This window comes from Atractosteus spatula, chromosome 15 (genome assembly GCF_055471065.1).
Source record: "Atractosteus spatula isolate fAtrSpa1 chromosome 15, fAtrSpa1.hap1, whole genome shotgun sequence".
Classification (NCBI taxonomy): domain Eukaryota; kingdom Metazoa; phylum Chordata; class Actinopteri; order Semionotiformes; family Lepisosteidae; genus Atractosteus; species Atractosteus spatula.
Window position 1 is genome coordinate 22,946,189 of NC_142720.1, and position 72,089 is coordinate 23,018,277.

General features: G+C 39.1%; 3 protein-coding genes across 3 annotated transcripts in view; all 3 read left to right on the forward strand.

Annotated features, from left to right (window-relative positions):
• The first annotated feature begins 3,651 nt into the window (after positions 1 to 3,651).
• On the forward strand, positions 3,652 to 30,324 carry sack1b (scaffolding CK1 anchoring protein B). The gene is made up of 5 exons (XM_088934396.1): positions 3,652 to 3,898; positions 13,692 to 14,196; positions 18,617 to 18,781; positions 22,877 to 23,001; positions 23,702 to 30,324. The coding sequence occupies exons 2-5, from the start codon at positions 13,750 to 13,752 to the stop codon at positions 25,935 to 25,937; spliced, it is 2,973 nt and encodes a 990-aa protein (XP_088790522.1). The 5' UTR covers positions 3,652 to 3,898; positions 13,692 to 13,749; the 3' UTR covers positions 25,938 to 30,324.
• Positions 30,325 to 41,785: 11,461 nt separating this feature from the next.
• Positions 41,786 to 60,381, forward strand: hcrtr2 (hypocretin (orexin) receptor 2). The gene is made up of 7 exons (XM_088934174.1): positions 41,786 to 42,005; positions 52,257 to 52,435; positions 53,435 to 53,678; positions 56,233 to 56,348; positions 57,131 to 57,351; positions 58,335 to 58,456; positions 60,158 to 60,381. Exons 1-7 carry the CDS (start codon positions 41,786 to 41,788, stop codon positions 60,379 to 60,381), a joined length of 1,326 nt encoding a protein of 441 aa, XP_088790300.1.
• Positions 60,382 to 63,092: 2,711 nt separating this feature from the next.
• The window catches only part of gfral (GDNF family receptor alpha like), a 10,539-nt gene continuing 1,542 nt past the window's right edge, over positions 63,093 to 72,089 (forward strand). The window contains exons 1-10 of the mRNA XM_088934324.1: positions 63,093 to 63,156; positions 64,660 to 64,797; positions 65,863 to 66,015; positions 66,744 to 67,145; positions 67,711 to 67,767; positions 68,470 to 68,800; positions 69,049 to 69,302; positions 69,672 to 69,761; positions 70,990 to 71,071; positions 71,473 to 72,089. The exon at positions 71,473 to 72,089 is cut by the window's right edge and continues 1,542 nt beyond it. Coding sequence (XP_088790450.1) covers positions 63,135 to 63,156; positions 64,660 to 64,797; positions 65,863 to 66,015; positions 66,744 to 67,145; positions 67,711 to 67,767; positions 68,470 to 68,800; positions 69,049 to 69,302; positions 69,672 to 69,761; positions 70,990 to 71,071; positions 71,473 to 71,545 — 1,602 coding nt within the window. The 5' untranslated portion in view covers positions 63,093 to 63,134 and the 3' untranslated portion in view covers positions 71,546 to 72,089. The remainder of the gene's footprint in view (positions 63,157 to 64,659; positions 64,798 to 65,862; positions 66,016 to 66,743; positions 67,146 to 67,710; positions 67,768 to 68,469; positions 68,801 to 69,048; positions 69,303 to 69,671; positions 69,762 to 70,989; positions 71,072 to 71,472) is intronic.

Here is a 72,089-nt window from a genome sequence, read left to right on the forward strand (position 1 = left end):
ACACATTAGGCCACTTTGTTACTAGATCTAGGATACAGGTTCGAGTTGTTGCCGATTCCAGGAAATGCTGTATTATGTGGAATTCATTATCATGGATAGTTCTCTTAGAAATTCGAGATGAAGAATCAAACTTGCTATATTAAAAATATAACTGCAGTTTCTTGATGCATGTCTTGGCACGAGAAGGATTTAAGCTACGTTCAAAATGTTCAAGGAAGATTAACAATGCATATTGACACTGGGACTGGCATTCCGTGCCATGAAAAGTAAAAAAAATTGAGCAGTAAGGATTTGATATATTCCTTATGGTGAAAACTAAATATGCATACTCTGTAAGTATGTATGCCACATAGATTTCTTGGTTTCATTTTAATTATAGGAGAGTTAAAAACAGTTTATATCAAAGCAATGCATCTTCATTCTTGTCAATCTAGTCTCCATGGCTACAACTTTGCAAGGAAGCTCCTAATTAACTCTGTAAGATAAGTGGCACAGGATTGAGAAAACCAAAATACACTAAATAGACAAATATTTCAATTGCACAGTAAAAACCTTTGAAAGGAGCCAGGAGATGAAATTGCATTGCTGTGAGTTTTTATATTATTTTATTATAATTTATTGCAATCTATAATAATATGATGTTATTTAAATTTCCAGAATAAAGAATGCATTTTAAAAGGGCTGTGAGGTTGGGGCTTCCCAGTGATAAACATGTAACCTCAGATATAAATCGAGGTCTTCGTGTCTGTAGACCAACAATTGACTATACCACCTACAGGAGTGAAATGAATTCAAAATAACTGCGGTGTGGATTAATCATTCCTAAAATATAAGATATACCTCAGTGATCCAAGCTCTGTCTTGTTGGAGTTTTAAGGGAAGGTCTGGGAGGAGGTCATACCCTAATCTCATCCCCTTCCTCCTGCTTAAGTACAATTATGACAATGCTTGCTAACTCCGTCCTGTTTCATTGTCACTTCCCTCCCTCCACCCTGTCCTGCCCGTGCTGCAGCCTGGCCCAGCCTTCAGAAAGGTGAAGGTTCAACAGGCTCGTGGTTATCTCAGACAGGTGAGTTAAATCACTGAAGCAAATTCAAATTATCACCTTATTTAGGGTTTATCTGAGGTATATATAATAAATACATAATAATCCATTTCTTTGATGCCTTTCTTTCTCTGTCCTTGTGGCTCTTTCAAATTGGACAAAGCATCTTCAAAATGTCTATCTTATGCCAATGGTTGCTGATCCTCATCCTGTGAGGTGAAGACCTGAATGCACAGAAGCTGTGACAGCAAAACACTCGAGTCTATAATATACTGTACGTCTATATGCACATTAAATGACAAAATTAAGAGTGTTAAACACGGTTGAACAGGATTTTATACAACTTCAAGCCCTCCAGTCAACACATCTGAAAATGTTCCTCCAATCAACTAATATAAGTCTAAAACAGTCAAAACCATGGACAAAAGCTCTTGGAAATGTACAGTATCTTCTTCAATAATGTATCCTCTTTAGAAACATTTTCAATCTGCTGAACCATGTTGAATGAATGATGTTTACATGAGCTTGCATGTCAGGCCAGAGTAGGGTTTGGGTAACAAGAACCATTAGATATTGACTCCAGCTATACATGTATTTGATGAAATGAGAAAATTAAGAGAGTTTACCCACTAGAACAAGTTTTGTAACAATTTCTTATCTGACTCAGTTTTGGAATACATATACTGAATGATGCAAAATACAATAAAAGCAGCCAAAAGTCTCCGGAAAAAAAAACATTCAGCTAGGAGCAAATTACCACTCATTCTAAAGTTCACTTGGCTCCCAAAATCTAGTACTGAGTGTAAAAAAATGTCTAAGTAGTGTGGAAATACTAACCCTAACCCTAGCTGGGGTTTCAACAGGGCAATCCTGCAATGAGTCTCTGAAGCCCTCCAGTCAACACATCTGAAAATGTTCCTCCAATCAACTAATATGAGTCTAAAACAGTCAAACCATGGACAAAAGCTCTTGGAAAAGTATCTTCTTCAATAATGTATCCTCTTTAGAAAACAATCCTGCTGCACAGTCTCAGCCTCAGCCTCACTGTGGTCACTTCTGGGTCTCCAACCACAGAAGATGTTTTAGCCTTAGAAAGAGATCAATGAAGAGAAACAGGAATGTTTCCTGTTCTCAGGGGGCTGTCATTTCTAGGAAACGAAAATGATTGCTTAGAGAAAGCTTATTAGATGGTTGGGAGTATAGACAACATTAACCCTGGGGACAGCCAGCTGATTTTGATTTGCTCTTTCCCTCTATCCATCCATTTTCTGACCACCTTCTTCTGTTCAGGATCATGGGGAGCCAGAGCCTGTCCTGGGAAGCAACAGGTTCAAGTCACTCAGAGGAAACCCATGTGAACACAGGGAGAACATGCAAACCCTACACAGACAGCAGCTCTGGTCCAGAGTTGAACCCACGGCCCCAGCACTGCAAGGCAGTAATGCTGACCACTGTGCCACCCTGCTGCCCTGCACATTCACTCTTCAACTTCAATTTGTCATGTAAACAACAACACTATTAGGTGTAAGAAACATGTACTTGTATTCCAGCTTATTTCACCTACACTATCAAGGGAAGGCCAAGCCAAGAAGAGAACAGAGGTCAGTCCTTTCCTTTTACACAGAGTTTAATCAACAAGGCTTTGAACATCTTACAAAATGTACAGGTCTATAGTAGGTTTGCTGTCTAGGTACAAAAGGACAAAAAACTCTTTCACCTGCTTTTCAATTGTCTTGACATAACACATTTAATCGAAACCTCCACCCACCTGTGACTCCCAACTGTGAATTCCAGAATCCAGAATGAATATTTTATAGTAATCTTCTAATGGTTAAGCACCAGAAAATTTGCCCTTAACTGAAGCATTTGGAATGTGCTATGGGCAAGATGGTTTGAAGGTCTGATTTTAATCTGAGCCTTCCTTAACCTTGATAAAGTGTTAAGTGATCTTCTTCAAAGGTTTCGTGAGATACAAGCTACATTTTATGCAAACAGACCAGTCGCATGTCAGAACACGTCCCGTGACTAGTGCCTAAAGCAGACTGTAATCAGTTCAGTCATGCTGTATTAAGTGAACTTGTTCTATTACAAAAACCTTCATAACCTCTTACATACATTTTTCTCAAATCATTTTGCTGCATTTTTAAAATAAAAACTTCTACCTACAGACATGGGCCAACACACTGACAACCTACTGTAAGTGCCTTTATAAAGACAGCTTCTGGGGGTTTCTTAAATGTTTGGAATTTCAAACAACTACTGTTTGAAGTCAAATTCACATTTGTTTTTTGTTTTTTTTATAAGGAAAGGATGTCCATTTGATGGTTCTGCATAAACCTTTAGAAAAACCCTGTGGACAGTGGACAAGGATGTGTACAACAGTGTGCGTGGTGCGGTATTGTCTGCATTAAGCTCTAATGTACATTGGAAGGAGCTCCTGTTTCACTAAACTCAGTGTGTGTGCTCTGTACAGAGCACTGCTTTGAGTGTGGGAGGCTATGACACTGGTATCTGGGTGTACTCTGAACTTTTCCACTGGCAAAAAGGCGGAGCTTATTCTTCAAATGGGTCTTCTGCAGTCCTCTGTGAACAGGTTTCCTATAGCCTTTATTTGCATGCGAAAACTGGTTTCCACACCCTTCCAGCAGTGCTGTGCTTTTCTTTAGCGACAACACCTAGATTAGTCTTTGTTGCTTCTTTGGTGGGAAAGTTCTTAAATGCTGGTGTTTTAGATACTTTCCTTGCGCATGTATATATGTTTTTATGCTTTTTAATGCTTCTGAAGACATTTTAGATTTAATGGGAATTTAAGAAGGGATCGATGAAGATTTGCCTGTTACTGACAATGAGAAAGTAAGTTTCATCCAAGCCCATTTAAAGAAACATAATACTGCTTTGAGATACTTATTTAGAAAAAAACCCAATTGTCTTTATGTTTCAAAATTGAGTATAAACTGTGGAATTCTTCTGTCTACTTTTCATCATCTAGTAAAATGCATTTTCCTGCAGGGTTGTTTATCTTGAAAACTTTGTTAAAGTTGTGCTCTTACCTTGAATTAACATGTTCTAAATTTACTTTAGCAATACATTTCCAGATTGCTAACAAATATGTACTTAAAATATCAGTACTACTCATCAGTAGGCATTTATGAAAGTGTTAGGTGTCTTGTTTGAATGACAAGACAAGCACACATTTTGAATGGAAATATATGCGTTTCTTTCCTGCTAACGGAAATGTTTTTCCAAGTTTAATGGTGTCAGATTGATTGAAGAATTTGTGTTTCTCTACGATGAATTTAGGGAGAGATTTATTCTTTTAGATCCCCCGTATTCCATTTTTCTTTCTAGCTGTGAACTAGAATTTGAAAGGAAGCATTGGACATTGTGAAAATATTGTGAATCAAAGGTACTTTAGGCTTAGTATAAAACTTGAAATAGAATATTAAGAAAACCTATTATTTTGCAGATAAGTTTAAAAAACAGTTTGGCGTATTTTCCCCAAGCAGGTCTGCTCTCTAATAAACATGTGTGGAAAAGAGTGAACACAACTCCATCATGACCTCAGCATGTGGAAACATGTGACACACATGTTGCACACCAACATTCTACTGTAGGTGTTAGCATGTGAGGTCAACATAGTCGTCACTCAGAAAAAAACGTTGCTTATCAGATAACATTTAACTTATCAGTCCCTTACAGATTGTTTTTTTTTTAATTAGAATTCAGTGTTGTCATATATGCGTTTGTTTTCAATAAAGTTTTGTTGCTATGCAATCCATTGCTGAAATATACATTATCGATTATCGATATTGTTATTATAGCTGTCAATACAGTTTTACCCTTCTGTATCAATTCTACAGAATACAGAAACCTAGAATACAGAAAAATTAAAAGTAGTTCAGATTTAATATTTTATCTGGCAGAGTTTTCTTTCATCATTTAAAACCTGCAATGAAGGACTGAAGCAATAACTTGTGACCTGTGGAGGGGTCAGAGCTGTGATTAAGTCTGGGCCTAAGCCCATGGCATGGTATGATAAGGCAGTCAGGAATCTTTTTCAGATTTAATACATTCAGCTCTTAAAGAACTGAATGTCAGCACAGGTGGATATCACATGATGACCAGATCTTGGATATTTTGAGAATTAGAGCACAGTTTGATTAAAATGCGACAGATATCTTGCTTTTTTAAGATGGATTTATTTTTTTTTTAAGTATTCTGCTTCTTAGATAGACAAAACCTTCTGGCTTGCTTGTTGAACTAGTTTTAATTATGAATGCTTTCTGATCAAAGTACTCTTTTAATTTTTTTTGTCGTAATATTTTTGAATATGCTCTATGATCATTTTTAATTCATCAAATATTATGCCTATGCAGAGCTCTCTCTAGGATTCTTATCCTACTTAGATAACATTAAGAGAGTTAAAAGTGTAAATAAAATTCCTATTCATTTTTAACAAAGAATAGAATGCTCCATGTTTGAGAGGAATAGGAGGGAATCATTATCTAGTTTTAGCCTCTGAGTCAGCATCAATCTGCAGTATGTGGGAAGTTACCTCTTCTAACTGAGCTGAGAGCAAGACTATTAGATTGTTCAACTAATCTGATCTGGAACAAGGATGAACTGTCATGCCAGTTCATTTATTGGCTACACTGCTATGTAAACAACTCCAGGCTGAAACCAGATGGACAGTGGGCTTTTTACATTGCGTAGTCTGTTAGGACTACCTTTTATAGCACTTTAAACTGGTTCTCAGTTCTAGTCCTGATCGGTTACTATGTCTGTTGGTTTTCAATTTAGTACTGTACCTAGTCTGCTAGGTAATGCCTTTAATTGATCTATTTAGCTGTTTCTGTGCACATTCTTTTATTTCACAAATACCCTAAAATATACAATACTAACCAAGGATATTATTCTTAACAATCTTCAAGATTATTGGATGAGACTCTTAGATCTATTTTCTGCTGTTTGCATCTTCAGAGGTGCAGATGGTGACATTGTAGGTAATGTACCAGAAGGATTGAAGTTCTGAACCTCAGAAATTGGTAAAGGGTTGATATCAATAACAAAAATCATTTGACTTTTTATGATCTGAAAGAAAATTGAAAAATAAGTATAAAAAACGGTACAATTCTTATTAGAACTGAGTTACAAAAATCAGAAGACCATAGATTTAGAAGTCCCTGCTCTAAAGTATTTAGTAGGGTGAAATTAAGACAGAGAAAAAACGCAACCTTTGTTTAATTTTTTGCCATAGAGATCTAAGTTTTTGAAGATTTTTCTGCACACCCTTAGAAATGAACCACATTTATTTGAAATTCAGGAGGCAAAGTTTACTAAAATTTCATGCCAAAAGTTGTATAACATTAAAGCTTGCTGTAAGGAAGATATGCTGAAGATACGCTGATATCAGGCATGATTTTGCAAGCCTGTTCAAGTTGATCAGACCAACATTTTTGTGCATAATACTTAGAGACCGTATGAGACAGAACATCAGTTAATCTATGTGTAGTTTGTCTTTATGCCTAATGTGTGTGTATATCCTGAAGTGCAAACATACTGTATACAACATACTGAAATTGCTGTCAAACCTTGCTTCTCATGCCCCTTTGTCTTTGTTTGGGCTACATTTTCAATCATAGAATCCTTTAATTCAGCTAACTGATTTTTAAATAAAACATCATAAAACTGTTGCTGATTTCAAGGTAGTTTTAGACTTTCTCTATCCAACATTTTCAGAGGCAAAAGCATTCGGAATGCGCAGTCAACCAGCTGGCAGTACAAGTAGGATTCCTGTCACCCTGAATGGGAGACAGATGGCACTGTGGACATAAGACAAGGCCAGAGCCTGTGAGTGGGCAGCCCACTGTTCATTGTCATTCTGAATCTGACTGGACATCTTAAAAGTGAAAGTCATTAATATTATTGGCTAATACAAAATCATAAAGGATTTTTTACCTGAAAACGCTGACCACATTGTCCTACTGTCAAACAAGTATAGCATGCTCTCTTCATTTTTACTTTGGAATGGTTTATCACATTTTTCTGCCCTAAAGGTACGGTATTAAAATATCTTTAAGGTAATGAAAACTGAAAGCTTGTTGTTTGTTTTCTGTTTAAAATGCTAGAAGCAGTCTCTACAGAACATTAACTCTATACAAATTTAGTGATTAATGTGAGTCATAAAATGTTTTAGCTGACAGAAAAAAAATACCTGAATACCAGGTGAGCCCTGAACTTTTGATAGTTCATCTATACGATATGAAAAGCTGTGGGCACTGAATAATTCTCAGTATAGTCTCATTGCTCTCTTTGCCTGAACTTGTACAGTACATGAAGAAAAGCAAGATGTCACGAGATGTACATTCAGAGTCACTTTAACCGAATTGAAATTTTAAAAATTGCTCCAATATCAGTTTGTTAAAACTTAAATCAGTTTGTTACAGTTATCAAACCATATCGCTTTCATCATCTTTTATAAGCATCTACTGGTGAACTCGTTTAATTGACATTTTATTTATTTAATTTCCACTTTTCAGCCCGAAGTGAAAAAATAACAAACCAGGCTGCTATAAACTTAAGTCTTCTAAATTCAAATGTTGCCTTACAGTTCCTGGTGGACCTCAGGAGAAACACAATGTGACTGGCACGCTTCTTCTGTGTTTTTCTGTTAGACATTTCATACAAACCTTTAGAAGTTGTTGCTATTTGAAATAGGGATTGAATGTAACAGGATAAATTGCCTGGAACATTTCGGAAAATATAAATTAGGACGCCATAAAACCTAATCATCAAATGAGTCACTTATATTTGCTTCAGTCATACCTCACTCCTCACAAAGTCACCATCATGTGAAGCTCGTGCCTACAGTAGTTTCTAGTGCAGACTCAGTCGAGGAAGCTTGAGGCTGAAATGCCACAAGGGAGGGGATGTGTGACGAAGACTTGGCGTCCTGCAGCTGGTGTGCAGCGAGGTTTCTGTCCCAGCTTGCTGATTGGTTTTGGGTGGGAATGTGGAGGACAGGTCCAGCGTTGTCGGGGACTGGGGAGATGTTGCGTCAGACTGCTTTGTTCCCATTTTGTTCTTCTTTGAGGAAAAAATGAAACTAATAAAAATAGGGCACAAAAATGACACTTGATTTGCTTTCTAGAAATGATTAATGTGTGATAAAGTGTTGTTGCTGCCTCCTGCTCCTCACACCTTGCCTAGAGGTGCCTTCATCATAATTTATGGTGCTTCGGATGAAGCTGGATTTCCTTCTTCAAATTGCCTGTGAATTTGCATAACTTCAGTTTTTCTTTTGATTTCACAATACGTTCCTTGACAAGTCAGCTATTTCATAGGTTTCTTTTTTTCTTCTTGTTTCTTTTTTGGCTATCTGCTCCATGGATAAGATATCATGGGCAAACTCTAGATAGCCATGCCACGTATTTCTGCTGTTTTTTTATGTACTACACATTTTCTCACCATTCTTACTATCTTGTTTTTCCCAAAATGAGATGGTAAGAATATAAATGACATGCTTCTCAGACGTCACTCAGCTTGTGAACATTTGGTGTGATCGGCTATAATCTTGTGTAACGTCCCTGGTAATCCATATATTTTCTGTACTGTGAGAAGCTGCCTATACAGTAAAAGGCTTTCTGGAACTTGATGATATTGAGCAGTGTTGCATCCAAAACAAATATCAGTAGTATATCTATGTGACTAGTCTGTGGTTTAAACCCTTCCTGTTATCTTTGTTTTCCATCACCTGCGCTTTGTTATCTATTAAATAATATTTTTCTAGGACTAGGAAAAGGGGATTCTGTGATTTATTGTAGTCTTTCTCTACAAACATAAAAAACGTATCAAAGGAACTGATCATGATTCATTCTAAACTTTATCTCCTAAGAAACTCTACTTGAGTCAATTAGTGCTTCAAAAGTATGAAACCAGACATTTTTAATAATGGATTAGTTCAGGTTCTGCCAGGTTGAAGCTGTGGAGAACTGTAACCTAACTTGTCAAATTTTAGGTGCAAAGCAGGAAACTCACTGGATGGGATCAGTCCATCACATGATTTTCACACAAACACATACAGCGACAATGTAGAAACACCAGCTAACATAGATTACATGTCTTAGGACTGTGGAGGAAAACTGCAGTGCTTGGAGAAAGGGAACACACAAGCTCCACACAGGCTAGAACTGCACCCCAGAGACAACAGCACCGACCCCCACACCATCATGCCCCCCACCTCCTTATTAAACAGAATCAAGACCGGTACAGTAACTGTTCACTACCATTCATCATACTTCTTATCAGAGCCTTGGGACTCAGTTCTGGTCGTCTAGGCTGGAGATCAGATATCTAGCTCACTCTCACAGCAGCCGTTGCTGTATGACTTATTGTGCTGTGCTCCCCAGCAGCTGCTCTGCTTCCCTTCAGCCTCTTGTCTCCTCTCACTCATACGTTCCACCTAGTCCTTCAGGCTCAGCTTGCAGGACTCCACGGCAGGAACTCCAGTGCCTTCATGGAGCTCCCGCCATCCTGAGATTCATCTGACAAGTTGTTTCATGATCTCATTTCCCTCTCTCAGATGATTTATTCCACCAGCTTAGCCCACCATCTGTGCACCTTCCCATCCAACCACCAGTCAGTTGAGTGCGTTTAGCCAAGTGGAAAGTTTTTCTTCTGCAATAACTTGCCTTGAGAAAAAAAGAATGCTGGAATGCAGCCTTCCCGTTTCTTGGACCTTCCTCTAGGTCTCCAATTCCAATCAGGACCTCAACACTGGTATCCACTGTTCCTCCTGTCAGGTCACCAGCTGCTGATGTCATTATTGTTATCTTTGTGCCAACAAAACGTCCTCTGCTTGTTTGTCTCTCTTTTGCCGCTTCCCTATTTTGTTGTTACTCTCAGTCTTGTCATGTCCTGCTGTGTTTTATTGTTGCTGGGTTGCTTTCATTGTTGTTGAATTTTGCAGAGACTCTCTGACTCATCAGCCCTGATCAGACGTCCCAAGTCCCTGTCGTGTTGGTAGTCACACCTTGGTCCCTCACCTAATTGGCGTCCTCCTTGACTCCTAACTACCACCACATCCACCCTCTCTCTTTCGTGTTTACAATTACACAGCGCGCCAGCTTCTCTTCTGCACTTACAGTATCTCCACATGCTCATGACACTGGGATTCCTCTTTCACACATCACCGTCTTATCTCTGCACCTCACTTCTGTCCTTCTGTTGGCTTCATCCTGGTGCCTCTTGTCCTCTTTGGCCCCTTCGCCATGCAGGACTGCAACACAGGGCCCTAGTGTCAGGCGTCTTGAGCCAGCTCGGATCCTATCCGATATGTAGGAATTGACTCGGCAACTTTCCCTTCACAGCTTTCATCTCCAGCTTGGTATTCTCCACCTATATTTTTAGTTCCGAAAGCATTTTCCCTGCACCCAGGCCATCACTCCCTCAGCAGAATGAATTAAGTCTAACCCAAACCAAACACATTTACATCTTTTCATTTTCTCTTAATTGGAGTTGGAGTCCATACTTACGCTTTTCTAAACTCTGTTTAGAACACTGGAGCTTATTTTTCATTTGGACACTTTAAGTAAAGAAAATTAAGCTTTTTACGCTCATTGAGCACATACATAATGTAATTCACAATTTAAATAATGAGTAAATAGGTCTGTCAATTGTGTAGAATGATTCCATAACATAACATATGTGATATCATGAAAACACTGGGGGCTAAGTATTTGAGTAGAGTTAAAATTCCCCAAATTACTTTATTGAAAATGGCCAATCCAAACAACATGATTTCAATTAACATAGGAGTAGCAGTAGATATCACCATGCTGTCTTGAGTAATGGAGTCTGTATGTTTACTATAGACATGATTGAAGATGGCCTAAATGTAAGAAATGTTTCCTGGGGAAAGAAATGTTCTGCTTCAGCAATAAGCAGACAATGTAACAGAAGCCAAGAAACTGGTATTACTGAAGGACAGGCCATACCCTGGTAGGCAGGGGGTTGCCACACTGGCCCAGGACTATCACATGTGTATTATTCATCTGTATAGTCAGCTACAGCATGAGAGATTCCAGGAAGAGTAATCTTCAGCAGAATGAAGCTGACCATCTGCATGAAAATGATATGCGTGCTCAGGGGCTCCTCAGGAGTAACCTTCATAGCCGAGAGATGAAATCACTGTCTTCTCTGGGACAGTGAATAGTAAATAGAGAAGGGGGACTGTTTATTTCAGTGATGAATGCTGTATTTCAGCGCTATTTGCATTGTTCAAGCAAAGCAGTTATTAGTGGAAATGTGATGAAGTAGAGAGGAATATCTTTTTACATAATTATAAAGCCTTTAGAGTGGATGAAGGCTAGCTTTACCGCTCAGTGATATATTGACAAATAGCATGAACCAATGAGGAAGTGTCAGTTTTCCAGCAGGGCAATGCAAGCCCACAAAGATCTAGGATTACAATGACACAACAAGAAAACAATGTCTCGGCTTTGGCGTGGCCAACTCTCTTTTATGACCCGAGTCCAGCAGAACATCAAAGGGACTGTTACACCCCCACTCTATGTACGTCTAGGGCAGGGGAGAGAGCAGCATGTAAGCTGGGTTTAATGGACACAAGGGCACAAACTGAATGGCAACACAGAGTGTATCTGCTAGAATAATAATGACAAAAGTTAAAAAAACATACTGGCAAGATAAAACGGTCACACTAAGGGGAATAGGGATGCTGGAAAGCACATTATAAAAGAAATCTACTACAATTATTCTAGGCTTCTGTCCCAAAAAAACAATAACGATGGCATTGCCAACAAAAGTCTTCCTCACAACTAACTGACTACACCAAATTAAACTAACCTAGAAAAAAATAGAAGTAAATTTAATATTAACATAAACATCCCTATTACAAACATCTGACCAGCTCTCCAGTACTACCCCCCATAACATTCCAATTAACAATGAATATGAAAAAGAACAGGGACCAACCTCCTAATGCCTTCAAAGGCAGACAACAACCTTCACTACAGGATAAAAAAGAGCACAGCAAGAGTCTATTTAAAGATCTATTAAAGGTCTGTATTGTTTGTACAATGTTACCTGGAGTATATATACTGTATGCCCAGGGAAATCATACTTGTCATTTCAAAAATACACAATACTAAAATGTACAGTATTTTTACTTATATTTTCTGTGATTGTTTATGATATCTGTAATAAACATATATTTCATTAGGTCCATTAGACTTGTGTTGTATTTCTTTTGTGCATACTGTAGGTGTAGTTTAGTATTTGCATCCCTAAACTTTAGTACAACTCATCCCTAAACTTGGGCCACCTTTAGTCCAGTGAAGACTATATTGGTATTGTTCTAAATTAAGATAATTATTTAAAATATCTCTGACTTTATTGAGAGGAGAAATAATTTGAACATGTTCTTTAAATGCTGTATTAAATTATAGGTATTTATTAGATCTTGATTCTTTAAAACGTAATGTTCTTGCCTTCATGACATCCTAATACACAAATTTGCCATTTACAGAATTTTTAAAGTTTAAAAGAATTTCTTCTTTTACAGTTTAAAATGACCCTTGTTTTATCACACAGTAAGAGCTTTGTTCCAGTGTACGAAGAAAGACAAAAATTTAAGTCAGAATTCAAAATTTAGAACACAGTTTTTCAGTTTGGTAAGACATTATTTAATTAAAATGTAATTTTAGTAATCAGTCAACCAGCAGTAAAAATGTTGGTGCTTAGGGATTCAAATGGAAATTTGAGTTATTGTTCCATCTCCTGATTACACTTGATGTGACAAAAATATGTCTGGGATTCTACACCAAGAAATACAAACACAGCATGAAGAATCATAGTCTCCAGCTTTGAACTATATTGTATTGCTCTCAGGGTCACATGGGTATGCGCCCTCACCACTGCCACCTCAGGCCAGCCCCTCACCACTGGAGACTCGAACCCGGGCCTCTGGCTTCACTCAGCAGGGACCCAGCCAGCTAAAGGGAGATACGATATTATTTTAAGAACAAATCAAACACTGAGCAATAAGAACAGAACAGTAACCCAAAATGAGAAAACAGAAACCAAAATGAAACAAAAGGGCTACATCAAAACAGCAAGAATTACAGGACAGAGAAGACTCTGTATTGCAAACAAAATGTCTCCAATTAACTGCCTTGGGTACAAAAAGACAAATACTTCAAAGACAAAGCCCAAATATTCCAGAGGTGAAAGCTATAATTGATAATAAGGCTATAAGATCTTAAAGATCTAATGACCACGTAATTATAAACTTGGTCAAATACAGTACCTCATCCAAAGGTGATTTATTTTACATACTCAGGTCATTTAATGCTATATGCATGCTTTCATATTTACATTTTGAGACAGACAAGGAAAAGATTAAATTTGGAAAATGAATATAATGCATATATTAGTAAAACACAGTAATAAATTGATAATAGTAATTAGATCATATTGAATAAGAGAAATTGTGTAAAGGAATGGAATGTGTTACAAATACATGTAGCTTAATAAGCATTCAACATCATGTAATATGAAAACACATCTTAATTCATGTAAAATACTATTAGAATTATAGTTATCTAAAAATGTAATACATGTGTTGCAGGTGTCCAGTATTAGCATCTTGACGTCCCTTCGAGGAGCTGTATAAGGCAACAGTAACGATGGAGTCTTTATCACTGCTGTCTTCTCTGAAAGGAGAATTCAAGCCCGAAGACTATGTTCTGCCACATTACAAAGAATCGTACCGCCTAGCCATTGACACTCTAGTGAGTGGAGGCAAGGAGAGCTATCAGGACTTTCTCGTGTCTGAGCGCATTGGGGACTTCCTGTCGGAGGAGGAGCTGGAGTTCATCATGGCGAACATGGAGAAGCCTCCTGCAGCCAGCCCCTCTGAGGATGATGAGGCACCACACGATGACACACCCTCCACGGGGACCTACTGGCCGGTGGATTCTGATGTGGAGACTCCAGACCTGGACCTGGGCTGGCCTGAGTTCCTGCCTGATCCCATCAACCGCACCAAGATTGATCTGTTCTTCCACCCCCCACGCCAAAACTGCCCCACTATCAAAGAAGTTGTAAGAAAACACATCCAGGATGCAAGAAAGGTATTAAGGACTTCCTTTTGACACCACTTTAAAAACCCCTTAAAACTATAGAATTCCATTTTTAAAATATAGCCAAATGGTTTTATTGATTGCTTCAGTTATTCAGCATCATTCATGAATATTCAAGTATACATTTTTGTTTGGTACATGTAAGAAAAACCTTCATTATCAGCATCTTGAAGTTTCTTTTCCAGTAGTTAAGACAGATCCTAATTAATGTCCAGGAGTATGAGGCTGACCAGACCCTCCACCCCCTTTTTTATGAGGAAGAAGCTGGGGAGCTGCTGCAAGGGTGCAGATGGGGTGGAGGGGAAGGTGGATAAGAAAATGCAAAGGAGGTACTCAGAAGGCGATGTATTTAGACATAGGAGAACGGAAGTGGGTGAGATTAGACTTTGGCTTCCTTTTGAACTTTCTGTTGAAAAAAACTATTTAGGCTACCTATGATCTTTTAAACAGCAATTTAAAGATTTTTAACTCTAATCCATCTTTTTCCTCTGCATTTAAAGCAGAACAGGGTAATGTTTGCTTCAAATTGTAATTAGAATCCCAGATCCAATCAGTCATTGTTAGGCAAATGTGAAGCATTCCTTAAAAACAGCTACACAAATACGCAATCAGTAATCACAGGATGCCAAAACAAGTGTGCTTTCCGATTTCTCTCTTGGCATAAATGCAATCAGTTAGGCACTTTCATGTTACTCATACCAAGAGTGATAAGAGCTGTGTGGGGTTCTTGAGAAAACTAAAACGGTACCCCACATTGCCAGTTACATGACTCCTGACTTACAATGCCCTTTTGTTTCCAATTGATCAAACTGCTGATACAGTGGTTCAACATCAGGGTGATTTCTTCAGTAGAAACACAATTGATGTACTCACCTGAGATTTCTGTCAAGACTCCCCGCTGCTACAGAATGGAATCCCCACCATTGCTTACTTTCACATGGTAGATGGGCAACTTCCTAGCTTACATGAATCAAAAATGGGATCCTCAGAATTTCTAAAATGCTGTGCCTTCCTATACTTGTCTATCAGCATTGCTGCAATAAAATTAATTTTTCTCATTAAGAGAAATAAGCCTGTGCAATATGATTAGCATGCTTAGCATGTCATTTCAGAAACTTACCCGAAGGAGAATGTAGCTACAAAGATCCCCACATGACAGAATCCTTAAAAAAGAACAACAGAAAACGAAGTAGTAATATTTATTCATAGACACAAAAAAGGCTTCACCTCCGTTAAATCTTGATGTTCCAGACAATTGTGAACAAGTAATACTGTAGGAGAGAGACCTCTGTGCATTTACAGGCGCACTCTCAGACCTGCTGTCCATTTTCTCCTATCTGAGCTCATTTACCTGCTATTCGCCATTTTCTAACTCCTGCTCCTGCTGATTTTCCAAAACTATATTTAAGTATGTGTGTGGGCGTGGAGCAATAATTTTTAATCTTTTTCCTTTGTGCTCTCTCTTGCTAGATTTAAACATCAACTGTTACATTCTGACCACAGGGAACAATTCCCTGCTATAAAAACCACCCTGTGCAAAATTTTCTTTATATCATTTGGATTTCCTGTAATCTCTTCCCTTAATTGTGTCCTGCTGTGTGTGTTTTGCCTTGCTCCCTGTTGTTGCTCTGGTCTGGCAGTAATTTGTATTACTGAGCCAGAAGTTCTCGCACAAGGAGGCATGCCTCTGTGTCACCACAATAACCCTGTGACACAGTGCGTTCTCACACACTCCTAGCTGCAAACGTCAAGAATGATATCTTCGCTAACATGAAAATGAATGAAAAAATGGCTTATGCAACAGATGAGAGAACAATAAAATGCAAACTATACAAAAAGTCTTTCAAGAACAGTAATTACTTTATGGAGATTACATGATGTTTTTATGTGTAAGTAGGGATTCAGTGCTTCTGCCGTCAGGTACTGTATATTACCATTTGTTTTTATCAGCACAGAATGCCCATCTTTATTTCAATCAGGAATTTGAGATGAACAAATGGTAGGTTCTTCACATCTATGAATATCTTTCAACTCTATATCATTAAATTCTTCATGCAAATTAACATGACATTTAGCCCACTTTGTGAGTTTGCATTTCTGAAACACCTGAGAAACACCTTCGTTCATGTTTCAGCTTGGAATCATTGGGTGACTTTTCCAGTTTCATACAGCATAGCCAAAGTCACAGAGAGCTGGAGAGTGATTAACAAGGTTTTACCCACTTCCCTGCTTCACTGGTATATTTTAAATAAGATATTTAACAAATTCAGCTCTGTTAGACAACTGATTGAGAAGTAGTTCAGGTGGGTAGCTGCTTTTTTACCAGCAAGTTAGTGAGGTTGCGATGGGCACCAGAATGGGACCCAGCAATGCCAATATTTTTGTAGGCAGGTAGGTTTTGTAGGCTTCTTCGCTTCCTACACTGGCTTTGTCCTGGACCTCTACTACATTGTAGACTACATACATACTACAGCGATACATTGATGTCTGCGCCGGTGCCGCCACATGCTCTAATGACCAGCTAGAGCACTTCCTGCATCACTTCACCAACTTCCACCCATCCCTCAAATATGCAGTTAACATATCCTCTGAAACTCTTCCCTATCTAGACATAAGCCTATCCATTAACCATCCCTGACTCTCTACTTTGGTCTAATACAAACCCACAGATTCACACAGTTATCTTCTGTACAGCTCATTTCACCCCAAACACACTAAAAACTCTCCCTTTTTCACAGTTCCTTCGGCTACGATGACTCTGCAGTGATGACGTCGATTTCCAGAACCAAGCTCTCAAAATGCACTCTTTTTTTATCAATAGAGGATACCCCACCTATGTTATTGACAGGGCCCTTATCCGAGCCAAAAACAGCCCACGGACCATATACTCGATCAGGAACCCCCGGCCTAAAAATTCCTTTGGTGCTTCCCTACCACCCTAATCTACCTACCCTACCTACCACACTCTCTATCCCCAGGACCGTTAACGACAACTTTCCTATCCTACAGGATGATCCCTCCATTGGGGACCTCTTTTCTGACCACCCCATCATCTCATATTGCCAACCACCTAATCCGCGTAACCTTCTTGTTCACGGCTCCCTCGACTGCCCTCAGCAACCATCCACACCAGCAACTTTACCCTGCAACAGAACTTGCTGCATCACCTGCAAATATTTACTGTATCTAATACCACAATCATTCAAGGCCCCTCAGGACAATTCCTGAGGGGCCTTGAAGTCAGATGACATCTTGTACCTCCAGCAACCTTATTTACTGTATCTCTTACAGTAAATGCCCAGCTATCTACACTGGGGAAACAGGAAGGAGACTCGGAGACAGGGCTGTGAAGATTAAAGATTTCTCCAAGCCCATGGTTTCTCATTTCACCTCTGACGGCCATGATCATACTGATCTCTCCGTCTGTGTTCTCAAAGTAGGGTTTCTCAACTCCCATAGCAGAAAGACATCAGAAACTGAAATTATCCTGAAACTTGGTTCACACCTTCCCCCTCCTCTCAACGACAGACTTGTTTTCTTCTAATTCTCTCTATTCATTTGTAGGTTTCGTTTCACACCTCACCTCACCTCTCTCGACCTTGCACCACTCGATTGGCCACTCTGCCTCTCCCCTGCTCCCGCCTCCTCCTCTCTCCTGGCTGTTGTTTTCCCAGGCTATATTATCTTTGCTGACTGCCCTATCTTTCTCCCACCTGAAGAAGGCTCCACAGCCAAAACGTTGTGTTTTCAGCAGGAATAAACCTATTACTTGTTCCTTTGGAACAGTTTGAGAATGTCACCTACTTAATGGCATACCATTTAGCAAATATTATTAATGCCATTGGCAACTAAGGCTTTTCAAAGGAGATTCAAATCCAATTTTATTCCAAAATACCCTGTCTGTTCATCTCCAGAGTGAATGCAAGCATAATTTTGAAAGCACTCCACCAGCAAAGAAAAAACTTTAATGAGAGAAATGCACACAACTGAATAGATTCTGGCTACCTGTGCCGTATCTCAGTCTTGCTGGCTGGATGTTAATAATAATAATAATAATAATAATAATAATAATAATAATAATAATAACATCACTTTATTAACCCTTTACAATTTCGTGCATTAGGAATTATCTTTTTGCATACCCCAGCTTGCTCTCCATGTTAAAAAGCTTCAATAGAAAACACCAGTGGTTAGCCAGACACTGGCAAGTTTTAACATATTCAATGCAAAAGAAATTTAAAGCAAATTGCATTTTTTTTCCATTAGTAAACAGCAGCTTTCTCACTCAAGTTTTTACATTCTAGTCTCATGCAAAATATGATACATTCTGGATATGCTGTGTGCTGCTATTTTAAAAAAAATAAAGTGTATTTTTAATTATTTTAAATGTTTCCCTCTCATTTCATTCCAGGTCATTGCAATTGTCATGGACATTTTTACAGACGTGGATATATTTAAAGAGGTTGTAGATGCTTCAGTCCGGGGAGTTCCTGTTTACCTACTGCTTGATGATTTCCAATTCAAAAGCTTTCACACTATGGCTGAAAAGCAAGACGTTCAAGTCCAGAGGCTGAGGGTAAGAAAAATAATGAAGCTTCTAACTCAGTGTTTTTCAGCCTTTCCCCCCATGGTACACTTACAGGAATCTGAAAATTCTCCAGCACAACTGCCCTGTTTCAAACACACACACACATACTGTACATCACCGGTCTAAGCACTTTGTTATTAGTATTCTAAGCAAAATTATTTCAGCCTTTAACCAGAGTTTGCCTCATATTTGCCTTATCCAGGCAGGAATGAATAAAATGAAGCATATTTTCTGTCCATCAAATGTGAAAAATGGACCGTACACCACACGATTCCCGCACGGACAGTCTTAGGGGGTGGCCAGTCTCATGTGACCCTTCCTAAATTCTCTGCCCATTCCCTTAATGTCTAAAGGCACACCAATGGAAAAATGTTGCGCTTCCTCGTGACATAAAAATTCTGAAACTGAAGTTATAGATACAGCACTAAATGCATGTTACTTATTCAAGGTATTACAGAACCTTTCCAGTAAAGTCAGTACTGAATTCATTCTTAATTGTCTGTTTGGATGAATTCCTGCAAATTACAAATCTAAAGATTTTAAAAAAAGAACACAAATAAACTTTCACAAAGTCATAGAAATAAGCTCCTGATATTATTTTATCTTGACTTTGACCAAATCACTTAAAGTGATTAAGGTCAGATGCACACAAATTTTTTTTCGTCTCCAGGAATTTGATGGTATTTTCACACTCCTAGCTAATCAGAGACTGACTACTGTTTGCTGTTCTAGATTTTCTTGTTGAGCAGCCCATTTTTCTCAGTTACAACTCTTTCCAACCACCTGTTTAGAACACAGAAACACCTTCCTCAAAGCGTTATGTGCTGTTCGTGACCTATTATTTCTGCTGACACACCATCCTGTACCCTCCCTTTGAGCGTTGCCAAAGTTCTGGTTTAAGCGTCTCTAGTGTTTTCTGCAGAAAAAACAGGGATGTTACAGGTTAAAACTTGTTTGTGAAGGCTGAATGGAAGACTGGATTTTTAAGCTATATGCGCATACTGTATGTGGTACATACAGTAGCTATGTTTAGTTATATTTTTATGTGATATGTTTTACACACATTTGTTTCAAGCATTTAAATTCCTGGAAGGAAATCTAAATGAAGCAAAAACTATCAATCTTTGAAAATCTGGGAAAGACAGGACCTCTCAATTGAACAGCCTTTTTTTGGCTTGTCTGCAGGAAAAGCCTTTATTATTCAGCTGATTTTCACTGTGCTCTTGTGTTTCAGCGAAATTCAAATTAACAACATTGTACTGACATCTCCACAGAGATTGTTTCAATTTGTCATTTAAGTGTTCATGGGCTTTGATGGGCAATTTGGCTTAAAATGACAGGCAATAGGTAAATGGCTTCTTGAGTCAAAGGCTCTTTAATCTGCGCATCTGTTGACAATAGAAAATATGTCTCAGGAACCATTTCAGATTGATTTATTGTTATTTTTTATACTGATTTAAGTGTATTCTGTAGTACTGTAGCAAAATACAATGACAAAATTGGACATTAATTCTTAAAACGTCTTACTGTCACTTTATAGTCCCAATTATCAAGTTTACAAACATTTTCTTAGGAGCCTGCAAACAACTAGAAAAAATATGTCTTCTATAAAAATATGTCCAACAGCTTTCGGGCTTGGCTATATTTTTATTTCATAACAGTTTTGAACCTTTTCAAGAAGCAATAAAAAAGGCAATTAAGACATTGTCTGCCACACCTACTACAGGCCTTTGGCAGAGTTCATGCACAAACTTGTGCAATGCTGTTAGTAACAAGCACACACACAGAAAAATGTACTTGAGATAAAAGTAGCCATACTGCTTTTAGGGATATCTTTTTACATTGCAATCATTTATCTGCTGGCTAATCAAGAATTTTTACAACTTAAATATTTTAAAGTACAAATAATACAAAACGTGTTACTTTTGTGTTTGCAGACAGGCACCTATAATGGCCTGAATATGTCGATGGTTCAGACAGTTTACTCAGACTCTGCAATTTCGCTGTCTTGCCCATAATGACAGAACAAAAATCTAGAACAATTACTGTTCAATAAGCTTTTTTACAGCACTTGACTCAGGGCCAGATTTTTGAAAGTCACTAGCACTTTACTAATGAATACTGATATCCAAGTTTAAAACTGATTTGAAAAGTGAAGAGATATTTCTATAAAAAGTATTGTACAGGAAATGGAAAATAAAATACACATACAATCTTAATTTGGAGAACAAGTTACAGTATATTAATTGGCTAATCTTTTTTAATGTCCAGGTAGTTAATTCTGGTAGTTACAATGGTATTCACTATACCCTACATACATTAGCAGCAATGGAGTTGAAAACAAAGTTAGTGAGACAGACTGTAAAGTCTTTTCAGGCAGATTGGCAGTCTACGCAGCCAGGTGAGCTGCCCCAGTGAAGCTAACTACTCAAATCATACCTCCTCACGTCCTCAATTACAGGTTGACCAAACTACTGAAATAAAAGAACGGTAAGAGTCTACTCATAGTGTGTTTTCATCTGTTTGTGGTTGGTGGACAAACTGGGGGTTATGAAGATTAATAAAATGATTGCCGTCCCCAAGTCAATAAATGGAAATTGCTTGTTGTGAGAGATTTGTGTCCTTGGTGGCAAAGACATGGTGGAGATCCAGGTTTAACATTTTAAAAAATACATTACTTGTCACTAATCTGTTTTGAAAAGAAAAAAAGGACTGAGCAGGATGGCAAAGTATTAGTTTAATTACTAATAACCAGGGAGCTGGATGTTTGTATAAAGCCCCTGCATATTCAATTGTGGCAGTTACTCATTTGCATTTTCTGTGAGTTGGGGTTATATACAGTAAGTACCTGTTCTAATAAACCTAAAAGATTATATGCATATGTAATGCTGACTTATTCAAAGAGGTTGCTCGTGACAGTATTTTACTGACTGCAGTCTTTAGAAGACTTTATTAAAGCATTTTTGAGTAGTAGTTCTATACAACACTCATACTACCTTCTATGATCTTACTGTTCCCTTTAAAAAAGCACTTTATCAAAACCTTCCCTTCCTTCTTGATCTATAAATTTTACTTTAGCTCTGCTGAACCCTAAGGCTTAATGTCATACTGTATATTTAAACATTTTTGTACTTACAGGTTGTCTCTTCCCCTGGCACATCATAGTTTCAAATTGGCACCCATTTGTTTCTAAAATACACCTGCATTTCAAAATAGCTATACAACATGCATTGCAATTATGTATAATTTAATATTATTTCTGTAGGTCTAAAGGAATTGTAGATTATGTACTGTACACTTTAGTATTTGAAACTCATGCCACAGATGTTACAAAGGTGTTTGCTTTCTCCAGAGTAATATTTGCCAAATAACTTGTCTCAGTCAGTTTCCCTTCATTTCTTTAGATTAAAATGACTGGACTATCAACATGTATCTTCAAAATTCAGCTGCTAGACTTTAAAACTGATTTCAATTATACAAGCACATCACTACTCTTTTGACCTCCCTGTGTTGGCTCCATGTAAACTGTAGGAGTAGTCTTAAAATCCCACCCCTGACTTCTAAATGTCAAGTATATGTTTCCTGACTGTCCCAGAGATTTTGTGAGTTATTTCACCTCTCTGGGACAAGTGTGACTCATTGCGTTGCAGATTGCTGTGTGAGCCCATGCCATTCTTTTAGTGACAGGGTTTTCTTCACTTGCACACCACAGCTGTGGAAAACCAGGGTGAAGTTGTAAAACACTCCACATCTGTTTTTAAAAGTTCAAAATACATTTCTTCAGGCTTGCATCTCCCGATTTTCAATGTAACTGTGTTTGGCTTTCTTTGTTTGCCTGTGTCATCCTGATATTTTAGCCATTCAGAATTGTTTCTTTCTTCAGCTTTTAATTGCGATTTCCACATATCAGTTCTACTGGAAACTGTGGCAAGCGGAGGAACGGGCAGCTCAGTCCTCACCACAATTGCATGTGGAGATCCTGCTAGATGAATGGAACAGGACTGGGCTGTGTACATGTGTACAAATCTTATGGAATATATTGCGTGATGTTTTCTTACCCTCATTATGTTTCATTTTGAACAGAACATGAGGGTGCGCACAGTAAAGGGCCAAGAATACCTCTGCAGGTCTGGAGCAAAGTTTCATGGAGCAATGGAGCAGAAGTTTGTCTTGATTGACTGCCAGACAGTGGTGTATGGTTCCTACAGGTACAGTATCAGCCTTTTAACTTCCTGCATTCCAGAATTATGAGATAGCACATTTCTGAATTCTGATTTTTTTCTATAATTTCTATATATTTGTCTATATTGACAATTTAAAACATAGATTATAGAATTAGATTATAGCTTCATAGTTCAATGCTCAACACTGGTGAAAGAAATAAAACAGTGTCATCTTATAATTTGCTTAATAATAAAAATTACACTATCTCTGGCATTATGATATTGTAAGTTTTCACAATGAAAAATGAAAGGAATCAAAAATTACAAAGGGCATCACAGTGGTGCAGTGGTGAGCATTACTGTCTTGCAGCACTGGGGCCCTGGGTTCAATTCTTGGGGTGCTGTCTGAATGGAGTTGGCATGCTATCCCTGAGTTCATGTGAGTGCTCAGCTTTCCTCCCACAGTCCCAAGACATACTGACAGGATAATTGGCTTCTGGGAAAATTGGTCCTAGTGTAATTGTGTCCTTGTTTGTGTCTGTTCTGTATGTGTCCCGGGTAGGTGTCCTGTCCAGGGTGTTTTGCACGTTACTTTCCAGGTTAGGCTCTGGCTCCCCTGTGACCCTGTACTGGATAAAATGATCCTTAAATGGATGTATAGAAAAATGTTATGTTTATTTTTATGTTTTCTGTTTGTTGGCACTTTAAGCCTGAAGACATTACTCATCATAAGCATGTCTTTCAGCTTCATGTGGTCCTTTGAGAAGATCAATCTCAGCATGGTGCAGGTTATCACGGGCCAGCTTGTTCAGTCCTACGATGAAGAATTCCGAATGCTGTTCGCCCGCTCCACTGTACCTCAAGTATTTGCTCCGGAGAGCGTATTGCTGGACAGTAAGAATGGAAAGTGGCAGAATGGAACTGGCCCTTTAACCTCACATGTGTCATATGCTGGTCAACAGTTTGAACGAAGAGACCATCTGCGACACACCCTTGACACAGTTTACATGAAAGCTTGTGGAAGGCAGTACAATTCGAAGAACAACCTGGGAGACTATGACAGTGATGTATATCATAAAAGAACACCTACCTACACACCAGCAATCCATACCGGCTTCAACGTACAGAACAGAATTCAACAATTTCAGCTTCCTGAGACAAAAAATTACTTGAAAAGACACAGTTATGCTGGAGAGAAACAAGAAAGTACCTATCTTCCCCAGAGGGCTACAAGATACTTATCCAGCAATTGGAATGTGGCAGCAGACAGTGATATGCACACGGCACCTGGAAGGAATGAATACCTCTCTGGTGGTATTGGGGATCAGTACCACCAGGGAAGACTGACCCAACCGTACAACAGGACGTCAAATGTCCGACAGTCCTTTCATGGCACTGATAAGCAAGTCCTTTCATTGCAACAAAACATGCCAACTCTAGAGCGAACTGCAAAGTCCTTCCTGAGGACATGGAGGATTGAATCATACCTGAATAACAGCGACTTTCCTGCTGGGGAGTCTGGGGACTACCTGGATCACCTTACAATCCCCTACGAAGGTATGGACTGCAAAGACAACAAACCGAATCCCCTTTACATGCATTCACGCGTGCGATCCTCGCTAGTCTTCAAGTCCACGATACCAGAGCAGCCAGAATCTAGCAGCCTTGCAACCAACTCATCATCTTCTAAGCTACACGATGATCCAACTCTTTCATGCGGCAACAAGTTTTATTCCTCCCTGCAGAGAAACCCAGTAATGCCCATGGAAAACATGATGAGGCAGGAAGACTACATACTAAAAAGACGCAGTCTGCAGGTCTACGATGAACCCAAGACAAATCTGAGCTACGCAAATGGCAAAGAACCCTACCACTCTGTGTACTCCACCCTTAAGAGAGCACCATTAATACAGCCTGATTTTGCACAAAAGGAAGAGAACTATTCTTATAACAGGCATAAGTTGAATGGCTCAAAATCAAATGTGGACTGCAGTGCTAGAAATGAATCACCTAGCTACATGTTTGGAGCTCTTGGACAGACTAATATAGTGGTTAGGAATGAGGCTGAGAGGGCTGGTCAGAATAATCCTGTTGTTCCTCAACTGGAGGGACAGAGATCATCTTCACAGCACAACATTAAGAATGACGTGGACAAACACGAGCCTTCAAACTCTAACTGGCAGACACCACCCTTGCGAACTGTGTCTGTTAGTTCTCTTGGAGAAAGCAATGGCCAACCCTCCCTGAAGTCAAACAAAGGGAGTGAAGGTTCACCACGCTTCTTCAAAAAGAGCACCAAAAAGATCAAATCTCTGCTCAGCTTATCGGACAAAAAAGATAGCTCTTCCAAGAGCAAAAATGACTCCAATTACAAAATGTGTAGCAGTTCTGACACTTTAATATCTGATGATGACGACCAGAATTCCAAATCGGGCAAAGGGAAGAACAGCAGCATGACGAATTCCATTAAATCTGTCGACAGCACTGCCCATGCCAAAGCAAATTCGAAGCCTCAAGCAAAGGAAAATGATTTTTCACATAATGTCGGAGGTACATCGGCCCCGCGATTCGGGACCGAACAGCTCCATTATCAGACCGAGCAAGAGCAGCGAAGCACCTCCAACGTCTCCAACACGCCTTCCAGCACTCTCGAGCGGCGGAAGCCACAGTCGAGCAGCGCTCGCTACGAGAGGCCGAGCCTGGCGACGGAGGCCTTCCACAGGAGCCGTCTCAGTGAGAAACGGGTGTACAGCCGCTTCGAGCCCTTCTGCACCTTCGAGAAGCAACTATCTCCCGCAGACCACACCGTGACGGCCACGACGACCATACACGCCCCTGAGAAGAAGAGCCTGTTCAGCAGCCGTGCAGGAGCCGGTTTACTGCCTCACAATGGTGCGGGGTACCAGACATACCCTCCCAACGAAAACAAGTTTGGGAGATTCATGCAAAGAGTGGGAAATTTCATTCACAAACACAAGTGAGCGGAGACGCCGGGCACTGACAAGACTGATGGGAAACTCATCACACAAGTGTCAAATCAGGACAAACTGAGAAGCAGATTTCTTGGGCACGTTTTTTAGAATATATGTACAGTATCCTCCTAGTACTGGTCTTGGGGTCAGACTGTGTACTGTGTATTATGTAATGGACTACATTTTGTATTACCTCACACACTGTATGTGCTTTTATACAGTCTGTTCTTTTATTGTAAATATTGTAAAAGCCAGATACATAGAACTATTAACCTGTAGGGAGATAAATGTGATATTTGCATTTTAAGGCATAAAGGGATCATGCTTTGTATTCAGGGTTTCAGGAAAAATAAGATGCAAAGCAAATATTTTAATTCAGTCTGATGTCAGTGGAGTGCAAAGTCATTGCAAAGTGGAGAGATAACATGAATTTCTAGAGTAGCTACACAGAGCTTAGAATCTTTAAAAAAACAGGTGATAATGGCATATTTCATGCTACATTACAGAAATGTGTGGTAGGGACAGTGGTTAGCAGGCTTAATTAGTATTATAATTAGTCACATACCTGTAATAAAAAATTGATGCCATTCAATGAAAACCCCAGTGTAATTACACAATTGAACCAACAAATGGATTTTAAACACTCCTTTATTATCATCAATAATGACCCAAATATGCAGTTAATATGTTACCATTCTTTAAACACTTGCTCACCAATACATGATTGGCAATTCGAATGTAAATATTTGCTGTCCAGCAAGATGGGGCAGTGGTCAGTGATCTGCATAGATTCTGTATACATACTGGTTTGCTCATTGGGTTCCAGACAAATTGTGCTTTTTGTGAGTGTGTGCGTGTTTGTGTCTGTGTGATGGACTGGTGTCCTGTCCAGGGTGTGTGAGTGTGTGCGTGTTTGTGTGATGGACTGGTGTCCTGTCCAGGGTGTGTGAGTGTGTGTGTTTGTGTCTGTGTGATGGACTGGTGTCCTGTCCAGGGTGTGTGAGTGTGTGCGTGTTTCTGTCTGTGTGATGGACAGGGTGTATCCTGCCTTGAACCTGTTACTTGCTGGGATAGACTCCAACTTCCCCTTGACCCAGTGAATAAAGTGGTTAGAAAATGGATGGATGGATAAATATCTGTGCTTACCCTCCTCTGATGTCTAGACAGAATAAAACTCTGTGGCTTGTGATGTAGTGTAATTCTCCTTTTGGATACAGAGTGGTGCTCTGCTAGTGACCGTGATTGAATCCTAGAAGGGGCAGATATGCACAAGTCGCTGGTGTGATGTTGAATTCTTCCCCAGAGTTATCTGTTGTCTAAGGTGTGGCAGTGTGTGTGCTCAGGGCCTGCAAGTGACTGGGCTGGAATCCTAAGGGAGTACAGAGAGCTGCTCTTGTCACACTTGTACCTACCCATCTCATCACACACTGACTTGCATAAAATTCCCATATTGAAAAGTTTTTTTGAGCTGTAACAATATCCGTGTTCTGCTCGGTTGTGGTTAACTTGCTAGATGAGCTTGGTCAGCTTTTCCCACAGCAGGTTCACACCTGTGTGCTGATGTGAATGAAGTCAGGTGACACAATGAATTGCTGCCTCACGATTTTTCATCATTCTCAGGGGGGAGTGACTGAGTTTTGTATTAATATTACAAAAAAACATTCACATTATGCAGAAAATCCCTGATACATCATTTAATATGGCTCACTACTGTATACCCCTGGCCAATTATTTGCTACTAATCTCATTTTATGGACAGCTTACCGCAGTTCACTTCCTAGCATTCTTATTGTACCTCTTTACTAAAAAAATTAATGTACAATTTTTTGGCAAAAAGTGATCCAGGAGCACTTCTAGTGTTCCAAAATATTCAGAAAGGCAATGCAGTAGACAGTCCCACTGACTTCATGGTAGTAGCTCTCATTCTCAGGAGAGGACCGATATCCACCAAGAAAACTATTGCGCATCAAGTGGAGAAGTGTCATATTACTGAGGAAATTTAGATAGGTTTGACTGAACAAGACAGGAGTGGACTTTAGCCAGGACACTGGGGATTAAACCACTCTTACAAAAAGTGTTGTCTGGTCATTGAAGACCAAGTAAGCAAAAGTAAGTTGTATAATGCCATGTCTGAAGCATGACAGATCCCACAGCACAGTCTCCCCTGTTACAACACTGGGGCATTGGATTTGAAACCTCTGGTGCAGGAGGAAGAGCTCCATCTACTGGTCCACCAACAGTTACTACAGCAGTCACCTGAATTTCCTCAGATGCCTCCACTCCTGGTACCAACTCTGCTTATTTAGCTTTTGAGACCCAAGGAGATCATTTCAAAGTGGCAATGTTGCTGTCAAAACACATCGGGAAAAATGAGACACCAGCCTTTCAGATTTACAAAATAATTTTCAGCCTGTTTTTTTTTTTAATGGGGGAGAGCCTCCATAAAGGCTAATAGGACCACTGCCACAAAGCTCTCAGGCTCCAGTAATACTCATGTGTACTGTGTGAACTTTGCATGGGATCTTGTCATCATGTTGACATTGGATTTCTCCAGGTGTTGTAGTCTGGTGTCCCTGAATTGTCCTTTTCTTCTTGCATGTGCATGGGTGCTCTCGAGTGGGCTGGTGTCCTGTCTGTTGTGAAGAAGTTCCATACTGCACCCTGTGTGTCTGTGATACAGTCCGAGCTGCTGCAACCATGATCTGGAATAAGCAGTTTGCGGAGAAAGGGTGGCGGTATGAGGACTGATATTGAAACACTGGTGTCTGTGAGCATTTTTTAAAAAGAATGAAACAAGTCAAAATACAGTGCAGTGAAAAAGCTCTATGATGTTGAATAAAATACTTTGCATGCATAAGAATTTCTTCTGTATTTTCAGTGAGAAACCTTAACTAGTTCAGATGCACAAAATTAATTTGACAAGTTACATAATTAGTTATAAAATGTTATTATAATTGAAATGAAAAAAGCAAAGACATGGTAGATCCCACTTGTGATGGATTGAGGCCAGCGCTGGTTGAGGCCAATGGTGACTTTGTAGGAACTACAGACATCAATGGCTGAGGCAGGAGAACATGCTCATAAGTCAGCCACATTCCAGCAACTCCACAGCTGGCCTGAATGACAGAGTGGCAAACCCATCTCAAATCCCGTATAGAATTTGCAACACTGCGGTTAAGTGATACTGCCCAAACCCAACACGTCGCAGTCAACCCTACACCCAGGCATGGAGGTGGCTGCATTGCTGGCTGGAAAGCTTTTCAAGATTGAGCAGAGTTTGGATGGAGCAAAGCACAGGCAAATCTTAGATAAACACCTGCATCAGTCTGCTAAAGACCTAAAACTGTGACAAAAATTCACCATCAAGCAAGAGACCAACCTTCTGAATGATACAAGGGCTTAACATTAGGGAAAGTGAACGTTCTTGAGTGGGCCAGTCAAAGTGACATGAATCCAATATGGCAACGAAAATTCTTGCCATCAACAAGCTCCAACCAATCTGGAAAGTGTGGGCAAGTTTGCAAAGTAGAACGGGCTAAAATTGCACCCACCTGCAAAGTTGGTAGATGGATAGATGCCTTCCAGCATGTAGGGGAATCACCATCCTGTTGCCATTTCTGTAACATTCATTTTGTACAGGAGAGGGTTGTTAGCCTGGTGCCCAACATGGGACATGAACCCAGTACCCTGAGATTATGAGTCTCATGCTCTACCAACAGAACTAGTGGGGACCCTAAAGCTGGTAGAGACCAACCAGCATACAGTATTTTAATTTTTTTTTGCTTTGCTGTTATAGCTGACCATTCACATTTTGATTACAAATATTCATATGAATAAAATGTGTAAATACAATATAACTGTTTAAATCAACATAAAGCAACATCATTGGATGGGGGTTCATACTTTGCACTGTCCTGTACTGTCCTGTATAAACTGTCCTACTGTATATCCATTTTAATACACATCTTTTCACACTGTTTAGCAGAATGTACTACTTTAAGCAGTGCGTCTGTTGTCTACTGTAATACGCAGCACATCTGAGTGCTGTTAATGAGTGCCAGTTAAAGCATGCAGGGGTTTCCGTGTCGTATGCATTACAATTGTATGGTGTTTTGTCCAAGTGATTGCTAAGTAATGTACTGTATGTAGTTCTTAGAGTGCAGAGAAAAGTGTAATACAATGTCATTCATTTATTAGCAGTATCTCGGAAGTCATCTTTAAATGACAGCACGTGACTAGTACTGGAGAGCAAAAAAGTTAATTAAAAGTAATTTTCCAATTTCTGTATATGTCTGTGTTTGTTATGTGCAGCGTGTAAAGTATCATGACTAGAGAGAGATTTTGTGCTAAACTGTTCTATTTTAAAAAGGGAATAAAAAGAAGTCAACCATGAAAAGTATTTTCTGTACTGTTTTACTGTACTGTAAAACAACACTAAAGCATCTACATCCAGTGCTTTCTGGATTCTGCAGAATGTTACCCAAGCATCCACTGTAAGTGTTTTTTTCAGCACACTGGCAGACAGGAAGTCAAGCTTTATGCACAGAGAGGCAAAGTGATTTTGTTAATCTATATGAACACATTGTTCCTGAAATGAAAACTTATTTTAGAAAAGTCAATTTAATTAATAAGTATACTAAAAAATCACAAACACCCTAATCACCACCTTGATGATCCCGTGTAGATGCAACGCTGTGGTATATGTTTCTTAAAGTATTTCAGTATCTATCTACTTCTTACCTATTGTGTAGTCCATAAAGAAATGTTTGTACTGTAAGAAATACGAAAGTGGGAAAAATAAAAATATCATAGAAACGTCTTTCAGGATTCCTCAATAAATTGTTCAAAGGCATTAGATATTTGCACTAAGGGGATTTAACTGGACAAAAGAATAATAAATAAACTTTAATATGTTAGTGTTATAACAGATTTCACAGGTTCTGAAAACAAAAAAAAATAATTTATTTACAATACTGAGGTAAACTGCAACCAACTTCAAAGCCTATAAAACTATCTGTATTTTTATTCCACACCATGAACTGAAAAACAAAGAGATTGAAGATTGACCTTTTCCAAGGTGAAACAAAATTTTCAAAGTTGGAAATTTTTGTATTGGCAGACTTTGTTAGCATTTTTCTGTGGGAGAGCTGAATGTCTGCATAACATACAAACATAATACCATCCAGTCTATGGAATGAAAAAGAATTTACATTCAGGATTAACATTGGAATTAACATGTAAATAGGTTTGAAATTGTCAGTACAATTCCTAGGACTGGGTTACTCAATGGTTTAAAAGAATATTGCAGACTCTTTGTTGGAAATAACAACGTTGTGTGGCTATGATGGTTTGCAAAGTAAAAATTATATTATATCCCTTTTGTGACTGAACAAAACTTTCTTAATACTACTTACCTCTTGCCTTAAGATTTGGTATTTCTCCAAATAAAATTCAACATTCATTTATCTCAGCACATCAGTTCTTGATCCAGCGTGGAAGGCAGGCATTCCTTCTTATCAGAACTGTCTTCTGCTTCACCTCCTGCATCCCACTGTGGCTAAAGCACAGCACCTGCAGGAGAAATGCAGCCTTATTGGCACCTGGCAGTTTGCAGATGCCCCATCTGCACAGCAGGACAGGGATACCCTGGATGATTAAAGCCCAGCCAATCCTGCTGTTTGGGAACCAACCTGCCACAGCCTGCAAATGACATAAACATGCTGTTGCCCACGCTTGACTGGCAGTGTGCTGAGTGTGCCTCTGATGTTGAGATATATCAGAATTCTGTGGCTTCCTAAAGGTTAAAGAACAAAGTAAAACAAAGGAACAAGTAAAAGGTTTATCCCATGCTGAAAAGAGAAGAAACTTCGGGACACACCTGAAGAAGGCTCCACAGCCGAAACGTTGTGTTTCCTGTCTTCTCTTTTCAGCATGCTGATGCAGCTACCTACTTGAACTACTTCAAAGTAAAACAAAGACAACCAAAACACAATACTACAGTAGCTAACATGGTTTGAGTGGCTATCACCAACACCCCTGGCCTGACAAACATTCTAACTATTCTTTTCCCATTATAAACCAAAGACAGACCTTTTAATCCACTCTCCCTTCTGCAAAGCCCGTACTTCCAATTGCTCTTGTTCCATTATTCGCCCAGGTGAATCGTTTACAATAAATTTGAAAACAGCCCGTGGAACATCGTTGTGGCGGCCTCTGGTGGCACTTCTGGTCATTGCGCCCCTCCTGAAGTTAACGAAATGCAGCGCTTTGTGCAGGGAGTAGTACTGTAGCTTCTGTCTTTTCTTGCCAGGTGACTTAATTTCATTTCACCTTCTTCTGACATGCAGTTTAGGTCTGCTAGTAGTTAGTACTGCTGCCTCTCAGACATGAGTGCTGGGTTGAGGTGTGACTGGGGTACCATCTGTGTGGAGTTTGCATGTTTTACCTTTGCCTATTTGGCTTTTCTCAGGATTGGCAGCTCATCCTGGGTGTCATCCCACCTTGCGCAGTATGCTTCCAGGCTGGGGTCGAGATTGCCGTGATCTTTGCAAGGAAGAGACAGCTTTCAATTCATGGATGAGGGGATGTGCTACTCTAAACTATTCTCCTGGGGTTTATGACCCTATGATGAAGGTGGATGGGATCCTTATCTAATTTCTTGCCTCTTCTTCTACACCTTGACCATAATTAAAATGAAACCTAACTGAATAGACTACTATAGAGGGAGCGGTGGCTCTGTGGCTCAGGATCTGTGCCTGTGGCTGGAAGGTTGCCGGGTTGTATCCTGCGGCCGGCAGAGGAATCCTACTCTGTTGGGCCCCTGAGCAAGGCCCTTAACCCCAGCTGCTCCAGGGGTGCTGTATAAATGGCTGACCCTGTGCTTTGACCCCCAGCTTCTCTCCCTGTCTGTGTGTCTCATGGAGAGCAAGCTGGGGTATGTGAAAAGACATATTCCTAACACAAGAAATTGTATATGGCCAATAAAGTGATCTTATCTATTAAATGTTTAGCTTCTGGTAGAGTCGACAGTCTTCTTCTTGTCTCACATTACAGATAAGAATACAGTAATACCAAACGAGGAAGCGAAGGTGGATGACTTTTTTTGCTGAAAAGGCAACTAAAATAATTCTCTCTGTATGATCTGCAGTCTGAAAGGTTTGCTGATGTTTACAATCCTGGAAATGTTATTTCCTAAAATTAGTAGAAATGTGAAAGATAAAATAAGAGCATACTCAACACTTTTTTGATATATTTTTACAGAAAGCAATTGATATTCCATTTTAAACTCTAGTAAATAAATCATATAAAAAATAAAATTGGAGATGTTGAATATTTGTTATGCTGGTAATAAAATTTAATAAACCATAAGACTGCTATTTTTTCTGAAACATAGCCACAACACTTATTAAACAATAGTTTTTGTTAACTGAGACAGACAGATGAATAAGTTTTCTGCAAAGCACTGCAACAACAATGCAAGATATCTACGGTATGATTGAACTGTACTGTATCGCCCTCTCAATGTATACAGTGAAGTCTTAGAATCCAGGCCAGTTGTGTCTGCTTATTTCTACCACAAAACAGACAAATTACATTTCTGGTGTCCAAACTATTATACATCTTCAAGACATATTGAACTCATAGTGACCATTTTTTTTTCAGTTTAATCTTATACTACCATTCCAAACTATTAGAGAACAGTATGATTCAAGAGTGACACATCCTGTTTATTGTGGCAGGAATGGCTCGACATCAATATGTCCTAGAATCTCCAAAGATTGTAAAGTAGTAGCACATCAGGCCTTTTTCCCAGTGCAGCGTGCAGTAGGAAACTAAGCTGATATAAATGACCACACAATAGGCTTGATTATTAGTGCACATCTGTTTGAGGCATTGCTGAAAGCCACAGAAAACCTGGCTAATGTCAACTCAGACAACCTTAAGGGTTTAGAAACCGCGGTTTTCTGATAAAAAAATGTCCAATCTGAATTGTAGTTTAAGCCACTTGAAACTAATGAGCTGTTCCTCAAATCTCATACAGAGTAGTTGTAACTGTGTCTTGTAGCCCCATGGACATCTGTGGACATCTAGCATAATTTCTACCATGACATGGACATGATGGAACTATAATCACTGATGGAAGTTGGAAGTATCAGGGTATTCTCCAGTAATCGGCAGGGCAGTGTAGAAGCTTGTTTTGCAGTCCGCTTAATATAATTGTGAGCTATTCATCTTGCCTCAGTGTGTCAATTTGTTTTTTCAGCTGTACCAGACTTACAGCAGATGTTTACTAAAAATTAATGAGGTCCTGTATTGCCGGTGCTCTGTCGTCTGTTTCTCAAAGTGAGAAAATGTGTGCCTTGTGTCCCTGCAAACTCCCCTGCAGACGGCAACCTGCTAGTCTCCTGTTTTGTGTGGTTCTGATAGTGGGGATCGATGCTAATGACTTCAGTTATTATGTGCACAAAAATATTGTTATGAATCAACCTTGTTCAGACACATTTTCAATAGCTAATCCTCTTAATTTTAGAATTTGTGCATGAGCAACTCTCACACAATTAACCTCGATGTAAGTAGGTACAAAAGCAACTAAGCTGGGGTCTGTTCCTTTTATAGCACATCAGAAGAGCTGGTATGCTGATATAAGCTCTAGCTGGAGCAAGGATGGAACATCAAAGCAGGAATGAACAAAAATCAATTAATTAGAGGAGGAATGAAAATTTGTGTGACACCAACTTTGCAGTGCCATAGTAATGCCCTACAACAACAGCTCTCCTTCTGTGTCTCATACAGTATCTGAACCTTAGCGGTGTTTGCAATCATAATGAATATTCAAAAATGAAGGGACATTTAACTGTGGCATGCAAAGACAAGAAACTGAGAGCTGGCATGCAACTTTCAAACACATGTGACAGCAACAGGCAGGAATGTGTTTATCTGCAGGTCAGTGGAGATATTTTTGTATTTATTTGTATAAGTATTTAATCTATATATAAAATACTGTAACCTTGTTACATTCAGTTTTTTGTGTAGTCTTGAACTACTAGCCTTGAACTGTAGAAAATGTCACATGTACTGTACCTGGGACAATAAAATGACTGATCTGATGATGTCACTGTATTATTTTTCTTCTTCTGTTTATGATAGTTCTGTCCATTTATTGGATATAACATTACTGAGTTACAGTAATAAGCTTAATACCAAAGACGTACAATAATATTTCATTTATAGGGTTTTGTTCAGCTTTTGAGTTGTTTAAATGGCTCACCTTTAACATCTGCTGAAAAGATTCAGTGAGGATTATCGTTTTCCAGAGATTCTTTTCTCTAAGTAGGCTGGCTAATAAACTGAGCCGTTTTTTAAATATTAACCTTTTGTTGTTTCTTACAAGTCATCTAAGGATATGTCTATGCCTGAAACATTTTCCATGGTAACACCGTTTCCCCAAAGCTATCAGAATATGATTTTGAGATTACGGAATCTCAAAAATGAGATAAAATACTTTTCCTTTGTTACAGAATAGTTTTAATTTTTAACCACTACATTTAAAAAAGCTACTACATTAAAATATCCTACAGAAAAAGGGAAAAACAGGTAATACTGTAGATATCTAAAGTAAATCTTTATTTTATTTTTCAGTTCCCAAGATGCTGTAATGTTTCTACACCTGAGTCCTTTACAAACAACATTATTTGTATTTCATTGAGCTATAATAAGTATATAACAAATATATACTGTAGATCACTTTTTCTTTTAGAGCGTTATACAGCTGACTCAGTGACATAACCTTCCAGAGCTTGCAAGGCAACATCTTCTGTCCCAATTTGTTTACCTGTCTGTCTCTCCACTGTGTAGCTTCCAAAGACTGAATGGGCTGAGAGATGTTGGAAATGCCAGAATGGACCTCATTTGTGAACACATATTCGACATCTTAGAGACAGGAGAGTGAATCCCAACTGTACACAAACCACACATGTGACATGACCCCACCCACATAGTGGAAGTCCCCTTACATGAAGGAGATTAAGACTAAGGACTGAATGTGTGGTTTCTCATTACCTCAACCTTCTTGGGGTTGGAAAAACAGGTCCCAAAACAGTATAAAAGACAACACAGTAAATATCTGAGAATCAGATGTAGAGAAGATATTGAAGGTGAAGAAAAATAACAGCATCCTTTGGCAGACCTGACTACAGAAAACATCAGGTCATTAGAGCACTGAAAACATGAATCAAGAAGGACTTGGGCAAGGGGCTATTGTCTAATTACTGTGGATTATTTATTTCTAATTGCTGTGGTCTCCACCAGGATAAAGGAATCTTGTTTAGTGATGTACTATGTGGAATAGGGAAAAAAGTTCCAGTTTATTTAGCATCAGCTTTAAGGAGTCTGAACTGGGCGTTGCAGTCTTGAAATGGGATCTTTGAAGTAGGCAGGCCCAAGAAAACAATTGCAGCTAAAGGTATAAAATAGTGGCTATTAGTTAGAGTGCAGAGGAAAAATCAAAGCACAACAAAACAAAAACCTAAGCTTCTCCTTGAGCTCCTGAGCAACTTCTTTCACAATACCTCACCTTCTGACTCTTATGTCCCAGCTAGCAGGCAGGTAAATGACATACAGTAACACAACACACAGTGAGCACAACAGGGACCCATGAACAAATACAGTAAGTGACACACGTGTATGATGATGGAATAAACCTATTACTTGTTCCTTTGCAGCCTACGCATGCTGACGCAGCTACCCACCTGAACTACTCATAGCTAAGCTGCTTACTGGCTACAAGAACAACATTAAAGTTTCTCAAACTGAAATGTCTTTCTGGACTCTTCACTGGTCTGGTGATCGAAGGCAGCAGTTCCAACCTTACAGCCTTCTGGGGAATGTGGCCCAGGCAGGGGGTCTGTCTTGTCTGACCCTGCTGTGCCATCACAGAAGTCATTGAGTCCTGGATAGAATCTTTTCTTTTAGAAGAAGCAAGTTCCCTTTTTCCTAATTAATATCTGTACCTCAGTCTTTGGTTTGAGTTCTGTTTCCTGGTTCTGCAGAAGGCAGAAATTCATCTTGCAAATATCTGTAAATGATAGTGGTAAATTGTACATTTCTCTGTATGTATTTCTATATTAATGTTTATTTTATTAATGCTCACTGACTTCTTTAATACTTACTAACCATACTGCGTTACCATTCCTTATTGGAGTCCTGTGTGCTGTCTGTGTGGAGTTTGTATGTTCTCCCCGTGTTCACGTGGGATACCGGGTGCTCCGGTTTCCTCTCACAGTCCAAAGACTGCTGGTAGGTTCATTGGCTTCTGAGAAAATTGGTGTGAGTGTTTCTGTGTGTGTCCTGTGATACACTGGAGCCCTCTCCAGAGTGTGCCCCACCTTGTAGGCACCCATTGCTTGCCGAGCTAGGAACCCCCAGGACCCTGAATTGAATGAAGCAATTAGAAAATTGGCAGATGAAAAAAATGCATTTGATCATTTTTATTTAACTCACATAGCCTTGCTAGTACCATATCAAATGTTTAATTACATCAATGGGATTTGCCCACAAATGCATCAGATACATATTAATATTCGTACATACGGTACATATTATAACAAATATTGTGTCTACACCCGGTGTTTGCCTCAGTTGGTGCTCCTGGCAAAGATGTAAGTAAATGATTAATGCAAATTGTTCTGAAGGCCTTTTGATGCCCTCTGTCAAAGAAATTATATAAATATAAACACAATTAATTCTTTTATCTCCTGTTCTGCATGGTGGAATAGCATAATGAATGAAAATGAAAATGGCAATGAAAAGGGTGAAAGCAATGTGTGTCTACAATTCTAAGAGCATTTGCAGAAATAAGTTTGAAATCAATTAACTTTCCCCTTCTCGCTCTGAAATATTTGACATGTTTCCTGATAATTCTTACAATTAACAACGCAGGTCAACAGTATAAATGCTTTGCCTGTAACCTTCACTGTCACAGAATGTGGCAATACTTAATTCCTAACATATTTATCAGGCTGTTTTTTTTCCTGTACTTGGTGGTTTTAGAGTCTGAATATATTAAATGTAAGAGGGCTGCTGATTTCACTCCTGTCTGTACTAAATTGGACATTGTGATTTCCAGTGCTGCAATAACCTTGGTGCTTCTGTGGTCTCATGGAGGAAAAACATAAGGTTTTAATCACCTCGGTTTCTGTAGTGACTCCTGTAAGATGGACCTTGGTGAATCTTTTTGGACTCTGTAGTATTAATCAAGATTGATCTTCATGCCAAACTATAATAAAATCGAAACTTTAAGCAGTCTGTATTGCACTATATATTGCATTATATATTGTTCTGTGAATAAACAGTACTCCACCTTTATGTACTTGTCACGATTATAGTCCCCCCTCCTTAAGGGTGCTCCAGCCCTTTCACTAAGACTTTATTCTCTGCACCTGTTCCCTATTCCCAGCCCACCTTAAAAGCCAGGCGCTGACGCTCATCCGGGCTCTGCATCTGATTTCCATATCGTGCGAGTCCGGGACCTGGAAGCGCCTGGTCCCGTTAAGGTTTTAACCTCTGTTCCCGTTCCTGTTCCCCGTCCGCCGGTTCCGACCCGGCCTTCGTGGTTTTTAATTCCTTCCTCTGATGGATCTCCTGGTTTTGGACTTACCTTCATGTTTTGGATACTCTATGGATTACTCTTTGGGATTGTTCGCCTCGGCCACGCCACGCCTCCCCCGTGCACCAGCGCACCTTGGACACGCCCCCCTGTCTTCAGCCCCGTATTCCTGCATGACGTTTCCCTAGTGTTCCCCCCACTCCGTCGGACTGTGTCGTCCGCATAGGGTCCGGAAAGAACTGTTCGTTACAGTACTGTAAATTAATTGATGACTTTATTATAGCTGTCTGTCTGGATATACATTTCCTTCGAGATATGCTTTCATAAAGCAAGTTTTGGTAACAAGAGAACAAATCATATTTGTAATAGTGTTCCCAAAAATTCTAAAAATCATTGAACCATACTCTAGGGGAACAGCAATTATATTTTTAGACATTGAGGTGCACAACAGAACTCTTGCACATTTAATAAAATGACTAGTTATTCCATATGAGACCTTAAAAACAATTTGGTGTTATTTTCTGTAAGGAAAGTCTCTGCAGAATGTCTTTATACCTGAAGCTTGTGAAAAAGCTTCACATTACAGGCATAATCTTTGTCTTAGAATAAGAAGACCTGCACTTACAGTATCATCATGTTATGCCAATACAATAAGTTTATTAGAGTTTTGATATAAATGATCAAATTTGCCTATGATCATTTAGATGTCATTAATCTTAAAAACATTAAAACCGTGATTTTCTGTGTTTGTTTTCCAAAGGTGTTTTCTCAGATATAATGTCATTAAGTGTCACCTAAACAAACTCACTTACAATTCAAACACAAGATCTTTTTTCAATTCATATGAAAGTATAATAAATATCTGAAAAAAATGCAACAGCACACATTTTGCTGAAGAGCTTTTTTTTAAATGAAATGTCCCTCTGTGAACTGTCACACTCATATCTTTCTGGATGTTCTGTCACGCAAAGGAAGCAGTGTGATCTATTGTAATAGACTCCTGGAGAATATGTAACGTTCCTTACTTTCTCACTCTTGCTAGCCATATCCCACTGCACTTACAGTAAATGGGCTTGATCTCAAACTACTGGTTGAACAAGAACACGGGTTTCAGAAACGAGTTGTTGCTCTTTCTATACTAAAATCATTTGTGCTTTCTTGCAGGTGGCAAAGGCTGTAAGAGGAGAGACCATAGGCCAAGTGTCTCCAAGACCCCACAAGAGGAACTACTGTTTCTGTCTGCGCAGTACTGTTTCAGTCCTGTTCATGGCAGGGCAAGCTTTCTCATCTCTACTTGGGTACTCCACATGGAAGGTTTTCATTTACAGTAGCTACAGTACAAACTAATGTCCCATCTGTCTTAGATGCCCTCGGTTTTACTAAATATGAGAATGTTTACCTGTTTTTTCAAAAGCAATGGAGCTTACAACAAAAGCTTCTGAGGGTTAAAGGTAGCCAAATTCAATTGGACTCAGCTGTCCTGAATCTTAATCATTACTGATGTAATTTCCTCAATTAAAAAAACAATAAATAATGTAAGTATTGCTGCTTCACAGCTCCGGGGCCCTGGGGTGCTGTCTGCGTGGTGTGTGTAGGTTCTCCCCATATTCACGTGGGTTTCCTCTGGGTGCTCCAGTTTCCCCTCTGTGTCCAGAAACATGCTGGTAGGTTAATTGGCTTGTGGGAAAACTGGCCCTGAGGTGAGTGTGTGAGTGTGTGTCTGTATCTGTGTTTCTGCCCTGTGATGGACTGGCGTCCCATCTAGGGTGTATCCTGCCTCGCTCCTGTTGCTTGCTGGGATAGGTTTCGGCTTCCTCATGACCCTGCCCTGGAGAGGGCATGAAGAGTAACAATAACAAGAAGCTCATTTTCTCTTTCTCATTCCTTTTTTGCCTCCCTACGCCACCCCACCTCCACCTTTTCAGCTTCATCACTTGATTTATTCCTCACTGTACAGAGAAGTTCCACGTCCTCATCCTATAGCCAGCAGACTGGCCCTCAGCCAAGTGGGTTAAGCCACATTTACTCTCGGTAAAACACTCCATGAACATTTTTCCATGACATAGTTCTGGGGTACTGTTATTCCTCGTGAAGTGTCCGGTAGCACACTGAGACAGACTCCTGGACTGTTGGGCGGAGAAGTCCTGGACTGTGCCAGGGACCAGCAGTCTTCAATGTCAAAGAGCGATGACTGATTGGTCTCTGCCAAGGGTGGAGCATAAATACAGCTGTCTCAGTCACATGGTGGAGATACTAGCAGTGATAGGACAAAGGGGTAGAAGGTAGAGGCAGACACGAGAATGCCATGTCAGTCTATCAGTTATTTTAGTGTCATAGCATAAGAGACTGATATTGTGTAGTTTTGTCAGTTTGTATATTGTAGTTCGAGATGAAGAGTTTACTTGGAAAACTCAGACTTATTCAGGTTTATTTAAACTTCCAATTTAGTTATAATATACTACAAGGTTACAGTGCATCCTTTTTTTACCAGACATAGGGAATAATTCTGAGTTGAACACAATCATTTGTTGTTCAATCATTAATTAATTTAGCAAAAGCATGTTTGTATGCCATCATTCAAACCTCATCTCTTTCATTTGCCAAAGATTTATGTTAATAACACAACATACTAAGAAATCGGTAATTGAATGTTATTTTGTAGCCAATGCCTACAACAATGTCAATAAGAAAAAGACTAATAACATAAAAATTGTCAAACAATAATACAGTATATATCAAAGGCCATATTTTCTTTGTTACTTTAATTATTCCATAGCACTGCAGTGATCACATTTATTGGTAAATTATACTACATGTACATAATAGGAGTAGTTTTTAGGTTTTTATGTGTCTTTGTTGCCTTGTATAAAAAGTCGTTATAGTGATTAATCAAATAAGGTTCTTGGTTAAACAGATAAGTGCTCATTTATGCTTTGACAGTTTGCATTTATTAACCTGCAAAGGTGCAAAAGCTGTTAGGAGATGTTGGCTCTTAAACAGAAACGAAGAGGGTGGCGGTTTTAATTTTTTTTTTTCTGTTCAACGGATTTTCCAAGTCTTGGTCCAGATTGGCTCCGTGTAGTTATCCCCCAAGAACACGTCACATATATATAGTGTTCGAGTGCTCCTTGCTTGCATTTTTCTTACTGGATTCTGGAGGCTTTGCGCACTGTGCAACAGCAGCAACATTAACGGCACAGGTGCTGACTTCGGGACACCTAAGGTGTATCGCACGCATTCAACACCTTGAGGGATGTCTGGGGTCACCGCAAATTCGGTGTGTGAAGACTGTTCACCTCTCCTTCACGAGTTAAACACCAGTGTCGAGTCGACCCACGATCCATCAGTTGACGGAGATGATGAACTGCTGAGGTACATCTGGAGGGAATATCTGCATCCTAAACAGTACGAGTGGGTTCTGATTGCGGGCTACATTATCGTGTTCTTTATTTCTCTAATCGGAAACACTCTCGGTAAGTTAATTCTACTCACACATTATGATAAAAATAAACACTTAGACTCCTAGAGATCTGAAAATGTATTGAAATATCCGCAACAAACACAATAATCTTCGGTTATGCTTTATTAAAACGTGCTATATAAATTCAGTTACCCAGTTAAGACTTCGATTTGTTTCGTGTTACATATGTTTAACAGCTACCCTAACTCTCGCAACTTTCGTTAGAATTTTTTAAAGCTTGACTACAGAGGTTTTAACTTTACAGTAAGTGAAAATAATTGTATTTATACTTTATTGAAAATATTTGTATTGTACCTACTCTTCGAACATTCATTCATGTTCTACCAAGAAGATAGTTCAGTAGAGTTAGAGTTTAACTTTGATTCAGATTGTCGAATTAATACATTTTGTCTCTGTTTTTATGACTCAATGGACGCTGACAGTTTTTCCAGTATGAGGTTAAGAGAAATCAAAGCAGCCCTCGCAGTAAAGTTTTGTTTAGTGAATAAACATTATTTCGAATGCCGCTTGCAAACGCTGATACCAGATGAATTTGAATAGGGATTGAATGCATATGTAATGCATGATTATTTCGGTAGAATATGATAAAAATAGTCTTCTTTTGAATATGTTAATACAGAGAATAGAAACATATTCATACCAAAAAAAAAACAGCGTAGGACGATTCGAGTAATTAATTTGTAATAAACTATAAGTGTGTCTACAATTAGAGATCTGTTCTAGTAATGTAGTTATTAGCAGGATTCGTGGGTTATTCTGTAAAATAAAATGTCGTCCATTTATTTTACATAAATGAAATAGATTTTTGCACATGACTGCTAGTAATTTAAGGTAATTCGTTTGGTTATTACCGACTTGTTTAAATATATATTTAAATCATGATATTGTGAAAAAACATGTGATAGAGTTATTGGTTGTTTGGTTTTTGTTTTTGTGTCTTTTGACATTGTGCAGCTCTCTGGATATTGTTTCTGTCATATATGAGGATCAACATTTGAGGCTTAATTAAAAACCTGTGGTGGTTCTGTTGACTTCCTGTCTGTGGTAATCTCGGTTAAACTGTTAATCTTTGTACATCCTTCACTGCATATATTGTGTTAAACGCTGTGCAGCATGTGGGGGAATAAAGATACTGCATGTTAAATGTTACAAAATCTAAGACATAGGAGTGTGTGTGATTGAAAATATTCTTGCAATGAAGTATAATGACACATAACATGTTGGTTATATAATGCAGAGATATGTGAATGCTTGAAAGTGGGGTATCTTTAGGGAATATGTTAGTGAATATGCACCAAAGTGTGGCTTCCTGTATATCAACAGATCCGTAACGCCCAATAGTGTCAAATGACAACATCAAAGAGCTGTCTGCCTCCGTAAGATTGTGATTGACAGAGTGAGGAAAGATTACCAGCTTTCTGAGAGCTGAGAGCTGTCCAATGGAGACACAGATAGCCTCCATTGTCAATCGGATATGGAATTCATTCTGTTATGTCCCAGGGTCTGGAGACAACACAGAGATTAACAGTGTTTCTGTGTCATGTTACAGAGCATATCTGAGGAGAGAAGTACCTCTATATCTTTCTGACCAGCACCTTCATATTTGTGCAGGCAGCCCGGTATTGGTTTTAATTTGACATTGAACAATCACTTCTTAGTTTTACCAAGCAGCAGCCGAGAAGATAGACAGACATGTGAGATCTATACCTTCATTAAAACTGCTCAATACCCAAGCGCAGTTTGTGTGGTGTTAGGTTAAATGTTACATGTGCTTTTACAGTAAGTGGGTGTCATAGTGGTGCAGTGGTTAGCATTGCTGCTTAGAAGCACTGAGGACTTGGTTCAATTCCTGGGGTTATATCTGTGTGGAGTTTGTATGTTCTCCACAGATTCACATGGGTTTCCTCCAGTTTCCTCCCACAGTCCAAAGACATGCTGGGAGGCTAAATAGCACTGGAGTGAATGTGTCCATATTTGTGTCTGTGTGTGCATTGCAGTGGACTGGGCTCTTGTCCGAGTGTACCCTGCCTGGCACCTATTGTTTGCTGTGATAGGCTCCAGCTACCCTGCAACCCTGGATAAGGAAATTAGAAAATGGATGGATGTTCCTTTAATTGATGGATGTTATTGGGTCAAGGAGCAGAGCATGGGGAAAGCTTTTGGAAAGTTACATGAAAAGCATGCCATTAGAAGTGGGTTTAGCAAAACAAAGAGTTTCTCTCATTTGAAGCAGTTGTATATTAGATGTATTTAATCTAACTGATAATTTTACAAGCTGTTACTGATGATCCAGGAATCAGCTGTGAGCCATGCCTCTGTGACCAGGATTCCAGAAGCATGGGTGTGCAAGTGCCTCAGTGCACTGAGGATGGGGCCGGAATGACCTAACCAGGATTCTCTCTGTTACCAGTGAAATCCGGAGCCCCTGTAACTTTCAGACTCTCCCAACTGGCCTTCAGAACCTCCTGCACATTGTGGCATTGTAGCAAAATAAGCTTGCCTGGAGGGTTGGAGGATCCTGTCTGTTCTTCCGGTGCTGTGTGTGGGTGGTCACTATGAGCTGAGCTGCATAAAACATAATTGGAAATTTCAAAACTAGATGAGTGTATAATGAACAATAATTGACAATTAAAAATTGCAAAAAAAAAACCCTGCTCTGTGACATGCTGTAGAGGACACTCAGTTAATGGCAGTTTCTCCAGGGACTCCAGGATATCTTTATTGGATAGAATGGACACAGATACCACAACAGTCTGCATGTGTCTCTTTAGTGGGGTGTGTGGTCATCATCAGTGGCGGACACACACAGTGCATAATCACACAGGAGGAGGTTCTTGGTCAAGGAAGCATAGCGCTGCCTAATGTCTAGCCCCTAAGGTCTATTATGCTTGTGGGTTTTACTTATTAAATGTTTTAATTGATCGGCCACTTTATACATTGTTCTTAGAACTTTTACAAGTGATATGTAAAAGACATCAACCTGAACCTCCAGGAATAACTTTTTAACACTTTTGAAAGAGCATTTTCTGATGTTGTCAATTGTATTTAATAATATAATGTACCATAAAACATAATTATTCATTCATAAACATATTTTACACTCATTTTCAAATGCATTTCTTCAAAAATTGGAACATCGTGATGTTTTTATATCCTCACTCCCCAGTTTGGTAACATCAGTTATTTTTCAACTTGTTCTACTACTCTGACTTTCTTAGCAGCATCAGAAGGGTTGAGACTCAAAACTTGGAAAATCTGCTACTTTCTTCACAACGTGAGTCCCCATAATAGAGATGGCACTGACTGGGGGACGAATGTGGTTTTCAGTGAAAGCACTTTCAACCTGTAGGCATCTCGTGCTCCATTGAGGTAACTTTCAGGAGCTTCATTACATAAAGAAATTCTGGCCAACACAAGCCCAAGCAGTCATCAGGCAACAGTGCATTTCAATTTACAGTATAACTCACAATCAGCATCATAGCTGAACAGAAAGGATGAAAAATGGAGTACTGCTGTCTATTACATATTAGATTACCACTTTCTCATTCTATGCATTTTCGATGGTAAGTAAGTCACCTCACATCACGCAAAAAAATATTCTGTGAATCAAAGTACTGTAGCTTAGAACATCTGCGAATTGATATGCTTATCAAAGTAATTGATTTTCCATTATGATCTTGGCTTTATTAAGGCTGCAGCAGTTATCTGTGTAGTATAACCTCTCATCAGCTACTGTCATCTCACTTCCTTTTGAGCCCACACTTGAAAGCAGTGTTATTAAAGAAGACTAATAGCCTGTGCTTTTTTATGAGAGGCTTGTTTTAGGATAGTGGAAATTTGATGTACAAGATTTCAGTAGACTATATTTTCACTTCCTGTGATGTCGTTTCAGTCAGTGTATCTGGCATTTTTATTTTGCCCAAACCTTGGAACTTGTAACATTATCCTTCTAAAATGAGCAGTGGAGAGTTCAGATAAGGAGAATGTCTGGAAAATAGCCAGATCCTGTTTTGGAGAAGAGGTGGTCAATGTTAAAGGAAAAAAAAATCTATTTTATAGTACAAGATGGGGACAATCATGCAGCAATGATTACTGCTTTCAAGTTATGCTTGTGTATGTATTACAACATTTTTTGAATAAGAGCAACACTGGAAACACAAAGATTAAAGCAAGATGACTAAACAACCTACTAGCCCTGCACAAGCAATGGAACAAACAACAGAAACCGCCATTTGAATTCTCACCTGCTTATTGTACTGGAATCCTGGGGGTATTATTCTGAAGGATAATCAGGTTAAAAATAAAATTGGGATTTAAAAGAAATCTGCAAGCAGTATTTGCATATCAGCCTAGATTCATGGCTGCTTGAAAATGAGGATTTCTCACACTGGTATTTTTAATAAAAGGTACTTATGACCCACTCTTTCAAAGCCAGACTCTTTCAGGATAATTTGTCATGTTAATTCATGAACCCTGCTGATGGGTTCTAAAGGGAAGACTTACGTTCTGTAGAACTAAAAAGTTAACTGCCAGTTATTTGTTTTGATGTACCCATTTAATTACCTCTCCGCTTCTGGCTGCAGGCCAGGTACAACGCAGAGAGTATAAGGACCTGAAGAGACTTCCACCTGCCCGAGCCATTTCTCCCTGGACATGCTTCAGCCTGCACAGTGTCTTAGTGCCAGTTGCAGCAACACCATATCTCTTACTGCATCACTGCAGGTCTGTAGGCAACTCGCCGGTCACAGGAGTCACTGTTTTGCTGAAAGATGAGAAGACCCTGGCTAACTGATGCCTGCTGCATCCTGTCCAGCAGCTGTGCGCCCCCGCTTGAGGTATCCAGGGGCAGACGGCAGGTGACATGACCTAGGCTTGAGCCGGCCTCCAGAGCCTCTAAAAGCCAGCTTCCTTTCTGTTACCTTTACAGGCATCCCCCCATGAAGTCTGTGTATTTGCAATAACAAAAACCAGAAAAACCTGAAGGTGAGAATGAAGAGTGTGATTTTTGGGGAGAGCAGAACACACAGTCATTGAGAAGCATGTCAGAATAGTATATAAGAGAGGATCTTTATCTTCAGTGAGGGTCAGTGTTTCCTAAGGATAAGAAACACTCACATTTGCTGTAAGTGCTCACTCTGCTTTTCTCAATTAATAGACAATATCAAATCCAGCGATGGTTAATTTGGAAAGTTCAAATGATGTGGAAGTAATCCTGTTCACAAAGCTGATAGTGACAGTGCATATAACCTTCTTTATTATTCTCCACTCTTTCAGATCTGTGGATGTTGTTAGCATGTCAGCTGCATAAGCTCTGCCAGGTTGCATTTCTAAACTCATAAACCGCAGCGGTATGACTGACCTCAGGGCTGTTTCCATTAAATCATAGTTTCATGGTTTGGCTTCACTGACCTTCAAATGCCACCGACTTCATTGTTTTTTAAGAGAAACTGACAAGTCAGGTTTTGTTTTGTTTTTTAATCCTGCTTGATGGGGGTCAGTCCCTTAGGGTTTTTGAAATATTTTATCTTTACTCAGATGTCATATGGGATACTGCTCTTAAACCATGTTTAAGGTTTAGTTACAGTACATATTCTTTTTTTACCAGACACTCTTCAAGACAGTTGAGAAATCCAGTATAGTTTGAGTTAAGAGTGACGGTATCTTCCAAAAATACAGTAAGAAGTTTTGTAACTTCGGGTTTTCAAGTTACAGTAGTTAGGTCAAGACCTAGGGAGTAGAAAGACTCCTGTTGCATATCATTTCAATCTATTTTACAATTTACAAGTAAGCCATAAACCACAAATTGAGATGAATCAGAAACATACATATTATGTTCAAAATTCAGAATTCTTTGATTATCTTACTAATGTGCATTTTCCAGTTGTGAATCTAGCTGGTTCATTCCTATGGCACCACAGGTCACAAAAATTGGGAAGAGATAGAATTCATTGGAAGAGTGGTGTTGCTCTCACTCTTCCCCCTGAAAACTAATAGCAATCTGACAAGTCACAGTCATCCTTCTTGCACAGAAAACAAAGGCCAGTTCCAGCCTCACCAACAGCTGGCCAGTTGTGCACCACTGCTAATGGAATCCTAGTCTGCACATACTGACCTCTGGCCTGCAGGGCTCAGATTACACTTTGAATGGACAACTTTGTAACTCTGCTTAAGTGTTTGAACTCGATTTAAAAATGTTAGGTGCATGTTTTCAGGTGTGTGTTCACTTGGAGTACATAAAAACCTTTGTTTTAGAAGTGAAGAACAAATTGACATTAACTGTGGAAACCACGCATAAAATAAACATCCAAGCTAATAGGTTCCTTTAGCTTCTAATTTCTTACTGCTCTGGAAGCCTAGCCTTGACCTCCTGCAGACATGTTCTGCTAAGCAATCACAAATTCCTATACCCACTATACCCACAATAGACATGCTTTTCTGCTTTCTACGAGCTTGAATCAGCATCCAGAAAAGCCTGAGGTATCCCCTCCTTTGGTACTACCTTGAGGTCCAGATAAGGTGGGTCTTGACTCTTTTCTCCATTTGCCTGTAGGACTACCCAGTGAAATTTCAAGTGGCTTTCAAAAAGTTACAACATCAATCACTAATGACTTTTTATTTGCATAAGTTACTTATATTATACATTACATTACAAGGTAATATTTGATTACCATGAAAGACCAATGTTCCAGCACTTTAAAATAATGCTATTACTAAATTATCATGTACAAATAATAATTCTTGGAAAACTATATAAACACAGGAAGACAAAACCCTACAGTACACACACCACATTTTTAGCTAAGATATGTGTGTCTAAGTATTTTTATACACAGTATGATAACCAGTCTGAACTATCAAGGCCCAGGTTTTGGCTTACTGTACATACGTACACTAATCATAGTTTATAAATCCGACCTGATTCAAGACTCACTGTGGTGTTTATTTCTCCTGTGTTAATATAGCTGGCTATCTATATCACAATAACACTGCTGTAATAGGTTTTTCTGTGGTTAATTTTGATTGACACTTACAAATTTATAGCCTTTAGCTAAATCGAATCTTTCACTCATTGCCATGTATTTATCCTAATGTTTGCCGGAGTGTAAGGATCTGATTGTAAATTCTTCAATCCATCATTCCACTCCTGAAATGACTTCAGTACAATTGCTTGTCCTTAAAGAACAAACCTCTCGTAAGCATTTTGATTAATCATTTAATGAGAAATATTTATAGTGAGATGTCATCTCTGTTTGTCACTCTGTATGGCACAGACCCCTGACAGGTTGCCCTTTATTTATAATGTATCGAGTGAACATAATTCAGGATGCATGACTCCATCTTCTATCTGATCTTTGATGCATGGCTTTCATCTTTAAATAAAATCATTTCTATTTAAGACACATGTTCAATTTGAAGTACTGGTATAAGTATAAAGATATGAAAAAGAATTCTCTTATCAAGTTGTGTGCAACTAAAATTTCCGATTACACAACTTAGCAGTAAGATAGTAAGTGGTAGGGAGTACACATTCTGTTTTGAATGACAGATGTATGAAATCAAATTTTGACAAAGCCGTGTAACCCACATCGAAAGAGCCATCTGTATTTTTAATTTTCTTGCTTGTCTATCTTAGTACCAGTCCAGCAAAAGGCTGCAGAATCATTGTGGCGTGTGCAGGTATTGTACACTAATGTCATTTTTAGTTGAATATTGCAGTACATGTCCTGGAACAGGATACTTAAAATGATTACTTGTTGACAATATTATTTCAGTAATAAGATTGTAAGTGCTGTATTATGGAATTTGCTCTTGTGATTCACACTTCCCATTTGGTACAATACTGAAATTTAAGTTTGTCGAGAGCTGGATTTAGACTTTTACCTCAGTGTCCTCTAGTAGGTAGGAACTTTTACAATACACGAGTTGCAGTCAAGACAACATTTAGTCTGTAGGTGCAGAGGTTGTCAGTTGAGATCGGTATTTGCCCAGCATGATAGTTTTTCACTGAGCAGCATATTTTTAATCAGGAAGTTCAAATGCGAGTGATAAATTCCCTATTGCGGCTCTTTCTGCTGCTGCTGTGGATTATCCCTATGGGAGCCCTTTCCCAGAGTGACCAATCCTAGTTGAGTACATCATGTTTCTGAAGCGCAGAAAAGAAGAGCAGGCTAAGCCATCTCAGACCAGAGGTACGCCGAATCAAGAGTGTAATGAAATCCGAATCCGAATAATAATGTGATCATTTGTATTTCATTTGGTTCCGAGACTATCAAATCCGTGTCACTAGCGAACGGCAGACATGCCCATTTTCAGACTGGACATGTGGACTACTACACTACTGTATACATGTCGTGTGTGTCACCTGAAATAAAATCAGCACTGCCTGGCCAAACAAAATCATCAAATTGAAATATAAAGTACATAAGACTGTTCAACATTTATACATCATCCACATAAAACGCATTGTTTTCCTGGCAGTTTCTCCCATCTTACATTTAAATGGGGCTACTGCACTGTATGAGAACCCCACCTGTAGCCTTTTGGATTGCAGTGACTCTCTGTGTGACAGCTGCCAGAGCAGAGAGAAGAATTTCACAGCTCAAGTGGATTAAAACACACCTGAGGTTGAAAATATAGGTTAATTGATTCATAGAATGGTTTTTATAAAACTTTTCATCTGCTCAGCCTTATTGGTCCCACCTCCCTTGTAATTGAGCGCCCTCGGTTTTTATTTCTTACTTACTTTCATATTTATTTTTACAATTCCTTTCTACAAAGGATTCAGTGCAATATGTTGTTAAGTTATAATTTGCTAAAATTGCCCTATTTATTACTTGTTTTTGTTAAATATGTTATCTATGTAAAATGTGTGCTTTGTCTTCTTGTTTATACGTTATTTATTAAGTGATCTTCAAAGCTGGTCAATGTAAGTTTTCTTGTTAGATAATTCATGTATTTAATTGTCCTAGACAGTAAAGGAAGCTTGTGTTGGGAGCTGGTAACAGTAGTGAAAGTGCAAATCGTGATCTGGGGGGCCTTTCCAAGATCCTGCCTAGGGCTAGTCCTGTCTACCTGTGTGAGCCTGCTGTGCTGTAGTAGCACAGCCTGTGCCTTTCAATGTACTGGCTTCTGACAGCAGACATCAACACTGTATGTTATTTTGTTTGTGGGGGAATTATGTCGGGTTTGGATAGTAATACAGTCCATCTCCACACACACTTTCTCCTTCACCTATGCTGCTGGGTTCTGGGAGCTGCCTTTATTTCTCATCAATCTGTGTCATACCCCTGTGCTGATGTAGACCAAGACACCTACTGTATGATGACACCTGTGGCATTGACATACACACAGTGCCACTCAGCATGTTCTATCAATTTCTGTTTGTTTTTTCAATGAGACCCACGTGTAACCGAAGATGACCTGCTGTATACTTCTTTGTATGCCTTTTTTGTCAAAGAACAATCCATTTTACAGGGCTATTTATTAATAATGAATAATGAATAATGTAAGGAATAAAGGAGAAAGTTAGAACAGAAACAAAACTATCATTTTGACTTCCAGATAGATGGTGCAGTGGTAGCCATTGCTGGGTCCTGAGATGCTGTCTGTGTGGAGTTTGTAAGTTTTCCCTGTGTTCATGTGGGTTTCCTCCAGGAGCTCTAGTTTCCTCCCCAAGTCCAAAGGCTGGAAGATTTATTGAATTCTGGTAAAACTGGCCCTGGTGTGAGTGCGCTTATGTCTGTCTACCCTGTGATGGACTGACGACCCATCCAGAGTATATCCTGCCTTGCTCCCTTTGTTTGCCAGAAATGACTCCAATTCCCCCGCGATCCTGTAGTGGATCCTTTATCCTGGATAAAGTTTTTAAAAAAATAATGGATATTTTCTTTACAGTTAAATCAGTTTCATGCAGAGGCTTCTATTATAAAAAAATAAGGTACAAATGCTTCCCATGAGATGTACTGTAAGCAGTATTTCTTAAATTGCCATTGCTTTGGTTTCACTATGGGCAGAAACTGTAAAAAGTACCAATGTTGTCTTGATCAGAGGAAATCCAAGTATACTGGCCACGTCATTTGTAACAATGGGAATATCAAGGTGTCCAATTCATGTAAAAATGTATTTTTGCATGTAGAACAGGCAAGACTGTAACCAAGCTCATAATTTAAAAGTTGTTATGACCATAACAACTATTTTCCCATTCAGCCATCATGTTGTAGTTTTGTTTCTATTGGATTTGCAGTCTGCATTGCTGTGTGGAAAAACCACCACATGAGAACAGTGACAAACTATTTCATAGTGAACCTGTCCCTTGCTGACGTCCTGGTGACCATCACCTGTCTTCCTGCCAGCCTGGTGGTGGATATCACAGAGACCTGGTTCTTTGGACAAACCCTGTGCAAAGTACTGCCCTACGTACAGGTGAGGATACGGACTATAATAATCCTCGCACATTTTAATCAAATGAAAACCTAATGTAGACATATCTGAACTACTGAGAATGTTCTATGGTGACAACTGTGTTCTTGTGTATTGTCATTTTGCAGTGAAAAGCATGTGACATAGTGCGTGCCCGCTCATACAGTACAATATGTGGCTGGAAGTACTATGTATATGGACAGGATCTCAACACATCATGGGTAACACATCAATAAAACCTGAATATTTTTGGGAAAAAAATGATTTTTGTGATGGGTGATTCTTAGAGTGAAAATAAAAACTTTTGACAGAATGCGTCAGTTCCTTAAGTTTGTTTTGATATGTTTTATATTCTGGCCTTATACAGTATGACTTTAGCCTTTGAAACTTCCAGCAGGGATCTGAGAGAAGTTGGTTTAGATGCAGGTCTAAAACATACTGGTCATGGGTGTAGATACACACAGCCTTGAGATCTGTCGATATCTGTCGAGCTGGCTCAGAATGCTTAATCATTCGCCATGTAAAAAGTGATGTGCTGATAGAGATGCGATATTGAGGTTTCTTACATCTTCATGGAAAACACGGTCTTTGCTGCTGTTAAGTGAAAAAGGTCTTACGTGATTTCAGAACTTGGGTGTTATTTTGTTGTCAGTGGAATAATGACTTTGGATTGGTGTTTGTTTTGTGAATATACTGCTATTCCAACCCCCACAGACCTGATCTGCCGTGAAATTCACTATTCATCTAGCGCTGTGGGATGTGAAGATATGGTATTAAAATGCAGCAATTTGAAGTGTCTGTAGACTTAAATGATTTGGAGGTCTTTAAGGTTAAGACTTAGCTGAGTGTTCAATAGAGCACTTTGTCACTGATGAGAATACAAACTGTTTTTTTGAAGTGATGATATGTTTCTAATACCCATTTTGGTAGAAGCATTGTACCTGTGTTGTACCTTCAGCCCAATGGTTCTGATGTTTTCTGTGTTTTGTTCTTATGCCCCAGACAACATCAGTTTCCGTATCTGTGCTCACTTTGAGCTGCATTGCCCTGGACAGATGGTATGCCATTTGTCATCCTCTGATGTTCAAAAGCACAGCCAAACGGGCCAGGAAGAGCATTGTCATTATATGGATAGTCTCCTGTGTAATAATGATTCCCCAAGCCATTGTGATGGAGTGTAGTAGCATGGTCCCAGAACTAACAAACAGAACCAGCCTATTCACAGTCTGTGATGAGCACTGGGGAGGTAAGTTCCTTTCTGAATATAATGTTCACAACCACATAAAAAAGAAACTCGAAATCCTCATCACTTCCTTATAAAGTGTACACTTTCAGAATTGTGGCATATAATTAAACATTTCTCCTCTATGCCTAATGCATCAGACTCTTGATTGTTTAATTGTGTTTAATTTCCTATAGGGCTCTCCTCCCTCTAAATGGTAATTAAGGTCATTCTTTGCTAGATTTCAATATACTGAAGAGGTTCAGGTTTAATATGAATGAACGGATATTAGAATAACTTTCTATTATTATTAACAAAAATGTTACTAAACAATGCAGTGCTGTTACATTGAAAAAAAATTGTACATGTCATTTAACTCCTGGCAAAAATAAACCTGCACCCACACAAGATCTACTTTCCTAGTAAATTAGGAAATATCAGGACTAAAATGCAAGTTAAATGGACTCGGAGATTAGTGATCAGCATTATCTCTAAATTCAGCTCGGGGGACAGAGGCAAGCACTCAGCAGCTGTCATATTAAAAGAAAGCAAGTCTGTTTTGAGTCTGTATGCCGACTCGTAGTGATTCTACCAGTAGAGCTACGGTAGCTTACACTTAAAGAGGACATACAGTAATTAAAAAATGAAGAGCCCTACTGGTCCAGGATACTTTTCATCATCTTGCACTATTTGTGTGTTTGCACGAACATCAATCAAGAACAAAATACCACCATTTACCCACACAACACCACAAACATTTGTGTACTCACAAAATGACACAGACCCCCACAGACCCACTCACGTAACTGTACTGGCTCAGAATCCTATATTATAAGAAGCAACAACATTAATTGTTTCTTCTTTTTTCTTGCTTGATTTGTTTCCATTTGATCTAAGGAAATTCTAATTAGAATACTTTCAGAGTACATCAGTTTGTTCTTTCACAAAGGATTATAGATTTATTACAGCAGTTTCGTTTGTGGCTATTTTGAAAGTGTATTCCTTTACAGCAATTTCTTCTCCTCTTGACTGGGAGGTTTTGGTCAAGGAAGGTGGGAAACCTACAGGAACCGTTAAAGGATAAACAGGTGTGAATGCCAACTGAGCCTCCAATTCCTCAACAGTAGTAAAGTGGTCCATTGAGATCAAGGGGGAAACCATTGAAAATTATTTGAAGTCCACAATCTCCACATGACTGACCTGGCTGAGACAATAGTTACTGATCATTGCAGTAACATCTGCAGACACTGGCATTTCCCATAGAGGTTTAGATAACCCACAATAAGGATTTGTTTATATCAAATGTCTCTGCAAGCTGTGTGACATGAATCCTAGGCTCTCTAGAGGTGGAAGGAACGTACTTTCATTCCTGTCATTCCTGGGTAAAAGATATGGATTTACTACAGGGACCATGAGACCATACAGGTAGTCCATAAAGGAGTAAACAAAGAGTTTCCTTAAACCATCAGCAGGCACAATCACAGCATTCATTTTGCTGGACTTCTGGGAATACTGATGCTTGATTTTAAGCCACACGAAACTACAGTTACAGGGGATATTCTACAATTTCAACAGAGGAAACAAGGCAGCTCTGGGGCCCTGGGTTGAATTACAGACCTGGGGTGCTATCTGTTCTCCTCGTATTGGGTGGGTTTCCTCCCACTGGTAGGTTAATTGGCTTCTGGGGAAATTAGCTCTGGTGTGAGTGTGTCATGAGTAGAGCACGGAATATTATTGCCTGAGTCTTAATTATCATACCGTATTAATAAAATGTTTTACATTCATTAATATTAACGCAACACCTCTATTTTTTATTGAACTTAAACAGCCAACAGAAATGCCATAAATGAAAATTACTCAAACTGGAATCCTTTGAACAGCTAGAATGCACCCATCAGCAACTTACTTGTTCTTAGTACTTTAAACTTTTTTACATTACAAAAGCGTGCACTAACAAGGAATAGTGCAACACGTTTTGACAAGGTAACACCCACACCCATCAGATTGTGCTTGAGCTAGTGTTCATGCTACAGATCTCAGGAACTTTTTTTTTTACCGTCATGTGTGATGCATACAAGTTATGTTTTGGCCTGTTTTGGTCTTTTGTTATAACAGCTTTGCTTGGCCTAATGGCATCAATCACAGTGAGAGTGCTGGTTGCTGGTGTTTGGGCAAAATAACTGCATTGAAATGATTTCTTTGAAATTGTTTCCACACTATTATTGTCTAGTGGGGTAGAATTTATGCACCTTTTCATTATTTGTCTTCCAATCCCAGACTGATCTCTCAGCTCCAGTTTGGAAATAATGGATAAACAGCAATTATGTGGCTATAAAGAGGTGTACTGTTAGTCTAGGCAGCTTATCTGGCTTACAGTTAGTTGTTTCTAGAAACTAGTTGTACCAGTAATACAAAGGTCTATATACTTTATCTTTATCTAAGGTCAAATATAGAAACTGGAATATACCCCTTAAAGTAATATTTTAAATTTATAGCATGCTTAATTTAGGATTCACATATCATTAACAGTTTGCAAAAGTTGCTTAAAGGAATTCCTTTGTTTATTTTCTGATTACAGATGAAATCTACCCCAGAGTTTATCACATTTGCTTTTTCATCGTCACCTACCTGGCTCCTCTGTGTCTGATGGTGCTGGCCTACATTCAGATATTTCACAAGCTGTGGTGCCAACAGGTAAGCACTGCTAATATGCTTAACGTTTCAGATTAGACTGAAGATATCTATTACTGAAATAAGACATGGTTAAAGGTAGAGTTACATCAGCCTATGGGATAATTTAAGAAATTAATGTCACACTGAAATGGAAGAAAGTGAGTAAATAAAATGGTTTAGCTGTCAGCTCTTCCCCAGGTGGGTCTGAAGAAGAGTCAACAGCAGAAATGGATGAAATTCACTTTTTATACTTTTTATACTTTTACAGTATAATCATGGAATTAACTAATCGACAGTAGGAGCAGGCAGGGGTTATGGGCAGCTTCAATCCTCCAATGACAAGAGTCCTGTGTCTCTTGCAGGAACTAGTTATTTAGCAACTCTAAGACTGCAGGTAGTTGGACTTCCTATTCCAGTAATTAGTTCACCTTGATTTAGAATTGTATGCTTTTCAAGGTTTGTTGGGAGTAAAAAACATTGATTCCAACTGGGGTTTGTAAGTCTTTAAATCTTCAGCAGCTTACAACTGTGGAGAAGGGATAAACTGAACTCGTTACACTTTTAATTAAAACAGTATGATCCTTCTTCCAGGTGTAGAACGTGTGAATTAACGTCACATAGAAAGTCTCCTGGATTCTAGACTCTGATCTTGACTGCCAGAGTTAGGGACCACCTGGTTAGATCTTAAGGAACAAGAGCACCTAAGTAAACAAAACTGATCTTTAACCAGGAGAACTTTAAACACTTCTCTGCTGGTCTCTGCACTGCCTAAGTGAATACCGCCCGGCTGCTGGTCTTGTCAGATTCCAGGGACATCTTCCGTAGTTCAGAGGAAGTGGAGGTCTTTGCAGCGCTCAGCCCAGTCCTCCACTCCTGGGGAGTCTGCCCGGATTCGAACGAATGCAGCTGCAGCAGAAATCAAACAGATCCGAGCTCGGCGAAAGACTGCACGCATGTTAATGGTGGTCCTGTTTGTTTTCGCATTGTGCTATCTGCCAATCAGCGTGCTCAACGTTATGAAAAGGTAAAAATGAGAGTGCGTTAAAAGTAATACTCAAAGAGCAATGGTTTCACAAACCACTTTCGTATCCCCTATTTCCAGAAACATCTGTGCTGCATGATGTCTGTTTTCTGTAGTTCAGGTGGGTGGCTGCGTCAGCATGCGTAGGCTGCAAAGGAACAAGTAATAGGTTTATTCCATGCTGAAAAAAAGAAGAAAGAGAACACAACGTTTCGGCCGTGGAGCCTTCTTCAGGTGTGGATCTGAAGAAGGCTCCACAGCCGAAACGTTGTGTTCTCTTTCTTCTTTTTTTCAGCATGGAATAAACCTATTACTTGTCTGTTTTCTGTAGCCTGTTTCTTGAAAGGCTTGTTTTGTAGGTTTTCCCTGTCACAGGCAACAACGGCAACGTTTCTGATAAATGAGCTATGAACAGGGTGCTTTGAAAGAACATTCACTCGAACCTGTGGAGAGGCAGGGCATGGAGCGCAGAGCACTTTTTGCCATGAATTATGATGAAAGTTTTAAAGTTTGTACAGTCCAATTAAATGTTAATCCATTTTTCCCTTAAAAATAGTTCTGACTCAAGCAAATGCCTCAGCTGTAAGTTCTTTCCTATTTCATTTGAAGTGTTAATATAAATAGCTTCTTTGAGGATGTAGAAAAAAAGAGTAATAAGTTTTACTGCAACCAAGATGAAAACATTTCACTTAAAGAGGCAGATAAAAAGTGATTTTGTGACAATTTCTGATCAATTAGTGAAGCTCACCTCGGGTAGTGATTTTGAATTCTAGTGCACGGCATCCTATACTTAAACAATTCTTCTAAAAACAAGCTTGAAGAAAATACAGTGATGCTTTCCTTAAATAATGTATTTTGGAAATAACAGTCTTATTCATCTGGAGAAATGTCAGTACTATAAAGGGACCCATGGACTAGTGTGTTTTTTTCTCCCTATTAAGCCGAGTTTCCCATCAATGTTTCTTTCTCTGTTCTTTCTGATCTAGAGTGTTTGGAGCCTTTGACAACACGAGTGACAGAGAGACTGTTTACGCCTGGTTTACATTCTCACACTGGTTAATATATGCGAATAGTGCTGCAAATCCCATCATTTATAATTTTCTTAGTGGTAAGTGTGTGGGAAAATGTGGGATTGTTTTTAAAAAAGAAGAGTTTTTAAAAGAGATTTGGGAGTTAAAGTTCTCTTTCACCTCTGCTATCAAACTTGTAGTCAAGTTTACCTAAAAAACCTATAAAAATCCACAGTAATTCTTCTTTCTTACAGTTATCTTTCTGGATCCTTAGTTAACTCCTTAGTCTACATTAAGGGTCCTAACTTCCTCATCTTACGACAGATTAAGTCAGAATTTTTAATTGGGTGCTGTTATTCAATGTGAAATATATTTATTAGGATGGCACAGTGGTGCAGTTGGCATCATTGGTGCCATGTAGTGCTAGAGACCTGGGTTCAGATCTGGGGTGCGTATGTGTGGAGTCTGTATGTTCTCCTTCTGTTTGCTGGGTTTCCTATGGGATGCTCTAATTTCCTCCCACAGTTTAGGTTTACTTCTGGGAAAAGTAATAATAATTGCTTACACCTCTATAGCGCTTTTCTGGACACTCCGCTTTTACAAGTAATGGGGATCCCCTCCACCCGCACCAATGTGCAGCCCCACCTGGATGATGCGATGGCAGCCATAGTGCGCCAGAACGTTCACCACACATCAGCTATCAGTAGGGAGGAGAACAGAGCAATGAAGCCAGTTCAGAGATGGGGATTATTAAGAGGCCATGATTGGCAAAGGCCAATGGGAAATTTGGTCAGGACACTGGTTGGCCAAATTAGCCCAGAAGGGTGTGTGTGTCTCAGTGTGTCCTGAGGTGGACTGGCATCCTGTCCAGGGTGTATCCTGCCTTGAACCCACTGCTTTCAAGGAAAGGCTCTGGCTCCCCTGCGACCCTGATTTGGATGAAGCTGTTAGAAAATGGGTGGATGTATTTATGAAGCAATATCCCCATCTGCTGGTCATAGTTCTATACTGCCTCTCAGCTGTCTAATATCTGTTATACTGTGGTTTCACTGCTGATTGTAGCTGATAGTAACCTTTGCAGGTCTGCTGGGATTATTGCCATGACCATGACCCTAAGAGTCTAAGAAGATGTAATGCAAAAATGGTATCTGTGGAAGTGATCTGAGTGTAAGTGATCTGAGCCTAAAGCATCACAGGGGCAAAATTATTCACAAGGCCATTTGTTTGGGGATAGCATTCCTGTTGTATACTGTACTTGTATTGGAATTATCATAGATTAAGCAGTAACAGAATAGCTTAGTACAACATGATATTTTCTTAAACATGATGGACTCAAAAATGCCAATTACAAATTCAGTACCCAAATGCCTTTTAATATCATTTCCCAAATTCTTTCATCTTTTACCAGTTATGCTGCAATCCAAGTTGTAAATCTGCCAGAACCAGTCAAACTACAGCTAAACAAATGAGCAGTTTTTTTCAAAATCTGATATTGATGTGATCGATCTTCCAGACCTTTTCCATGTCACTTTGCTGACTACTAACGCTGCTCATTTACTTAAAATCTGCCTTATTTTTAATTACTTCTTTTCTTTAATGTAACATTCTGTCCATTTTTTTAGCTAAAGTGTGCTGGCAGCTAATTAATATGTTTGTGAAAGAAAGTTTCCCTCCTTTCGATGTTGATCTTTATGCACACATTAAGAATTATTGTGCCTTTATACTTTTATTTGTGTTACATATTTAAATTTCAACCATTAAAGACAAAATCTGTAACTGTGGCTTGATTTTTATTTTAGGGAAGTTCAGAGAAGAATTCAAAGCAGCGTTTTCTTGCTGCTGTTGTGAGATGAGAAACCCTAAGGAAGAGCACCAGATCAGAGGCAGAACAAGTACTGACAGCCGCAAATCCCTGACCACGCAGCTCAGTCATTTCGATAATGTCTCAAGGATTTCGGAACAATTAGTCCTGACCAGTATGGGGACACTGAGGTCCAACGACGGGGATAAAACTACCTGGTAGGAAGCACTGGCAGGAGTGACCCAGCTACTGTTTTCAGTGACAATGAGTGGGAAGGACTCTCGCTGGGAACCAGTACCCAGATAGGCACTGCGTGTGCAGTGACCAGTGGTACACCACCAAAGAGCTCACGTCAAACACGGGAAATTTCACTGAAAATATAAGATGAACTGTCTATGTCTAATACACAAGTCCCTGTCCAGTAAACAAACAGACCACAAATTATTCAGTCCAACATTTAAAGGATCAAAGAATAATACAATGTCCATGTAAGGCAAGGAGGCCATTTTCCCCATATGGCTCATTTGCTTCTATTCCTTTATATAGTCCCAGAGCCAGTAGTGGTTGATTGGGGAGCAAATCCCTAAAGTATGGAATGGGACAGTTTAAGGCAGCCAAGCAAACAGAGCACCTGACAGCCTACTGTGTGATCAATTCCCATTTACTGCATGGGTTTTACAGGACAGCTTCCTGTGTCGAGTGTATCTTTCACATGGCTAAATTCCTTATCTCTGGCTAAAGGACCTGCCAGGTACTGTATGTGCGAATGCTGAGAAAATGATCTAGGATGTCTTGGTGGTCCAGGTGAAAAGGCACACGGATCTCCCAGTCCTTGTGTGGTGAACACGTTCTTACTCTGCGTGACTGAGGCCTGACAGCACGATCACAGAGAGTTACTGTTTCCACAGTAACCCCCTCTTGCACTGTGAGACATTTTGAGTCATGAATGACAAAAAAATCAAATCTGTTGAAATCTGCTCAACAGCTTAGTGTCAGTCTGATCAGATTGGGCTGCTTATGTGGAATAATACTGGTCATCCATGCTTTCCCGGCGGTATTTCATCCTTCATTGAATACAGCGAAAGTACTGTAAATAATTCACACCATATAATTCACCTTCTCGTTGTCTTGTTGTTTTTATCATTAAATTCATTTTTCAATTAAATTTAAGAACAGTGTCAAGGTTTTAAGTGAAGGTTGAGTTGTCCTGTTGTTAACCTTTATATATAGTGTAGTAGCTGGGTTCTGGGATCCTGTTTAATTTTGATGTCTCTGATGTGCACCTAATAAGCATGTGTTAAGGTTAATGTTGGATATTCATAACTACAAAAGCCTATGTTACTGATATGCAGTGGCAGTCAGAATTATGTTGATTCCATATTTTACGGAAATCCTGCTAACAACAGAAAACCTCACATAAATCAGACATGTTGTCAATTTCAAAGGAAAATATGGAAGAGGATATATTTTACTTGGATTTTATCAAGTGATACTCCATGGAACCAAAGCCACAATTGCAGAAGATAATTTTACTTAAATGATTCTTTGATCGATATTGGCGGTTACCTCTGTAGACACCTTTCACAAGCTAGAGTGATGACCGCTGATGTGAAGAATTTGTTTTTTATACTTGGTCTTCAGTAAATGCATATTTGTAACTTATTTCTTTAGCAAGGAAACACCTTATTTATAGAAATAGGGAAGAAGACACAAGACTGCATGAACATAACTCCTTTTGAAAAGGTGGAGAGGTGACAACTCGCAAAAATGTACTGTACACTTCAAGACGTACAAATCTGCCTTAAAACGCAGGAATACTTTATGTCATTTGATAAATCCCATGAACGTGTGCAGCTGTCATGTAACCAGTGACAAGGGGGAGTATTTTGTGAAGAGCTTGCAGGGAAATGACAGAAATTATATTTTGATAGGATTATAAAATGTTTTCTGATGGTTCTCCTGCTCATAGTTGTATCAGCTACATTTGAAAGCATACAGTACCTTTAATTTTGACTGCCACTCTATGCTTACTATTTTATGCAGAGCTCCCATTTTTATATTAAATAATTTTATGTACACATATTGGAGTTTCTTTTTGCAAAGCACACATCATGAACTGAGGTCAACGTATTACTGTATGTTTGCCATATGATTCAAGACAATGAACTAACCTTGTCTTTCACTGTCCGGATAGAATATGTGCACTGATTGGCACTATTTACAGTACGTAGTACTTTTACGTACTACTCTTGCTTTGCAGTTTAATGTGTCTTAAACTGATTTCTAATTGGTTGTATCGGTTTTGTTTATTAATATTGTAAATGTGATATTTGTTCGTAAAAAAAAGGTAGCAATGGTCTGTGATTTATTATTCCTTCATTTTGAATTGTTTTTCTTACAACGCATCTTTGTAGAACTTACAAGGTGGTGCGGTAGTTACTTCACAACACAGTGCAATACTTTCATGGGAACTTTAACTTGTGGTAAAAAAAAAAATTGCAAGCGAATAAAACTTATCACAGTAAATAATTCAATTGGTGAACTAATGTGAAAAGCGTTAACCGATTACAGCTTCGGGAATTTTGTCCCAGTTATTTCTTCAGCAATCTATACGTTCCCCCAGGTGCGTATTCGATGTCTAGACGTCTTATTAGCATTACTATTTCCTCATAGCAATAAAAACAACAATATTGATCACGAGTTTTGTAATAATGTTGCAATGAACTACAATGCTTGTAACTAACCTTTTGTCCCTTTTGTCGGTGAAGCAAACAAGAACTGGAAAAAAATATCTACGTTTATAATTAAAATGTTTGCCAAGTGTCCAGGTTTTCACTTCGTGTCCGAGCGATGCGCGGTGTTCAAAGAGAACGAGGTCGCCCTTCCAGGTGACGTCACGTTGAGGCTAGATCTGCAGGCGTCCTGGAGAGGCAGCAGTACAGACCGGGCAGCAGAGGTGAGTTTCACCTCCCGCAATGAATGTCAGGCTGATTCTGGGTGAGTAGCCGCTTTACTTGCCTTAAACGTACGAACAGTTTCATACAAATCTTCTGTAGCTGAAATTTGACATGACGTTCATGGGGAATTTATTGTCTAAACTGCACAAATATTGAAAAATACGTTAAGATTGCCTCCAAAAGTTCTGAATGCACTGTAGAAGCATGTTATTGAGTACTTCTGACGTGAAGGATCAAGAGTGATTTCAGATTTTAACAATCATAAAGTATGGTAACGAAACGTAAAAGCTGACATGTCTAACTGTCCTTATATAGCTCCCAAGAGAAAAATTAGAATGCAATTATATGAGATGTACTCTGTCATTTTGATTCTTATTTTGGGTAAACATTGTTACTGATGCTCTAAGGTTTCTGCCTGAAGAAAACATGAATAAGAGATGTCTATTATGATGTGTCTTGGGTAGGTAAACGTTGGTGTATTTGGTTTAAGTAATTAAGGGAGAAAAGACGTCGCGAGCAGCTGCTTCAGACCCGTGGCTGTATTTATTTTATTTTAACTGTATTTAGTTAGTGCCCAGAAAAACAATAAGCTACGCTTTCAGGGATCAAAGGTGGACAAGAGGAGTGTGTGAATCTACACGTTTGAAGTATGTATTTCGACCTTTAGTTGAAATAAACCTATTGAAAGTGGTTACTTTCTCTGAACAAACGGGAGTGTTGACTGATGGTAGGAAGGCATTACATTATCAGAAAAAACTGAGCAGAGTACCGTTTCAAAGGAACAGTAAAGGTTTACACAGCAGCATATTGAGCTTCCCTTTCTTAATTTCTAAATAGAAGTTTTTTTAGAACATTTAACAATCTTACTTTCTCTTCAAAAATAAATCAAAACTATATTTGAAATAATACAAAAATCTGTTTTGTTTTGAGATATGCATACACTGCAATGGCAGAACAGTTCAGTATTTAATTCTCAGCAATATAGAAATATTGGAATACAGCTGGTAGAAGTTAAAGACAAAATGCACTCATTGTCATTATCTAATTTCTTCGTTTTCTTAAATTTGTAAGATGGAAAATTCAGTTTGTTTAAACTTTCAATTTTATTTCCACTTACATGAATGAATACTTTGAATACTTTGACCTGTGTTTATAATGCATCATTCCAAAAGAAATCCTTCAATCCTCCTTCAAAACAAACCATAACTAGTAAAAAAGCAAAATATGGATAAAAAGTTAAGAAAAAAATACATCTGGCTTTAGTTAAACTGCTTGAACAGAAAGCCCCCTTTTCAGTACTTTTCAAACTCTAAGTGATTATTGTTGTTGATATAATCTACAAAATTGAAACAGCCCTCTCCAAAAAATACCCAAGTGAACCAGTCCAGAAATATAATGAGACAGTTGGGGATTGGCTCTGCTTAGGTCGGAAAGGAATAATGACCCTTATATAATTCTAGCATTAAAATATAGTTTAATATGTTTAAACTCAATAATCTCACTAGTATGTTTTACTAAATATTCAGCTTAATGTTTTTCTCAGGCGTGCTGGTGTATCTGATGATCTGCACCATCCCATCCAAGACCGCAGACTGTATAATGGCAAAGGAGAAGTGTGCCTCAGACTCAAGTGCTTGCAGAAGTGCCTGGGATTTACTAATAAATGTCTGCAATGCAACAGGTAAATGGTTTTTCCCCAAGGCAAAGAGTGTATTTTTTTTATTTGCCCGAGTTTAATATGTCCCCAATGGTTCTACCGTTTTATTCAATAACTTTAACACATCCATTACATAAAAAACCCAATATGAGATCAATTTTATTGAATTATAATGTACCCCCATGAAATTGGGCAGAAAAAATTAAATGTAACCAGGAGCTGGAAGTCTGAATGCCACAAAAGTGGAGGTGGAAAATCTGTTTAGTTCCTCATGTTCTGTAACAAGGTGACATGATGATTGATTTGGAGTGAGGATAAATGACAATTTGAATACAATTAAATTGTAATACCAGGATGGGAGCCGTTTAGTTCATGCCAAATGCATTAGTGATAGAACCATCAAAGTAAAATGTTTTTCTATAGAAGTAAAGCAAAAAACACTGGTATGTGTTTAAAAAATGTTAAATCCTAATCCCCTTGCTTTGTATATCGGGAACCGTTTTGACAATTGAATTTTAAAGTATTGCCTTCACATTTATAGGCTTTTAAGCCTTTCTGTAATTCACTGCAAAGTACAGTACAGTGGCATATGCTGATCTTCACCCAGAAGTATATTTGCCGGAGAACTAATACTTATTTAAACTTAAATGACTCAAAATTATTTCCTACTGTGGCTACAAATTAATGATCTTATTTGGCCATCTTACATTATAAGTCAAATCAGGGCACATGAATCAGAGGGCTCAAGTGGTAACTGCATGGTGCATTTACAGTAGGACCAGGAACAGAACTCACTTCTTTACCCAAACAGTTGTAAGAGTGGTGACAAGCTACCCAGCCATGTTGTTGAAGCTGGTACCCTGGTTTTGCGCAGGAAGTGGATAGCTCTAGCTGTAACATTAACTCCAGCATTAACCCTCTGTGAAGACTATGGAAGGAACTTTGCAGGACCCTGAGACCTTCCAAATGTATTGCTTTCTTCTTTCCCTTGGAAACAACTTGCCATGGGGATACCCATCATGGTTATAAACATGACAATGAGATGGCATATTATCCTAAATTGTGTATCATTTTGTTTGATTGACACAGGTGAAAGCTGCAGAATTAACCTGTCCCACCGCTGTAATATGACGGTTCAGTACATGATGAACAGTTACCCGGAACTCAAGGGCTGTTTGTCCATGGAAGATGTTTCCTGCAGTATTCTCAGGTTAATTGCTCCCCAGTGCACTGACAGATCAGGTAAGATGAATATTTTTAGCTGCTAAGTCTGACTGGAAATGAAGTACAGTATTTGGAGTAAAAATAGTGTGCAACTCATAAAGTGTATGTTTAAAACAAAAATTGCAATACCCTTTTCCTGAGAATAAGCATGTACACAAATAATGTTTTAAAAACAAAGCAGTCTTGATTTTAGTCTAAACTTGACTTCATCCAGGGCTTGCCAGAACAATACTTACCTGAAATGTACCGAGTGTGCTAGAAAACTGTCAAATGAAATGTTTCACTGTCTCAGTTTCTCGAGAATGACTGGGGATCGGTTTGTTATGTCTGTGCTGGGATTCTGTACATTTTCAGTCCAGCTCTAGCCAGGAGGATGATCAATAAGCTATACCTTTTGGAACAGCAGAACTTGCTATCTAAACTGTGGAAATGAAAAATATTGAATTAATTTTCATATTATTACCACTGGTTTGTGTCTGAAAATGCAACTATTGAATTCTGTAGGAGTAGCAAAGATGTTGAATATGATTTACTTTTCAGTTTTAATTCAAAACACAGTTTTTGTCCATACAGTACTGTATATTCCTTCAAATGACAAAAATCTCAGTTACAAGCCAAAATGCTGATTTGAAAATGGTGAACTCTATTATTGACTGGTCTTTGTACAAAAATGTTTGAAAGAGTGTATGGGACCTTAAAAGTTGTTCATTGCTTTTCTGTGTGGATATGTATATGCTGTTTCTCAGATGGCCTGGGACAAAAGCAGCACACACAATGTGAGGGGACAGGAAAGTGGAGAGGTACAAAAGGCCATGCTATTGTCCCACTGAGCTGTGTCTCTGCCCTGGAGCACTGTCAGGAGTCCCAGCACTGCTCCAGCCTATACGAGAACATGAAGGATTTGTGCCGCACAGACAAAGGCCAGTGCAACACAGTGAGCTTCTGGCACTTTTGCCTTTCTGCTTGGAAAGAGCTTGTGAGCGCTACACCACTGGCTAACTGCACCTGCTCCAGCCAGAGAAGGAGAAACTGTGTAAGAATTTGGAACACCTTGTACAATAACTCCTGCATCAAACATGATGAGAAATATCAGGATCATTCAAATGCAAGGCATGAAAACACATCTGAGGGGCGGGTTGTCAATATGTGTAAGTACCCTAATGTTTTTATTATTTATAAAAATAACACATAGGGTGGTGGTTAGTGCTGCTGAGGCTTCACACTTCTTAGGTCCTGGGTACAATTCCAGACTGGGGCGCCTTCTGTGTAAAGCCTGCAGGTTCCCTCAATGTTTCTCCAGTTTCCTTCCAGCTTCAGAAGGCATGCTGACCAGATTGACTGGTGTGCTTGACCCTGTATCTGCATGTGTGCTCTGTGACGGATCAGAATCCCCATCCAGGCTGTAGTCCTGCCTTGTGCCCTATGCTTCCAGGACCAGCTCGGGTTTCCCGCAACTCTTACCAGGAATAAGCAGCCTTCTGAAAAAATTATTGGGATCAGGGCACTAGGCGGCCAGACTTTACCTAAGCGTGTAAGAATGTATGTAGATTTCCATTGTCTTTGTAGTCTGCTGTGTGCATTCACAGTTGTTCTCAGACCTGAATTCACCTGTTTATCCCTTGTGCTTGTGTCCTTGGGTCTGGATTTACGTGTGGACCTGTTTTATCAAAACATTTTCAAAGCCCTAATAAAAGCCTCCTCTTTTCATTGCAGTTAAACCTGAAAAGGATCCCAAGCGATTATGGGAATCAAGTACTCTTGCAAAACAGGGTAAAGTGTGAAATTTGTTCTAAATCCTAACAAGAAAAAAACAAGCCTACCTGATTTATCTGAAGAAGTATAGTGTAGTTGTCATTTTTGAAAATACCTGTTTTAATTTTTTTAAATTTCTGCTGGAAATTTTTTAAAAAATTAGACTTATTCTTTGCTTTAGGTCAGTGATAAAGTCAATGAGTTGATGGCGTTACTGAGAATTACACATAATGAAACAACAGAATTTAACCAAGGCGTTTTCCAACTAATTTTACTTTGCACTACTACTGTATATGAATATCCGTGCCACTGAATTTGATTATTTGAAGGCTCTGCATATTCTAAAGAGTTTTTAGACATTAAAACTCTTTTTATCAGGGTTACCAGGTGACCTAACAAGTCAAAGCCCTGCTACTTGAGGCACTATGAGTATCCCTGGTCTGTTGCTCAGCAGTGACCCCTGGGGTCATCTCTCAGCAGCTGAGAGCTTGCAGTGCTCAGGTTCCAGGCTCATCTCCCTCACGCTCTAAGCTGGCATGAGGATGGTAGTCCTAAAGCAAGGCTGGTTATCTATACAGGGAATCTGAAAATAATAGTCAGCGATTGCAAAATGGAAATAAAAATAAGCTTTTGACCATCAGCCAAATCATTAATGGTGTCAAGGCTTCATCCAATTAAACACCTGTATTTTTCATGCTCTGCTTAAAAACCGTCTTCCAGTGTACGGAAGGAAGGGATCCTGCTTGGATGTCACAAGGCTCTGTCTACAAGACGAAATATGTAACAGACAGATGGTACCCCACATACAAGCATGTTCTGGAAACCCGAATCACTGCAATGCCACTCACTGCCAAAGAGCTGTGCAGCTGTTTTACGACCAAATGCCTTACAGCGTCGCCGTGATGCTGGCTTTCTGCGACTGCAGCCCTACAGATGATCAATGTCTGCAAGTTAAAGACGTTCTGCACAGTCGTTTTTGCTCAGAACGGCAGAGTCCTTCGCCGACGTGCCTGGAAGTGCTGGACAGATGCCTTGAGGAAACATCATGCAGGTGGGCTCCAGGGAGCATTAGAATAAAGGGTCAAATCTGTTTTTGAGCACAAAGATTAATGACTTGTCATGTGCTTGTCTTTTTTTACTAATAACGTAAGGTATTGAAATAACCCCTTAAGAACTTTGTTAATGTATTTTCAATATCCTTTTTTTCTTAATTACTTTGCAACAGTTAGATTGTTGAATTTAAAAATGTACTTTTTTGCAGCATGACGAGCCAACTAATTTGTGACTTACACCCATTAGGCACAGATATGAAGTATTCCATTCAAAGTGCTGGGGAGGTGGAAGGGCAGTTTGCAGAGGCCATGCTGGGGATGGCTGTGAAAGTCACATGCATGAGGAAATGATGCGCACTGATGACAATGAATGCAGAGCCGCCTTCATTGGCACAATGGGAACATTCCTCCAGCACCCTTGCACCTGCAATGGACTGCAAAACACAGAGCAATTAAAGTGCAAACAGCTTAATAATGTACTACACAATAGGTCGCACTTTGGTAAGTACTTATCTGGACTACAAATGCCATGTCGCTAAATAATTACTATTTGAGTTCTAAATTATTTTGATCACATTACATACTGTACTGTGTAATACATCCTGCATTAAGAAGGTTTTGACCTAAGAAAAGCAATGGAGGGCAGCCCAGATATAATGCGCACTCTCTTGCAATCCTTAATAATGGTTATTCTCTGCACCTAAAAATCTTCCTTTTACTGTGATCAAGTTCAAGGTGTCCATTTGCAATCATAATAGTGACAATGCACGTACAATTCTCTGCAAAAATGTTTTATTTACTACACTGAAAATAATGTAGATACAGTATGAATAATTTTAGATTATTTCTAATGTAATTTTTGCTTTGAAGTTTCCCATCTAACAAGAGAGAGTTTTCCACTTTATGGGGGTTCTCTTGACAATGTGTCCAGCGAAACAGGATTAACCTCTTTATTCAGTGGTAAGTACACATATTGTTAATATTGTAAGTGAGGCTTTAACTATAGAACCATTCGTTCCTGAATTGTGCGATTTGCACTTTTCCTTAGCATTTGGGTTGTTTCCTGGATGGAACTAATTAAGCATAATCACATGTCTGTGTCTCATGTACTGTACTGCTGCACAAAAGAAATGCAACACTCAGGCCTAATGGTTTTAAGCTGATATCATAAATAAAGATATCGCACACAAAACAAATGTGAGAAAAACTACATCTCAGAGAATCATTGTATGTTATTGGTGTGAAATGTGATGCACTGTCAGAATGAATCATTACACAGTCAGTATCGGATATGGCCCGAGACGTTCTGGCAGAACTGACACAGAACCAATCAGCCCCCGCTGAAGCCTTGTTTCTTGTGGATGACAGTAATGAGTTGGTCCCACATGTTCTGTCTAATTCTGGTCAGGAGAAGAAGCTGGACATGTCAAGACCTCAACAGCAATTTGAATCGTGCTCTTGTTCACATAGAACTGTGTTGTTTTGCATTGACCTGCTGGAAAATCGGCAATGAATGACCGACCTGAACAAATTGTAAAATTGTTGGCAAAGGTACTTTGTGAATCACAGTGCTGTCTCCGCAAGCTTCAATTTGTCAGGTCTGTGAAGAGCAAAACTGCATTTATTGGTGAATCAAAACGCTCGACCACTGTCTCTGCCACAACCTCAGATGTTCTGTGGCCCTTAGAAGACAGTGATTTTGTCTTTCAGGCATCACTGTTACCACTGAACGGCCTCCAAGCATGCAGATCATTTTCACATAAATGGCAAAATCATTCTGCGCCTATGCAGGCAGTTCCATCCAGCAGTTTCATGTACTGTAGCCACTGCAGTTTAGAAGTGATGGCTATGCTATGGATCAGACCGATGTGAAGTGACGTGGTGTGATCCCTGGTCACTGTGGTCTGTCCCTCACAGAGACTGGTTTCTTCTGATTGTTCATGCAGAGCATCTAATTTTGCAGACTTATTACTCAACTCTTTATTACTCATGCAGGGCATGGTTGTATTTTTCTTGTGCTAATTTAAAAATCATGACTTTCTGAATGGCTATTTGTACTTATTCTTAATTAAGATTTAGCAGTTTTAACTCCATTCATAATACCAAACCGAGAGCACTACTGATGTAAATCCCTGTGTTCTCACTGTGTGCGCATATCTGATTCTGATTCTGATTCACTCTTTTACAGGAACAGTTGCTTTTGTTTTTGTTTACATCATAGTGATATTACTTGTGATTGGAGTTACCATGTGGGTTTTGCACAAAAAAAGGTATGTCAGTAACATTGTTTTTATGAGAATTCAGTTCCTTGGAGTGTTATTTTCTATTTACAATTAATGGTATTACTATTTACTACTTATAGAACTAATCAGCCTAATTAACATACTTGAAAAATGTACACTTGGATATGGCATTCTGCACTCATCACAGACATGATGAAGATTTTTATACTCAAATTGTTTACTTTATGTTTATTTGGTACTTTACATCTGGAATAATACTGGTAGTTACAGGCTTGCATGATTAAATATTTTATCCACTGTGTTACTAATGCAATTTTAGCAACAGTGTTATCATCTCCATGTTTTTATGAGGATCACAATATTCTGTCATTTTTTACTTGACCTACATACTGCATGGAAATGTAAACATTAGTTATAATTTTTTGCAGAATCTGCAGGCCACCTGAGAGACCCAGATATCTTCCATCTACTGATGCTAATGATTGTCTTGTGATTTACTGATTTTTATTTATACATGAAAATATACATACTGTATATACTGATACTGTTCGGTCATTTCTGGTAGGAAATCTGAACATGACATCAGCAATACCATTATTTCAAAGGCTGGACATGGAAGTATATATATTTAAGTGTTTGCATATTATGTTTTACTGAATTCAGCCTTGCATTTTAAATTTTACTCCTTTTCTCTATGTGAAACCAGTTTTGTTATGTTTGGTAAGTATAAACTTCTCTAGTCTCATTCAGAAAGCAGTCTTTAACAGACTTTTACCTTTTGATATACTGTTCCTACAAGAGACCATTGAATACTCCATAATGGCCCACTGGTCAGCATTGGTGCTTTGCAGTGCTGGGGCCCCGGGTTCAATTCCAGACCCGGAGTGCTGTTTGTGTGGAGTTTGCATGTTCTCCCCACAGTCACATGGGTTTCCTCCAGGTCCTCCAGTTTCCTCCCAAGTCCAAAACCATAATGGTGGGTTAACTGACTTCTGGGCAAGTTGGCCCTGGTGTGTGCTCTATGAGGGACCAGTGTCCTGTCCAG

Coding starts and splice junctions, on each gene's coding strand:
- sack1b (XM_088934396.1), top strand. CDS start 13,750: ATGGAGTCTTTATCACTGCTGTCTTCTCTGAAAGGAGAATTCAAGCCC. Junction 14,197..18,616: donor ACATCCAGGATGCAAGAAAG/GTATTAAGGACT, acceptor ATTTCATTCCAG/GTCATTGCAATTGTCATGGA. Junction 18,782..22,876: donor TTCAAGTCCAGAGGCTGAGG/GTAAGAAAAATA, acceptor CATTTTGAACAG/AACATGAGGGTGCGCACAGT.
- hcrtr2 (XM_088934174.1), top strand. CDS start 41,786: ATGTCTGGGGTCACCGCAAATTCGGTGTGTGAAGACTGTTCACCTCTC. Junction 42,006..52,256: donor TCTAATCGGAAACACTCTCG/GTAAGTTAATTC, acceptor TTGGATTTGCAG/TCTGCATTGCTGTGTGGAAA. Junction 56,349..57,130: donor ACAAGCTGTGGTGCCAACAG/GTAAGCACTGCT, acceptor TGGTCTTGTCAG/ATTCCAGGGACATCTTCCGT.